Raw genomic sequence first — 72089 nt, forward strand, 5'->3', positions numbered from 1 at the left:
AGGTAAAATGACGTCAAAAAGATTTGAATGCACAGGGTAATATTTCTGAAAGTGTATGTGACATAGAATACATTTGCATGCACCAAATAAGTTTTGTAAAGGTGTAAATCAAGTTATAAGATCAAGAAAATAGGACTTTTTTTTTTTTTTTACAAAGCATCATTTTACAATGAAAAGTGTGATGACAAACCGCAACTACATATTAATTTGAATAAATATGATATATTCTTCTGAACAAAATTTTTTCCACACTTACTATGTATGTTGTCAAAAGAAAAATCATACATTTAAAACATGTTTTTTTTTTTTTTTTTTTTAATATATCAGCACAGAGGGAGATATAGTATAAAACTTATTGGTTAAACGGAACTCTCTCTCTCTCTCTCTCTCTCTCTCTCTATATATATATATATATATAAGAGCTACACAACATATTAGAATTACTTTGTAAAGCTTTGTGTGATATTTTGACCTACACGCATAATACACACACAATACAGTAATGCTGAAAAATGAATGATACGCATCAGATGTTTATTAAATGAGATAAATTGTCAGCTCGACGTGAGACCTACAGTTTTTCAGAGGCACTTCGAGCACCTGGTCTCTGAGGCTCCTGAGCAGGATTAGAGGGAGTCAAACATGAGCCTGGAGCACAGTCTTCAGTAGCACAGGTACAGTATATCTGTAGCAGTAGCCTACTACACACTGTGTGCGTCAAACTGATCAATTACTCATTCATGACTCAATCATTCGGATATTAAGATCTATGTTCCATAAAGATATTTGGTAAATGTCCTACCGTAAATATATCAAAACTGAATTTTTAATTAGTAATATGCATTGCTAAGAACTTCATTTGGACAACTTTAAATGATTTTTTTTTTTGTTGCAAATATCAATAATAATAATAATAAAAGACTCTCATGACTGGTTTTTGTGGTCCAGGTCGATAACTACCATTCTCTCACATGTAAGCCAAATCTGGTGAAGCACTGCCTGCTTCAGGCTCCTCTCTGGTCTGCACTCATGCTGGGTGAGTGTACTATGAATTAAGTAGGCTAATATTTATTTTTTTATTTTTTTATTCTTAAGTTAAATATGAGTGTTTTTTTTTTTATGGTCATTTTCACAGCTTTCACAAGAGACAGCCAGTTTATTGAGAGGTTTGCTCACTTTTCTTTGGCTGTGTGTAATTGTCTTTCACACCGCTAGAGGGAGCACAGGGTCTTTATGCTCTGAACTCAACTCAGATCTGTTCGCAGAAGAAGTTCAAACTTTTTGACCGCGATGGACTTGAATGGATTGTTCTTTATTTTAGTGGTTATATAAATTGGAGATGGTAGCTCTGTCCCAAACATGGCCTGCTGTGTCATATTTTCTAATGGTAAGATTACAAAGCTGTCTTTATATTTTTCACAAGTGTTTCCATTTTTTCTTGTTTTGTTACTATTCTGGAGAGAGTGACCCTGCTGGGAAAAGACTTAAAAATACAAAGTTAATAGATTTTTTTTTTTTTTTTTTTTTTGCTGAAATTCATTGTGCTGTTGTTGTTAACAGGCATGGTTTATTTGCCAAGTGTCCTGGGACAGGTGAGGGGGTGAGGGGGAGCTGCTCAGGGAGGACATCAAACTCCAGAGAGAGAGAGAGAGAGAGAGAGAGAGAGAGAGAGAGAGAGAAGAGCTCAAGTTTTCTCTTCTTAAGTACTTCTTAACAAATACATTCTTTATTAGCCAAGAGATGACAGTAGGAAAAAAAATGGTATATTCATTTTCTGTCATATTTTCAATAAAAAAAACACAAATTTGTCTAGCTTATTTTTTTGTGATGCAAGTTAAAAATGAAATGCTTAAGTTGTATAGATTTTTTTCTTTTTTTGGTGTGTAATTTATTCATAAATAAGCCTGAGTACTTTCTGTACATTTTGTATTTTTGTTTTGCATATTCTGTTCATTTTTTAATGCAGCTTTATATATATATATTTTTTAAATATATATATTTATATATTTTTTTTTTTTCACAAAACATTCTTTAATGTGTTTATTTTTTTGTCCTGTAAATGTTTTCTACACATTAAAACAAATTGTTCTATACATAACTGAAAGTACTTTTTACAACCATTTACAGCATAGTGGAACGAGGCACATGTCAAACATTTTGGAGACCATCTGTATGATGTATCACACGCAGTCAGATCAGAAACAGCAGGGTCTGGACTGTGGCACACATCACTGTTGGCGTTCACTTCTCAGGAGATCCAGCAGCTCTGTCAGGGCCAACACCATTAAACACCTGTCCAGCGCTTACACATTCAGCTCTATCCTGCAGTACAGGGGTCTGCTCTGATTTAGGGAAAGAAGGAAAAGAGAAATAGTTTCGAGCTATGACAACGTGATTAGTACAAGAAATATTGAGATACTTTAGTAAACTATAACAACTACTATTACCATATTGGGGAAAACCTACCAGTTGTCATATTTAAAACCTTTGCTAAAGGGACAGTTCACCCAAAAATAAAAATTCAAAACCTGGAACAACTGAAGTGTGAGTAAATGATTACAGAATTTTCATTTTTGGCTGAACTGTCCTTTAAGTAAAAGTATTATCTTGTATCCTCTAATATAATTAAGGTATTGAGAGTAAAACTGTTGGGTAGTTAATCTACAACAATGCATCATGTTATAAAAGACCATATTTTTGGAGCGCTGCAGTCCTGTGAGAGGAAAAAAAAAAAAAAGCATAGTACTTTTTATCTGTAAGAGTATAGCCTACTTAATGAATGTACTTTCTTACAGTCCACCTCTGATTTTTTTTCTGTAAATGAAAGTAACACCATTTATTGTGAGAATATTAATGCATTGTAACTATATGAAAGACTGCATCTGCAGGACTGGGACCGGTCAAACACAGCACTGTTAGCTGTCACAGATGACACTGAACATTAAGCTGTACTATCCTAACAAACAATTATAATCAGTTTATTCCGTTTTATTTTCATGGTTAACTGCCTTAAAAAATCTGGGTTGCAAACCTGTCTACATTTGATCACAATGGTCAAGACAATAAACTACATAAAATCACACCTTTGTAAGATATCAGTCAGCACTTTAACTGCTATGTGTGTGCTCGTGTATTTTGTAGTTTTTCATATGTATCATTACATTATTCAAGCAAGTTCCAAGCCAGTAGCTGCATTTATAGTTGTAATCAAACAAAGGACGCAGCAAACCAGTGTAATTTACCTGGCCTCGGACTTTGACGTAAAACATACAAACTAAAGTGAGCCCCACCTGCCCTGACAGGATTGTGTTCTCGCACCGTTGATCTTTGACAAAGCGCTCATCGGGAACACCTGGTGTCAAACCCTGCGGAGGCGGAGCGTCTCACGCACTACGGAGACCTCTGCGAAGTCCGTGTCCTTCGAAGTGTGCACACTTAACTTTGTGACACCGTTTATAGGACAGATCGAGTGATCCGCGTTGATGGATCTGGTTTGAAAGCAGCGGCTGGAGTTCTGTCGGAAGTTACAGTCCAAGTCCACAGGAGGTACATTTCTGTCCGCTACAAATATTTAACATATCTGGTATTTTAATCGAAACGTATCTCTCTGCAATGTGACTTAATCTGTCCAATCGCAGCCTCTGTGTGGATCATTCATTGTGTGTTTTATTCATGACCGTTTATACGCTTTAGTTTCATTTAGTTTAGTGTTTCACGGGAAACCCGGATGTAACTTCGTTTCATCCAGGTTCAAACTCATTGTGAATGCGAGTATGAAATAGATACAATTAAATAATAATAATATATTCTAACTTTTTTTGCGAGTATTACAATAAATAAGCACACATTTATATATCGCCCTGCTGAAATAAACAAGAGAAACCATCACATAAATTATGATAGTTTCCAATAGAAAAAAATAAAATAAACATGAAACTAACACCAAAACAAAGAGATTATTACATTAAACCCACATAACAATATTAATAAAACCCTCTTTGCAGTTACTAATGATGTATTACTGCGTATCCACTGAAAAAAAAAATGCTAGTGACCATGAATCATCTCTGCACAAACTATTGGATATAGCACACATTTATCTGGGTCTAACGTTTAAACATTGTTACATGCTTCAACAGTTTTATATCTATAGATTTTATTTTAGTTGAGTCGTGATAATTTGAGAAGCTTAGACTGTTTAAACACAGGCTCACTGTCTGCCACTATATGTAACCAACAAAAAATATGCACAGTTTGGATTAAATGAAAATATAGTCAAATGTTTAATTAGCATGTTTTTGTGTTTTGCTCTGGTACCAAATTGGTACCGAGAACCATGGATCACTGGTATCGGTCCCAAATACTGAAATTTAGGGACTGGGACAACACTACTTTAAAACCATTAAGAAATGATTTCCAGTGTGTTTTGGGACCTATTCCATTGAGTGGTTTTAACAAGCCACCAATAAAAGGCTATCGTATTATAACCCCCACCATGGACCTCTGGATGATGGATTTAGTGAATGTACTAGTCTTGTGTTCACATCTGGAAATAATAAATATTAAATGTGAATTAAAGCTAGATAATAAATATCATTAATGAATGTGATTAAACTTATGTCTTTTACCTCAGGTTTGAAAGGCCTGCAGTATGGCGTGTGCACAGCAATCTGCTACAGACTACCTCGAAAAGACCAGGAGAGACCTGGTGAAACACATGAAAAACCTTCCTCTGATCATTGAGAATCTTAAGCAGAAGAGGGTTTTCAATGACGATAACGTCAATGATCTGAAAGCCGAGGACACAGAGTTTGATAAAGCCAGATGTATACTGGACTGGGTCATTAAAAAAGGTGAACTGGCCAGTTATGAATTACTCAAGATTCTGGATGAAACTAAGAAGAGGACATTAGATCCTGCTTTACACTCCTGGATCAGCTGTTTTCCCTTCAGAGATGAAGACGCAGAGCCCAGCTGTTTATTTGGTGGGTAGAAAAAAGTTATATATATATATATATATATATATATATAAAACACAACCTTTTCCAATACATTTTTTTTTTTCATTTTAGGTACAAAGCCCTGTAAAAACTACCAGATCCAGCTCAAAAAGAAAGCAGAAAGTTTACTGAAGGACCAAAGGGAAAGTTGCTGTAAATATCTGGATGACAAGGTACAAGGAAACTTCAGTTTTATTCCTCTTGTTCTAGAGACCGGCTCTGCGGTAAAAACTCCTCAAGACAAAATATATTTGAAAAACAAAAAATGCAAAAAACTGAGAGCTTACATTCCTACCGAGGGTCAAGCGTTATCACCTGAGGACCTCCTGAGATGGAAAGACAAAAGCATCCTCATCGTCGGCAAACCTGGAGTAGGAAAGACTACAGTTGTCCAGGAAATGCTGCGTGTTTGGGCAGAGAAGGATGACAGAGAGATAGACTACATGTTTTACTTTGATCAAAGTGTTCTGGCTCACAATAGTGTTGCCAGCTTGGAATCTCTTTTGTTTGATGTGTATATAAAACCAATGGAAAAAGACAAAAAAGAAGTGTTTCAAGATATTGAGGAAAACTCTGAGAATGTTGTCATCGTGTTTGATGGTGTGATGGATTTGGGGAAAAAATCCATCTTGAGGAAGATCATGAAGCACGAGCTCCTGCCGGATGCCAAGATTGTGATCACATGCAGATCAGAGCAGGAAGATGATCCACTTTTCTCTGACTGGCCGACACAGACCGTGTATGTACAAGGATTCAGTGCAGAGTCTATCAACACTTACTATCAGAAGATGTTGGGTCATGATCCTGTTCTTCTAGAAGCTGTTTTGAAGAATCAAGAGCTCTTCAGTCTTAGTCATGTTCCATTGTATGCATTCATGATTGTAGACTTGATTAAGTTTAAAAATGACACCGTATGCAACCATCCATACACAGTCACTGAAATCTACATCCACATTTTCCGTTTTGCTGTGAAGAAACATGGGAATAAACAAAATGAGCAAATAGACAAGTATCTGAAAGAGAAGAAGGATCAGATTCATAGATTAGTGAAAAATGCTTTCGATGACACTATGAAGAAGTGCCTGAACCTTACAAATTTTAGCAGTGATGAGACAGACATTTGTCATGCTTTTCTGAAAATGATCACAACAACAGACTCACCAACATCTGCAACTACACACTGTGCGTTTCTCCACAACACAATGCAGGAATTCTTCTCCGCTTTGTGGCTTCTTGGACATCCAGATGAAATTGAGAAAGTCCTACAGCTCTGTCAGACTGAGGAGCATAAACACATGAGATATGTTCTTCCTTTCTTATGTGGACTTCTGAGTGAACACAACACCCGACTCCTCAAGTGTCTCTTCACAGAGGATCAGATAAAGAAAACATCTGACTGGTTGATTGAGAAGCTTTTGGACACATTTCTTCAAGCTCACAGTGAGAGTGAAAAGTTTGATCTTCTCTATGTGTGTCAGTGCTTGTATGAGCTCCAGTCTCCTAAAGCCTGCTTAATGTTCCTGGAGAAGATGAACCATCAGCTTGAACCAGAAGTGGATCTCGATCCTCATCAGTGTTGTGCTCTGTCTTATGTGATTGGTCAGTCCAGAGATAAAGAGGTTTATCTGAATCTGGACGACTGTGACGTAGCTGATATAGGAATGATCATGCTGCTCAGCTGCTCTCCAAACATCAGGTACTAGAAACTGTAGTGTTTTAAAGGGGATCTATTATCCCCTTCTTACAAGATGTAATATGAGTCTAAGGCGTCCCTGTGATGTGTCTGTGAAGTGCATGCATGCATCTTGCTGTAACTGGTCTCAGCTGATCTAAAACAAGCCTCTGTCTTCTCTTGTGTGTGTGCAGCAGTCAGTCTGTCTCTCTCGTCTTGCACTGTGTAAGTGTAGGTCAGTGAGTTATGCTTACAGGGGGTGCTTTGTGAGTCTCTGCTGCACTTAGATTAGTAACTAACATGCTGTATGTAGGAATAAGTTAGGGTTTTGCTAGGTTATTTGTTCTAAACCTAATGGAAATTCTCTTTGTTGCAGGGTAAAGACTTGTAAAGAACCGCTGAAGCAAATCATATTCTTTGAAGAATTCTTCCATAAATCATTAAATCAATGTGACTGCAAACTTTTTGAGGTGAGAGGAAGAGACAACCCAGGAACTTTAAATGCTCTGCTGGATCTGTGCTCACATGTGAAGAACTATGAGACTCAAACAGGCAGGAGTTTTCTTCCAGCATTACAGTCAGTTTTCCAGTTACGTGATGTCTGGATCATAGATCTCTCAGAGAGAAAGAGCTCGGTCCTCCTGGAAGTGTTGAAGCTCCAGACAGAAAAGAAAATAGTCGAGCTGAGTGGATTGTCAGATGAAGAGAGTGATGTGAAGAGTCTCCTTCAGTGTCTGCCACACATCTCAAAGCTGAGGTGAGAACATTTCTGACATCTTACAGTTATTGTGAAATATGATTTCTGTATAAGCTGGGACATGTTTTCTGGTCTTAATGAGTGTCTTTAGGGGCTCTGTTTGTTTCAGTGTTAGCTACAGAGTGATGTATTCTGATCATTCACTGCATCTGATCTCTTTTTTTTTTTGTCACCGGCTAAATCTAAGAGCAGTTTTTGTGCAGAGTTAGATACTGCCACCTAGTGGTTGGGAAGACATACAAAATATGTATACAAAATAAAATTACTCTGTAGAACGTAACAACAGTCCAGCAATTGTAAGACAAGTTTGTCAGAGAAAGAGTAGAGGAACTCAAGCCAAGAATGTAAGAAGTTATGTTCGCTCTCCATCACCACATTATTCTTCCAGACGGCACAGATGGTTTTCTAGGAGCAAGAGACGGCATCACCACTCTCCGAGTCCAACTACTGATCAAGAAATAATATATTGTGGCCCTACTCCTACAATTCCTGACCTGATTTACCCAAACCCCAGAGAGTTTGCACGGTTTAAGATTGCTTTGGAAAACATTCTTCCAGCTGATGCTACAGAACTCTTAACATTTCATATCTTGCTAGAACATCTCAAGGCTGAATAGGCTCAGTTAATTGCTGTATCTTACAGCAGTTCACGTCATCCTTATACCAACACTATGCAAGCCCTCAATCAACAGTATGGCCAGCCACATCAGTTAGCCCTGCAGCGCACAGTGGAATTGATGGATGGGCCCAACATCAGCGCTGGAGATATTAAAACTTTTCGAATATATTCTCTGAGGGTGAGATCTTTGGTGGGAATGCTGAGACAGCGAGGTAAGCCTGGCATGATGGACTTAAGATGTAGCTCGCATGTGTCCAGACTTCTGAGTAAGTTGCCACATGATCTGCATAGCAGTTTCAGAAGATTTATTAATCCATTAGACGTGAAGATTCCTACCCTCCTTTAACGTAGCAGACTGGTTAGAATATGAATTTCAAGTGCAAGAAGATTCCACAAGATATGCAAACCGTTCGGGCAGAGGTTGCTCAACCAGTTTGTCCAGGGATACGTCAAGGAGGGTGAAATCATTCAACAAAGGGATAGAAGTTCTGCTTGGCACAGAGAAATTCCCTTCATCACCACCACATCCCTCAGTGGCCACTCCTAAGATCACAAAGGGGAGAGCTTACTGCCCTTATTGTGATAACAACAAACACACTTTAAATAACTGTAAATTTCTCTTAACTTTCCAAATCTCAGAGGCAGAATTCGATCAAGGGGTACAACCGATGCTGGCGCTATCGACGGGGCTACAGATCATCAGAGTGTAACCTTAAAATGCGCTGCAAAACATGCAATGGTCGTCACTTGCTTGTTCTTCGTGATGTTAATGCATGGAACAAGGAGAAAGTAGAGGAAGGAGAAGATCCATGTACTAGCCCTGTCTTGGGGAGGCTGCCAACGAGGTGTTATTCATTGACAAGGCCCCAGGAAGTTGTAAGGTACTCTTAAAGATATGTAAACCATCTTGTTAAATACTGCAGCAACCCAGCTGAAACTGAAAGGTAAGCCAGAGGACTTGCCCCTGCGCACAGTCAGACAAGAATTAAAGGTCCTGCAAGGGGTGGCTTTTTCCTTTAACTTTTCACCAGCCTAACAGCCAAACAAGATCTATCAGATCAATGGAGCATTCACTGCATCAAAGTTGGGGCTTGGACTGCACCGTTATCATGTCAAGTCTTTACGGAAAAGGTACCATCATCTTAAAGGACTTCCCCTCCGAGAAATTGAAGCTGCTCTTCCAGTTTTCCTCATAGGATCTGACTGTCCTCATTTAATTACCCCAGTTGAGCCAGTTCACTTGGGTCCACCATGGGGTCATGATGCAATTAGAACTCTCCTTGGACTCTCCTTGCAACATCTTCTTACAGGGCAACAATGTCTGTTCACAACAAGTTGGTCACCCTCTGCTACGTTGCAGGAACAAGTTTAAAGACTCTGGCAACTGGATGTCCTTCCTTAGAGAGATGAGAAAATGAGTACTCGATCAGTACAAGACCAGCAGTCAATGAAACTATTGGAACAAAGAACTTCTAGAGTTGATGTTGATGGAATTCAACTATAAGCTACCCCACTGCTAAGAGTCCAAAATATGCCCCCTCTTTGTGCACCTAAAGCAGCAGTAATGCCTCAGTTAAGAAGTCTAGAGTGTCGTCTCAGTAAGTCCCCTGAGCAAGCAGCTTTCTACCAGGCTGAGATTAAAAGACTGGAGCAGGCAGGCTATATTGCTGAATTTCAGTCAGGACAGGAAAGAAACTCAAATGAGCTGCTATATCCCACATCATATGGTTTAACATAATGGGAAACATCGAGTGGTTTTCAACTGTTCATTCAAGTTTCAAGGGAACAACCTCAATGAATTGTTACTTCCACGACCAACACTGACTTCTTCATTACTGGCCCTGCTACTAAGATTCCGGGAACATTCAATCGCTATCAGTAGTGACATTAAAGGAATGTCCCACCAGGTTTGACTCCTTCCTGAGGATCGGCCCCTTCTCTGTTTCTTATGGAGATATATATGAAGAGAAGTGGAGCCTAGAATCTATGAATGGCAAGTTCTTCCAGATCTGACAGTGCTACGCAATGGATTGCAAAGGGTAATGCCCTCAACCATGAATCAGTGCTTGGACTTCAGTGGAACTGTGAAACTGATACCTTGTCCTATAAGCTTCGTGCTATAGAGTGCCGAGAGGTTACTATGCACAACATCTATAAAGTGCTTGCTAGCCAATATGATCCTCTCGGGTACATCATCCCATATACCACACGTGCAAAGGTAATAGTGCAGTGATTATGGGATAAGAAGAAGGACTAGGATGATCCTAAACTACATGAAAATTTAGTCATATATATATACATGAATTTAGAATTTAGAGAGTGGAACAGCTGGGCAGGAGAGCTCCGTGATCTACAAAATATAGTCTTACCCAGATGCTATTTTAATGCACCAAAGGATGATGTTTCAAGCCAGCATGATATCAGTATCTTTTGTGACTCATCAGAGAGTGCGAGTATGGGTCTGTTGCCTATCATCAAACAGAAGATCAAAAGGGAGAAGTGGAGATCACCTTTATAGTGGCCAGATCAAGAGTGGCTCCTAAGAAATGGCTGTCAATACCTCGTTTAGAACTATGTGCAGCCCTGACAGGGGCCCAGTTAGCCATGATCCTGCAGAACGAATTGACTTTGCCCATTCATCAAGTTTTCCTTTGGTCTGATTCCACCACAGTTTTGACCTGGATTAAATCTGAATCCTGTCGATTTAAGGTTTTTGTTGGTACACGAATAGCAGAGATTCAGGACCTGTGCATGGACCTATGTGCATTCAGAAAGTATCCCTGCTGATGACATCACTCGAGGTAAAAGGCTGGCAGAACTAGGGCCACAAAGTTGTTGGAATATGGGACCAACATACCTTCAACTTCCATCTGATCAGTGGCCGGTTCCAGACAAACATTCCTGTTTAGTTTCCAGTTCGCAGTGGTTCATACAGCTCTGTACATTCACAACGTAGCGGTTCAAAGAGGTTTATTTTGACCTTGGACCCAAGTATAAAGAAATACAGAGAGACATCTTGAAGTGCTGCTTGCTGAAAGGACCCGAAGTAATCCCAGAAAGTGCTCTTTGATTCGCTTTGAAGCAACTGTTACAAGAAAGGAATCCAAGACACTTCTTCAGCATTTAAAATGACTAAAACACAGTACATTATATTATATTATTGTTAAAAAGGCCCGCTATAAATAAGCTTTTATTTTTAAGTGTTCTGGCACTCAGCCAGTGTTTGATTGTGCTGTCAACGCAGTAACCTAAAGACACATTTCCAGCAGGTGGCAGTGATAAGCGTTTGTTACAAATTGCCTGCACAGAGTAGGTGAAAGCAAATGGACTCGAGGCTTTCTCAAGTGTTGGTGTTGGGTGCGTATGTTAGTTGAACCAAACCACACACAGATGGAAACACCAATGTAATGTCTGCACTTACGTGCTCAACATTTATGGAAAAATAAAAGCATCAAGAACTTAAAACTGCATCTTTATGTCTCTGACCGGACATCTGTGGTGAACTAGTCCCCCCACTGGCAACCCCAACTGGTTTAGCTGTACCAGTTTTCTTTGAATAATATAATATAATATAATATAATATAATATAATATAATATAATATATTTAATCACAATATTTATGTAAAATACAAGATTAGTTTTATACCTCTTGGTATACATACTGTATTTTTATAAAATTGTGCTAATATTTGCTTTTGTGATGAATTTGTTATTAATGGCCAGTATGTGTCATGTAGATGTAATTTACGCACACCTTGACAATATAATCGCCATAATATTTACACTTAATATTTACCCACCAGACTAATAAACTATTTTACACACACCCACACACACACACACACACACACAAATCTAATCAGCTTATCTTTGTAAAATGGCACAGCTCCTTAAACTAAGCTTCTTAGTCAATCAAGCATTTTATACTGGTATTATGATAATTAAGCACAATTTAATGATAGAACTTTAATAATTTGAACTAAAACTTGGTAGCCATGTATGAATGCATATTTTTCATTTTAACTGAACTTAAAGGTCCCCTTCTTCGTGATCCCATGTTTCAAACTTTAGTTAGAGTGTAATGTTGTTGTTAGAGTATAAATATTATCTGTAAAATTATAAAGCTCAATGCCAAGCGAGATATTTTATTTAACAGAATTCATCTACATCAAACGACCAGTTTGGACTACATCCCTCTAGTTCCTGCAGTAATGACATCACTAAAACAGTTTTTTGACTAACCTCTGCCCACCAGAATACACAAAAAAGGGGCCGTGGTCTTGTTGCGCTCCGACGGAGAAGAGGATGAGCTGCGTTTGTGTTTGTCGCCATGTCGTCGAAACGCTGTTATTTTCATCTCTGAGTCCAATCACCTTTGTTTGGCCTTCCCAGGGACGCTGTACTTAGAGATCAATGGTTACAATTTATGTTTAACTTGGTTCCCGAAAATTATAATCCACATGTAAAACTATGTGCAGCGCATTTTGCTTAGGACAGCTTCCTCAATCTCAATCAGTTTAATGCTGGATTCGCACATAGATTATTCTTGAAAGATGGAGCAGTTCCCTCTTTGTCTGGAGAAGGTGTTGTTTATGGACCACAAAAATAAAGTGTATTTTATTAAGTTGGTGCATTTAACAGTTTCTGTAACTTATTGCACAAATGTCAATGCTGTTCAGCTTTGTTAACTAGATGGTAGGGCTGTGCAAAAAATCGAATGCGATTTTTCATGCGGATCTCGTCAGTAAAGGCGCTCTGTGATTAGAAGTACTTCTCCAGCACGTGTGTTCAGATCAGGATTGCCAGGTTTTCAAAACAAATCCTGCCCACTTGCTTCTCAAAACTATTCCAAAACTAGTCCAATCGCATTTCCAGGAGAGCAGCGTGCGCTCAGCTGGTGTCGAATCACAACACAGGAACCGCTGGCACAATCAGAACTCGTTACGTATTTCTGAAGGAGGGACTTCATAGAACAAGGAAGTCATCAGCCCGTTTTTATGACAGTGAAAACAGCGGTATACAGATAATTTAATTGTGTGAAAAATACCGTTTTTTTTTTTTTTTTTTTTTTTACACGCGAAACATGAACACGTTATATTGCACACTGTAAACTAGGGCTGTAACGATATGCGATATGAAATCGAAATCGCCATACGCAGGTCCACGAACCAGTATCGCGATGTGAGAAGGCAGAATCGCGACACACCCCTCCTAGAGTTATCCTTCCTGTCCAGATCCAATGCTACCACATTTTTTAATTACTATAAGTATTATTTGAAGTTTACATTATAAAATACGTTTGAAGGAGTCGATTAACGCGGATACGCGTTAGGAGTCATTTTCTCCTGATAACCCCGAAAATAACTTACATTACACTTTCAGTTTTAATCGTACAGATAAGAGCAATACATCAATCCAATCTGTAAAGGGTCTACTTTTTTTTGGATACAGACATAATAACAACAAAACTTTGTGCACTTATAAAATAAAGATAACAAACAAGGTGTGCTGTCTGCAGCCTTCATTTACAAACACGTCATTAAAATGAACTGTAACTCCATGAATACTCAACGAAGAGACATGAGGGAGATATCTATAGAAAGCTTGACATGTCTACTTTTAAAATAAACAAGTGCTGCCGAAAACAAATATTCTGTGATAAAGTAATCCATATGAAAACAATGCGATGTCTGTTTTTCACGTCTCCCTTCATTATATCTAATGTGACCACGCCCCCGCTCAAACTGAAGCGCGCGGCTTGAATACGGCCATAACAGAAGAAAAAGCAGCGAGACTGTTCTTCAAGTTCTTTTTATTTTACTGTTTGCTTCGCGATGAGAGCAATAAGACATAATTCACCCCAAAAAGATGTGATGTGGTTGAGGATTTGAGAAATGGATTTCCTCAGAAAAAAAAAAGAATGAAGTCCTCTATTCAGCAGAGATCATAAACATGAGTAAGTCTCTTTTTATTTATTTATATACTTGTACTAGTTTTCACATAACGTGTAAACATTTTACTAGTTAGACTTTCCAAACTATAATTCCTGACTAAATGTATAATTAAGTGAAATATTATGAAGTTTCAATAACAATATGCAATACTATATCATTCAAAAGCTTGATGTAAATAATATAAATGTAACAAATAAATGTAACTGTAACAAATGTAACAAAAAATGGTGTTCATTTAATTTATCCCCCCTAAAAACCTGAAAAATATTCTCAGCTCTTTTCAACATTAATAATAATAATAATAATAATAATAATAATAATAATTATGATAATAATAAGAATGTAAGGGTTACATTCTTTCTTGTAACCCTTCCCTCTCAGTGACAGCTGACTGAAAGGCTCATTATGCAGCTCATTATGCGGGCCTTTGTCTTCTCAGGTGTAAATCACAATGATATTCATGATAGTTGACGCCTACTCGCATATGACTTGTACCAACAAAAAGTGTCTTAGAAAATTTAAATCAATTTATTGTTTTCTGTAAGTGATTAAACAAGTTGATTTTCACATAATTTAAAAAGAAAAATTCTAGGCTACAAGCTCCAGTTCTCAAAAATCCTGGAAACCATTGTTCTTTGTGTTTTATTTTATTTTTTTTTGCCTTATTCAAGTGATTTAACATTTTTCGTTTTTCACTAACCACGCATAACATTTTTTTTCTCAAAAACACAATCATGTACATACATGTATTTCACATATTATTATAGCCCAGTTTGTGCTGATTACAGTAAGATTAGACTTTACCCATTTAGATATTTATAAGAAACTGAAAAAAGCACAAATGTCCGGGCATGACAAAACTTTTCCAGGCCCCAAAAATACCCTTAGACTCCAGAGGGTTAAAAAAAATATTTTTTTTTCCTCAAAATATCTTTTGAATTGTTTTGTCAAAGCCCCCCCCATATCGAGGTTTCTATCGTACCGTGGGTCAAAAATCATGATACGAACCGAATCGTGGGTTTGGTGTATCATTACAGCCCTACTGTAAACACAATCAAAGCTTCAAAAAAAAAAAAAACCACGAAAAACATGACCTTTAAGACTGGTGGTGATGCTTAAGATATTGTTAGTCATTCAGGGTTTCTGTAAAAAATAAAAATAATAATAATAATAGTAATTATTAAAAGATAATACTACTACTAATTCTACAGCCATACTAACAATATACAATGCACTATGGATTGATGAGCTGCTGGGTTCATGAATATTAATCGCGCTTGATGGAGAGCGAAACTCTAAAGCGCTCAGTCAGTGTACAGCGAGTGAAAATATATATGTGCTAAACATATAATAGCCTCGAACACACACACTGGCGAGTAAAATCTAAGAGTTTATTAGCCAGTGGCTAACAATAGACATAATTTAGTCGCCCAGAGTAAAATTAGTCGCATATGCGAGTGATTTACTCGCAATGTAAAGGGTTAGCAGTGATTGATTTTTTTTTTTTTTTTTAAGTTCACAACACAATTCGATGCATACATACAGTATATGATACATGCTATATTAAAAGCAGTAAGCATAAATTAGTGAAAATAAATGACTTTTTAAAACTGAGTACAATTTAACCTATTTACGTTGATATATTGAATAAGTACATAAGGTTATATGTAAGGCTATACTGATCGTGTCAGTTTATCCCATTTTAGATTAAAATGAAGCATTATTTAATAACCTCCATTCAAATGTAGCCAGCAGGACTTCTGCTTTGCTGCGTCTCATGAAACTTCATCTTTTACTGTCCCTTCAAAAAGAAGTCTTGCGTTCAGTGTGAGTCTGTGCTGTATCTGATGCCTTTATTTAAGGTTTGTTCAGTTATCAAAACTGTAATTCATTTCTGACATTTAAAGTTGAATTTTAACAAGTGTTTAATGTGAGCTGAAAACGATGTAATCATATAGTAGCTGTAATAATTTCTGTGACATCGGTTTATTCACATTTCTCATTTCTATTTGGTTACAGATTCTCTGATCTGAGTAAAAGCGTTCTTCATGAATTTCTTCTGAGTCTCTTCATTAAAGCAGCAGAGATCGAGACCCAGACAGGAGAACAGATGCTGGAACAGTTAGCATTAGTCTGCACCAGCTCTTCCGATAATAGACAGACTTACATATTTGATGATTGGGATTTCCTGCTGGATCTGTACTCTCGTGTGAAGAACTATGAGACCCAAACAGGCAGGAGTTTTCTTCCAGCATTACAGTCAGTTTTCCAGTTACGTGATGTCTGGTTCATAGATCTCTCAGAGAGAAAGAGCTCAGTCCTCCTGGAAGTGTTGAAGCTCCAGACAGAGAAGAAAACAGTCGAGCTGAGAAGATGTTCAGATGAAGAGAGTGACGTGAAGAGTCTCCTTCAGTGTCTGCCACACATCTCACAGCTGAGGTGAGAACATTTCTGTTATCTTACAGTTATTTTGAAATATGATTTCTGACATTTCTGTGACATGTTTTCTTGTTTTAATTAGGGTTGGGTACCGAAACCTAGTACAAATATGGCACCGGTACTTATGTAATCAGTATGTACTAGAACCGAATCAGAACACAGATTTCGGTGCCATGCCTGAGCGATCGATTGAAATATTTGTCTTCTCCGGAACAGACTTAAGAAGCATCATCACCAGCACTGCATGTGTTTTAAGCTAAACATGCTAAAGTTAAAATGTCTAAAGCTAAACTTCTCTTGTTTTCACATTTCTAAACATGTTGTCCAACAGCAGAGAACATTATAAGCATTTCACTCCACAACAGCAGTCCGATGCTTCCTTGTGTGATCTGATGTGGCTTCTTGTCACAGAACGAGGCAGAAAATATGTTCCATAGGCTACTTTAAACAGAATACATCGATTAGTAATGGATTATAAATATATTTCATATATTTAGTGCTGGACGGTATACCGGTTCATACCGAAAACCGGTGTTTATTTTCGTTACAATATTAATTTTTTATATACCGCCATACCGATGTATTTAATTACTCAACGTTTGGAATGAACGTTATGTTATGCCACGGCCATGTGACACTGTTTCAGACGGACCCTTTACAATTAGGGATACACTGGTTGACCGGCCATAAATCGGAACCGGACAGTTTTTGCTTAAAATACGTGATCGGCAATCGGCCGGTTTTTGGTCTTTTTTTTTTTCGGGTGATTTTTCTGGAAGTGCGCCCGCGTGCACAGACTACATGGTAATCATTCACTATCATGTCATTTGTGCGGTAGTATTTTTCGAAATCTGTGCACAGGACACGGGCAACCATTCAGGGCTGGAAGTGCATAGCTACACGTCTGAGGCACAGATTAGCAGGAAGCGAACAGCCGACTGCACAAAATAAGGGTCCCTTTACTGTGCTCACTGAAGCTGCGCAAGTGTATCTGTACCTGTCCGCACCCTGCACAAGCAGAGACAGTGAAGGGACAAAACTGAAATGGTTTTTTTTTTCTTTATTTGTAAAGTAGAACTTGGATACATTTTTGAAAAGCCAGAAGTAAATGTCAGTTCTGTATAGGATGATTATTTTTATTTTAGCTTAAAATTGCATCGGCTTAATTTGATTTAAAAATCACCTGCTGTAGCACACTGAAGTGTTTCATTCATCCAATTTAAAAAAAATTGGGTAATGATTCACATCTATATATCTTTTTTTATTATTTTTATTTTTTTTTTACTTGAGCCAATAGTTATTTATTTTTCATTGGCTCAAGTAAAAAAAAAAAAAAAAAAATATTTTATTTTATTTGGATGAATGAAACACTTTGCATCTTTATTTTATTCGCACCAACATTATTTGATTTTAGCATTTTGGAATAATGTATTTATATAGCATACATGTATTTAGTCTCACTGGTAAAGACCTTTTTTAATTTAAAACCAAATTTAAACTCTCGGCCAGAATTCAACCCAATTCGAAAAAACAAAAGCTAAATGCTGATGTCTGTACCATCTATGTTTGTATTGAATGTAGGCTACTTACTGTGCAGTTACTGCCGTCAATTTCAGATGGTTATGGTTATTGTTTTAAATAGCCGAAAGCCAGTCTGGCCTATTAAATACCAAATAAACATCTTGTTTATGCATACTTTCCTTCTTTTTTGGTTGTTGCTTGAAGAAAAAAAAATCGGAAATCGGTATCGGAATCGACCAGTTTGCTTGTAAAAAATCTGTATCGGAATCGGCCATGAAAAATCAAGATCGTGCATCCCTATTTACAATGTTGCGCTTCTAAGCGACTGCGAGGCGTGGTGAGGGTAAACACAGTAGTGCTCTGGTGTATCGTTATAACGCCAGTTTCACACATACTCTTGTCTGCAGTGCGTATGCGTTGCATATTTTTTTTACGCACCCATGTTAACGGATTCCAGCGTTCATACTGCACAAGGTTGTTTTAGTTTACAATTATAGTTTAAGCAGTGTACTGGTAGTTAGTGTGCTACACAAAAGTCTGTAAAATAGGACACAATGTGCAGTTAATATGAAGAACAATCCGAATTAATTTTTCACAGGTGTTTTACCTGTGTGTTAAATCCGTTCCCTAGCCAGCATGGAGGAGCGGAGGGGGAGGTTCCTGAACATAATCACCCTCCGTCAAAAGGGGAGTGAGGTGGGTGGTTTTGCGCAGATCTTTTGGACGATGGCAGTAGGGCTGGGGTATAATGATGAAGCACTGAAGGACCTGTTTAACAATTGTCTGGATAACCCTTTGCCTGGGTGGGAGATGAAGGGGCTGGGGGTTCACCAGTTACCTTCACCATCGTAGTCAATGGGATACACCGACCACACCCATCTCTCCAGACACGATGGCCACCAGTCCAGCGCCATGGCACAAGATGGCCGCCAGCCCAGCGCCACTGCACAAGATGGCCACCAGCCCAGTGCCACTACACCAGATGGCCGCCGACACAGCACCACTGCACAAGATGGCTGCCAACACAGAGCCACTGCACAAGATGGCAATAACAGAAGACTTTCCAGAGTCGAGTCCGGTCCCCGTGGTCCCTCCAGGGTCGAGTCCGGTCCCCGTGGTCCCTCCAGGGTCGAGTCCGGTCCCCGTGGTCCCTCCAGAATCGAGTCCGGTCCCCGTGGCCCGTCCAGAGTCGAGTCCGGTCCCCGTGGCGCCTCCAGAGTCAAGTCAAGTCACCATTAACACCCATGAGTCAAGCAAAACCACCGTTAGACCTCATGAGTCAAGTCAAGTTACTCTTGATCTTCATGGGAAAAGTCAAGTCACTCTTGATCTTCATGGGCAAAGTCAAGTCACCAAAGATCTTTATGAGTCAAGTCAAGACACAGTTGATCTTCCTGAACAAGGTCAGGTTACATTAACCTTCAGGAGTCAAGTCAAGCCACAGTTGATATTCCTGAACCCATGTATGTTTCGTCAAAAGGTGACCTGCGTTGGAGTGTGTGCCACTTCAGGAGTAAGTGCTAGGTTAGCAGTAATGAGGAAGTGGTCTGAGGTGTGCAGTGGATTAACTGAAGAGTTGTCCACAGAGCAACAGCACGTGTAGATGAGTTCCAATTGGTTGCCTGATTTGTGAGTCGCTGTAGTAGACACTAGCTTGAGATCAAATGAGGCGAGCAGAGTCAGAAGTCAGAAGTCAGAAGCCTGGCGTTTATCTAGGTGGTTGTTGAAGTCACCAAGCAGTACCAGAGGAGTACCATCTTCTGGAAAGTTTTATAGCAGCAAATCCAACTCCTCCAAAAAGTTTCCCAATTGACCTGGGGGACGATAAATGACCACAAAGTGGATTTTAACAGGGTGGGTTACAGTAATGGCATGTGATTTAAATGAACCAGTACCTGTAGGTGATGGCTGAAGATCAAATTTCCATTCTTTTGATATAAGGAGACCCGTACCTCCACCCCTCCCAGTGGTACGAGGAGTGTGAGAACAAGTGAAATTAGTGGAGAGGGCTGCAGTGGTGGCAGTATCTTCAGGTTTGATCCAAGTCTCTGTCAGTGCCATGAGGTTGAGACCGGAATGAGTAGCAATAGAAGAAATGAAGTCCAGACTGGCAGTTCCAAAGACCAACTGGAATAGAGAGCGTAGTAGTAGAGGTCAGAGGGACATGGCATAGGTTTGTCAGACAGGCCTTCCTGCGACGTACATAGCGTGCTCTCCGAGTGTTAGTAGTGATAGTAGAGATATGAAAGCACATAGTGACTACAAGTGTAAGAGATATTTGAGAACAAGCTATACAAAAGAGAAAGAGGAGAAAAGCAATACTCAAGTGTCCTGTCTTTGTCCTTGCTCGGTGGAGTCGCACAGGTAGAGTCGATTGTATTTACACTCGTCCGTCTTCACGCGAGGAGGCTTCACGCGAGGGCTGCCGCGACCGCTGCCGCGGTGAAACCTACCGCTTTTGTATTTGCCTGATTACCTGTGATTGAAGTCAGCTGGCCACGCCCCACTATTTAGCAGATCGAAACCGGGCAGTCCCGCGATAGGCAAACGCAAAACCAAGCTCCACTTTCAGCACGTATTTACCAGGGTAAGACACACACAATTTAAACCAAAAAACTTTCCTAGCAATGACGATCACAGTAGTCTAATGAGAAAACAAGACAAAACACTCACAAGCTGCTTGTCCTTCTCTGTAGCTCGACTGTTTCTAAACACGCTAGCTGAACAAGCTACGGACACAATAACTATAAGGACATTCTCAAATCAGAAACCGTGGGTGGACAGATCAATCCGTGCAGCAGTAAACAAACGCACTGCTGCTTACAATGCCAGTCTTCTGTCAGGAAACATGAGTGAGTACAAAGCATCGTGCTATGATCTCCAACGCAGAGTAAGACCCGCCAAACACTGATACAGGCAACTGTCACATTTCCAGCTAAATGACTCCCAACGCATGTGGCAAGGAATAAGGATCATCTGTGCCTTTGGAAATAAATCCTCTGCAGAGATGAGAGCAGATACGACGCTGGCTGATGAGCCAAACACTTTCTAGGGCCGCTTTGAAAGCAATCTAAGCAGTGCGAGTCTGCCGATCAGTGCGTCAGGAAGCAGCAGTCAGAACAGCAATCATAATGTGATCACCGTGTCGGAGGTCGAGGTTCGGAGGGCACTAAAGCGAGTGAATCCAAGGAAAGCAGCTGGACCTGATGGGATTTCTGGCTGTGTTCTGCGGTCCTGCACTGATCAGCTCGCTGGTTTGTTTACATCCATTTTTAATGATTCCAAAAATCTGTCATCATCTCTGTGCCTAAGAACAATAAACCCTCTTGTCTGAATGACTATCGTCCAGTTGCCTTCACATCAATAGTCATGAAGGTCTTTGAGGGACTGGTTAAAAACGTAATCTGCTCCTCCATCCCGGATACTTTGGACCCTCTTCAGTTTGCCTATCGCCCAAACAGATCCACCGATGATGCCTTTTCTCACATCCTGCACTCTTCTCTCACACACATTGGACACAATAACAGGAACTATGTAAGGCTGCTATTTATTGACTATAGCTCAGCTTTTAATACTATAGTCCCCATAAAACTAGCTTCTAAACTCATAGACCTCGGCCTGAATTCTTCACTCTGCAACTGGATTCTTGATTTCCTCACCGGCAGACCTTAAGTGGTGAAACTAGGCCAGTACACCTCCAGCTCCATCACCCTGAACGTAGGAGCCCCGCAGGGCTGTGTCCTGAGTCCCCTGCTCTACTCTCTCTACACACATGACTGCGTGTCTTCGCACAGCTCCACATCTATAATTTGCTGATGATACTGTGGTTCTGGGCCTCATTCACAACAATAATGAGACCGCATACTTGGATGAAGTAGAGAAATTAACACCATGGTGCCAGGACAACTGTCTCTTTCTGAATTTGAGCAAAACTAAAGAACTGATTGTGGGCTTCAGGAAGAGACAGCAGCAGCCCTATACACCTCTTATGATCAGCGGGACCCCTGTGGAGAGGGTGAGCAGCTTCAAGTACCTTGGTGTAAACATATCTGAGGACCTGACTTGGACTACACACATTCAAACACAGGTTAATAAAGCCAGGAAAAGACTGTACCATCTGTGACAGCTGAGGAAATTCAGGGTCTCACCAGCAATCCTCAAAACTTTATATTCAGGGGCTATAGAAAGTGTATTGACTCAGTGTGGTATGGTAACAGCTCCAGTCAAGACTGCAAAGCCCTGCAGAGAGTTGTGCGCTTAGCTGAGCGCATCTCCGGGTCTGCTTTTCCCTCTCTGCAGGACATCTACCTCAAACGCTGCAGAAGCAGAGCTGCTAAAATCATCAAAGACTCCACCCACCCCAGTAACCATCTTTTCATTTTGCTGCCATCTGGTAAGCGCTTCCGTAGCCTGGTGGCAAAAACCGAGAGACTCGGGACGAGTTTCTTCCCCCAGGCCATCAGGCTCCTAAACTCAAAACCAGCCTCTTAACATCTTCATGTCTCCACTTAATGTTCACTTTATCAGTAAGATATTCATCATTCACCACCTCACACTGACACACTGACAGTGTCAACCTGTTTGCACATTTGCCTCTTGTACATTCCTGTGTATCTTAATATTTAAGACTACAGTATAATGCTCATATGCACATTGTACATCCCTGTGTATCTTAATATTTTAGACTACAGTTTACTTTCATGCACATTATTTTGCATTCTATATTTAATTATACAATATACATCTTTTTTATATTTTATTATTTGTGTTTACTTTTATTTCATTCTTACATAGCTATATTTATGTATATTTTCTTCTGTGTTGTTTTTCTTTAATAATTGCATTGTCCATGGAGCGGACCTGACTCACATTTCACTGCTGGTTATATATGCTATATATAATTTTGTATGTGACGAATAAAAATCTTGAATCTCTTGAATCTGTTTCATGGAGTCCTTGTTTTCTATCACCCTACTCGTGTTTCTTGTTTTGGACAGCTTTTGTGTTATTGACCTTTTGCCTGTTTTGGATTTTGATTTTTGGATTCCCCATTAAACACTGCAACTGGATCTCTCGTTTTATGTGTGCATTCGTAACCGTACCTAACTGAATAACAATTATATATATACAAGCTAATAACATGCTGTATCATTTATTATTGACCGATTGGAAGTAGAGTAGAGGGTAGTCTGAAAAGTTGCTAAATCTAAATAAAGTTGTCAACACAGAAGGGATTTCCTGGAGGTCATGAGTTCTCTTCTTCTGGGACTGGATATGTGTGTGTTTCTATGAGAGGGCGTACTCTGGCGTCCAGTGTGAATGAAACTGACATCATGTGTTTACCGTGCTCATGGCCAATCCATCATTTGTTGGGGAATTTTTATTGATTTATTTGTTTTTAATAAGTATTGGTTTAGGCACTGGAATGGTTTTAAAAGTATAGATTTGGCACTGGTATCGGGAAAAAACAAATGATACCCAACCCTAGTCTGAATGAGTGTCTTTAGGGGCTCTGTTTGTTTCAGTGTTAGCTAAAGAGTGATGTATTCTTATCATTCACTACATCTGATATCTTTTTGTGTGTCACCGGCTAAATCTAAGATCAGTTTTTGTGCAGAGTGAGATACAGCTGGCCGAGAGTCTGAATACTCATCATATCTGTATTTATCTCTCTCTCTCTGGTAAATGAACACTTGATGTATTACACTGTTCTGAGAATAAAATGTTGAAGCTTGTTTTCAGAAAGCCAGTGCTTTTATCCTCAGTGGAGAGAGAGCTTGCATGTGGTTGATAAATTGACAAAAACAAGTAAACATTTCTCAGATAATTCTGTACTGCACTCCTGTGAAGATCTGGTTTGAGGATTACGTGTCTTTATATCAGTCAAGTCAACTCAGTTGTGTTCCTCTGCGGCCAGATTCAACCTAGTTGTAGCCTATAGATTATACTCTATTCATTATTTTTTAGAAACCTTGCACTTTTTCACTCCATTTTAAAAGCTGTTCTTGTATTTAAATTAAGCGAGGTCCACTGCTGCGTATCAACACAGAAACAGCTCGATACCGTATTTTGAAATATCTGTAGAGATATATCATCATGTCAAACATGGCTCTACTGGGTACCTCTAAGAAAATGACCATCTTCCTCCTCCTTCATACCCACAGATTTGCACATATGACATCCCATATAGCACTGCATTTCAGCTAAAACATTATACAATTACATCCCTTTTTGTTGAATTATGTACAGTAGAATATTAATGGAAACTGTCTCAAATTAATGAAGTGTTTGGTTCTTGATTGTGTATTTTCAGGTTCTGGTTCTTTGATGAAGAAACAAGGATGTCTGCAGTCAGATTCCTGCTGAAGCTCTGTGTTGCTGCAGGAGAAACTGATGAAGAAACAAGATTCTTGACTCTGCTGTCATCTGTGTGCAGCTACAAAACCTTCCCTTTTGATGAAGAGGATTATAATTATTATGATTATGATCATGCTGATGATCAGCGTCATTTCCTGCTGGATCTGTTCTCTCATGTGAAAAACTATGAGACTCAAACAGGCAGGAGTTTTCTTCCAGCATTACAGTCAGTTTTCCAGTTACGTGATGTCTGGATCATAGATCTCTCAAAGAGAAAGTGCTCGGTCCTCCTGGAAGTGCTGAAGCTCCAGACAGAGAAGAAACCAGTCGAGCTGAGTGGATGTCCAGATGAAGAGAGTGATGTGAAGAGCTTCCTTCAGTGTCTGCCACACATCTCAGAGCTGAGGTGAGAACATCTCTGGCATCTTACAGTTATTGGGAAATGTGATTTCTGTATAAACTGTGACATGTTTTCTGGTCTTAATGATTGTCTTTAGGGGCTCTGTTTGTTTCAGTGTTAGCTACAGAGTGATGTATTCTGATCATTCACTACATCAGTTTCTGTGCAGAGTGTGTCACAGTGTGTCTGGTCTGTGTATCACTAGAGGTCTCACTTCCCCTTATCGTCACTGTTCATTGTTTTCAGCTGTTTCCACTTTCATCGTTTGTACATGTCTATAAATACCTGGTTTGATTCTGTCTTTGTTACGGAGTCCTTGTCCGTTCTCGAGCGGACCGCTGCCGTCCCGGAGGCGGTGCCCAATGCCGAGGCGGTGCCTGATGCTGTTCCTGAAGTCGAGGCAGTGCCCGATGCTGTTCCGAAGGCCGAGGTGGTGGCCGATGCTGAGGCGGTGCCCAATGCTGTTCCGGATGTCAAGGCGGTGCCCGATGCTGTTCCGGATGTCGAGGCGGTGCCCGATGCTGTTCCAGAGGTCGAGGCGGTGGCCGATGCTGTTCCTGAGGCCGAGGCGGTGCCCGATGCTGTTCCGAAGGCCGAGGTGGTGCCCGATGCCGAGGCGGTGCCCGATGCTGTTCCTGAAGCCGAGGCGGTGCCCGATGCTGTTCCGAAGGCCGAGGTGGTGGCCGATGCTGAGGCGGTGCCCAATGCTGTTCCGGATGTCGAGGCAGTGCCTGATGCTGTTCTGGATGTCGAGGCGGTGCCCGATGCTGTTCCGGAGGCCGAGGCGGTCCCCGATGCTGTTCCGGAGGCCGAGGCGGTCCCCGATGCTGAGGCGGTGCCCGATGCTGTTCCGGAGGCCGAGGTGGTTCACGATGCCGAGGCAGTGTCTGTTGCCATTCCGGGGGCCGAGGGGGTGCCCGAGGCGGTTCCGGAGGCCGAGGCGGTGCCCGAGACCGCTCCCGAGGCCGTTACCGAGGCGGTGCCTGAGGCCATTCCCGATGCAGTGTCCGAGGCCGCTCCCGATGCCTTGACCGAGGCGGTGCCCGAGACCGTTCCAGAGACAGTGCCCGAAGCCAAGGCGCCTCAGGTCTTCACAGACAGTCCAGAGTCTAGTCAGATTCCCGTGGACTCTCCGGAGTCGGGTCAGGTTCCGGTGGACTCTCCGGAGTCGAGTCAGATTCCCGTGGACTCTCCGGAGTCGAGTCAGATTACGGTGGACTCTCCGGAGTCGAGTCGGGTTACGGTGGACTCTCCGGAGTCGAGTCAAGTTCCGGTGGACTCTCAGGAGTCAAGTCAGGTCCCGGAGTTGAGTCAGATTACGGTGTACTCTCCGGAGTCGAGTCAGGTTCCGGGGGACTCTCAGGAGTCAAGTCATGTCCCGGTGGACTCTCAGGAGTCGAGTCAGGTCCCGGTGGACTCTCAGGAGTCGGGTCAGGTTCCGGTGGACTCTCAGGAGTCGAGTCAGGTTCCGGTGGACTCTCAGGAGTCGAGTCAGGTTCCGGTGGACTCTCAGGAGTCGAGTCAGGTTCCGATGGACTCTCAGGAGTCGAGTCATATTTCCATGGACTCTCAGGAGTCGAGTCATGTTCCGGGGGACTCTCAGGAGTCGAGTCAGGTTCCGGTGGACTCTCCAGAGTTGAGTCAGGTGTTTGATGACCCTCCAGAGCCAGGGCCAGTCACCGATTACCTTCCAGAGCCAAGTCAAGTCACGTGGTGGTCTTCCGCTCCACCCTGGAGGGCTCTGGCCTTGACCACGAGGATGTGGTAGTCATCTGCTCCACCCTGGGGGACTCCGAGGTTGACCACGAGGACGTGGTGGTCATCCGTTCCGCCCTGGAGGGCTCTGGCCTTGACCACAAGGCTGTGGTGGTCTTCCGCTCCGCCCTGGAGGGCTCTGGCCTTGACCACAAGGCCGTGGTGGTCTTCCGCTCCGCCCTGGAGGGCTCTGACTTTGACCACAAGGCCGTGGTGGTCTTCCGCTCCGCCCTGGAGGGCTCTGGCCTTGACCACACGGTTGTGGTGGTCCTCTGCTCCGCCCTGGTGGGCGCCTCAACATGCCCTTTATGGACTTCTGTTTTGTGTATTTGAGTTCTGTTATGTTTCTGTCTGTTCCCCTTAGTTTGTCTGGCCCTCCTTCCCTCCCCCTGTACCTCCTCCGGTCCTCCTCCCTCCTGGTCCTTTTTTTTTTTTTTTTTTTTTTCTTGTTCTGTTGGAGGTGTCTGAGGAGCATCTGGTAGCTGCTCCTTAGAGGGGGGGTTATGTCACAGTGTGTCTGGTCTGTGTATCACTGGGTGTCCACTAGAGGTCTCACTTCCCCTTATTGTCACTGTTCATTGTTTTCAGCTGTTTCCACTTTCATCGTTTGTACATGTCTATAAATACCTGGTTTGTTTCTGTCTTTGTTACGGAGTCCTTGTTTAATGTCTTAGCGTTACATGTCCGTCAAATTCTTGCCCTTGTCTTGTTTTGCTTTGCCTTGCCCTGTGTTCGTGTCCTGTTAATGTTTTGTTTGGATATTCTGGTTTTGACCCTGCTTGGCTTGACTACCCGTTTGGATTACCCTTATTAAATACTTCACACCTGCATTTGGTTCTCTCGCCTCGTTCCTGTAACGCCGTACGTGACAGAGTGAGATACAGCTGGCCATGAGAGTGAATACTCATCATCATCTCTCTCTCTCTCTCTCTCTCTCTCTCTCTCTCTCTCTTAAATAAACACTTGATGTATTCCTCTTTTCTGAGAATAGAATATCGAAGTGGAGATTGGGTTTTCTTGGTTTCTTGTTGAATTATTTATGTGTGTCTGATGTGAAGTACTATATTATATGATGTAAGTTGCCTCAAATTAATGAAGTGTTTGGTTCTTGATTGTGTATTATCAGGTTCTGGGACATTTATGATGAAGATACCAGGATGTCTGCAGTCAGATTCCTGCTGAAGCTCTGTGTTGCTGCAGGAGAAACTGATGAAGAAACAAGATTCTTGACTCTGCTGTCATCTGTGTGCAGCTACAAAACCTTCCCTTTTGATGATAATTATCATGATGCTGATGTTCAGAGTGATTTCCTGCTGGATCTGTGCTCACATGTGAAGAACTATGAGACTCAAACAGGCAGGAGTTTTCTTCCAGCATTACAGTCAGTTTTCCAGTTACGTGATGTCTGGATGATAGATCTCTCAAAGAGAAAGAGCTCAGTCCTCCTGGAAGTGTTGAAGCTCCAGACAGAGAAAAAAACAGTGAAGCTGAGAAGATGTTCAGAGAAAGAGATTGACGTGAAGAGTTTCCTTCAGTGTCTGCCACACATCTCAAAGCTGAGGTGAGAACATCTCTGGCATCTTACAGTTATTGTGAAACATGATTTCTGTATAAGCTGGGACATGTTTTCTGGTCTTAAAGCGTTAGTTCACCCAGATAGCAAATTTCTGTAATTAATAACTTACCCTCATGTTGTTTCAAACCCGTAAAACCTCAGTTTATCTTTGGAACACAGTTTAAGATATTTTAGATTTAGTCCGAGAGCTCTCAGTCCCTCCATTGAAGCTGTGTGTACGGTATACTGTCCATGTCCAGAAAGGTAAGAAAAACATCATCAAAGTAGTCCATGTGACGTCAGAGGGTCCGTTAGAATTTTTTGAAGCATCGAAAATACATTTTGGTCCAAAAATAGCAAAAACGACGACTTTATTCAGCATTGTCTTCTCTTCCGTGTCTGTTGTGAGAGAGAGTTCAAATCAAAGCAGTCTGGATATCCGGTTCGCGAACAAATCATTCAGTTCACCTAATCGACCTGAATCATTTTAAACGATTCGCATCTCTAATATGCATTAATCCACAAATGACTTAAGATGTTAACTTTTTTAATGTGACTGACACTCCCTCTGAGTTCAAACAAACCAATATCCCGGAGTAATTCATTTACTCAAACAGTACACTGACTGTGAACTGCTGTGAAGAGAGAGCTGAAGATGAACACCGAGCCAAGCCAGATAACAAACAGTACACTGACTCGTTCACGAGTGAAGAGCCGGTTGCATCGGTTTTTGGATCACCAGTAGTTCTTTCAGACAGTTCGATTCAATAAACCGGTTGAAGAAAACGGTTCAGCGGTTCTTTTGCGCTCGACGTAATGGCGTCATTTGCGATGATTGCCCTTGATTCAAGCCTTTGGTTTACCCGCGCTCATAACACTAGCACAGAATCAGTTCAGAATCAATCACCAAAATAATCAGTTCAGTTCAGACGCTCTGTGTGTTGGTCTGCTTCACACTGAATCACACATGCGCAGTATCATCAGCTCCTCGGTTCACGAATCGGACGCGTCTGACAGAAACGGTTCTTGACTCGTGAACAAGTCAATGTTTTGTTCGTTATCTGGCTCGGCTCGGTGTTCATCTTCAGTTCTCTTTTCACAGCAGTTCAGTCAATGTACTGTTTGAGTGCATGCATTACTCTGGGATATTGGTTTGTTTGAATTTAGAGGGAGTGACAGCCACATTAAAAAAGTTAACAGCTTAAGTCATTTGTGGATTAATGCGTATTAGAGATGCGAACCATTTAAAACGATTCAGTTCGATTAGGTGAACTGAATGATTCGTTCGCGAACCAGATATCCAGACTGCTTTGATTTGAACTCTCTCTCACAACAGACACGGAAGAGAAGACAATGCTGAATAAAGTCGTTGTTTTTGCTATTTTTGGACCAAAATGTATTTTCGATGCTTCAAAATATTCTAATTGACCCTCTGATGTCACATGGACTACTTTGATGATGTTTTTCTTACCTTTCTGGACATGGACAGTATACCGTACACACAGCTTCAATGGAGGGAATGAGAGCTCTCGGACTAAATCTAAAATATCTTAAACTGTGTTCCAAAGATAAACGGAGGTTTTATGGGTTTGAAACAACATGAGGGTAAGTTATTAATTACATAAATTTGCTATCTGGGTGAACTAACACTTGTATTCTGATCATTCACTACATCAGTTTCTGTGCAGAGTGAGATACAGCTGGCCATGAGAGTGAATACTCATCATATCTGTATCTCTCTCTCTCTCGCTCTCTCTCTGTCTCTCTCACTCTCTCTGAGCGGATGTTGCGAGTGAGTGGGCAGAGTTTGCTGTGAGAGTTGCTGTGGGTGTGATTGAGTTTTTTTCTTAACTTTCTTATTGTTTCTTTTTAAAGATCTTTCTAGTGTGAGTTTGCGCTTGTTAATATAGGCTTGGGAGGTTTTTAGGTAGGACGAATTTTGCCGCTATCCAGCGTTTGCTGGGTGGCAATGGTGTCCTCAGAACGCGTGAGTTTGGACGATGTGTAGCGAAGACACTGTATCAAGCTCGTGCCTGTGAGTAATGTTTCGGTGGAACAATGTGTTTTGGCTGTAGGAGAAGTTGTTGGTTGCGATAGCATATTATCAGCTTCATGCATGAACAGCGCTGTTGATGTCTTTCTTGGCACTATTGAAAAAGTCAATAGTGTTGTTCAGAATGGCGTTGTTATAAAGGATACCTTCTCGTCTGTAATGCCGCTGCTTCAGCAGGCGAAAAGAGTTATTCTGTCTAATGTTCCCCCGTTCATTAAAGATCAACTCTTAATAGCAGAGCTTTCAAGGCATGGTAAAGTAGTGTCCCAAATAAAAAATATCCTGTTTGGCTGTAAATCAGCGCTACTTAAGCAGATTGTTTGTTTTAGACGTCAGGTATATATGGTTGTGAAAAAAGATGCGGACAAATTGAATGTGGCTTTCAAATTTAAGGTTGATGGTTTTGATTATGTGGTCTTTGTTACCTCTGATGTTATGAAATGTTACCAATGCGGAAAAGAGGGACATATTAGAGGTGCATGTACTGAGAAAGTTAATGATGTAGATAGTGAGAGGATAGGTGAGATGGCTGAAGCTGGGACCAGCGCTGCTTCGGCTGAGGAAGTGGAAAGTAGGAGAAGTGAGACTGCTGAGGATGAGGAAACTGTGGAGAGTGTAGGGGAACACGCTTGTGGCACAACGATAGGTGCAGACAATGTAGAGAATGAAACTGATGAATCGCAGGAGAATACTGCTGATGCAGAATCTATTGAGGTTCAAGAGAGTCTGGACACTGAGATGATGAGGGATGAAGAACTTTTTAAAATTCCCTCTACTAAAATGAAAAGAGTAAAGAAAAGCCCAAAGCTTAAGAGCATTAGTCAGGTGGCAGACACAGATGATGATACTGAATGCGGCTCAGTCGATGACTCTGATGTTGAGGCGACAGCTAGCAGAAATGTGCAGCATGATCATCAAGGTGTGTACAATTGGAAAAATAATATTATTCCTTCAGAAAACAAAGAACATGAAAAACGTTAAGGTTGAGGAGTATTTTCCTGATTGTAAACTATTCATAGACTCAGTTGCAATGACGATGAGGGGTGACAGTGGGGAGCATTTCACTGTTCAAGAAATGTTCAGGTTGAAGAAATTTGTATCTAAATTGAAACTAAAACTAAAAACTGAGGAAGTCATTTTGTTATTTTAAGTTATTGTTATTAAGATTATATAGATATCGAATAGATTCAATTTTGTTTTTCTGAATATATACCTTCCAACAATTGGGTCTGAAAGAGTTTATTTTTTAACAATGTTAATAGTATTTTGCAGGATTATATTTCTGATGATTATTTTTTGGGGGGGGGGGATTTTATTGCATAGAAAACTATCTGTTGGATCGGAACCACATGCTGCTTTGGCTCGTGTGTTATGCAAACTAGTTGAGACTCACGGCTTATGTGATATATGGCGGGGGGTTAATAATGATGTCAGACAATATACATGGACACATGCAAGGGGTAATGTTATAGCCCTGGCTAGAATTGATAGGTTTTATTGTTAAAAGCATCATCTTAATATTGTTAAAAAATGTGTAATTGTTCCAGTAGGTATTTCGGATCACTGTTTAAAGTGAAAAGTGAAAGTGATGTGACATTCAGCCAAGTATGGTGACTCATACTCAGAATTTGAGCTCTGCATTTAACCCATCCAAAGTGCACACACACACACTGTGAACACACACTGTGAACACACACCTGGAGCAGCTGGGGGTTCGATGCCTTGCTCAAGGGCACCTAAGTCGTGGTATTGCTGCCCCGAGATTCGAACCCACAACCCTAGGGTTAGGAGTCAAACTATATAGAGGCCAGCGGTGCATATTGGCATATCTTTGCTGAGTGATAAGAATTTTAGAGATGTTTTTTACTTTTTCTGGGACAATTTTAAGATGAGAAAAGATGAGTTTGAAGATCTGCGTCAGTGGTGGGGTATTGGCAAGTTTAAAATAAGGATGCTTTGCCAACAATACACTTTCAATGTTACCAGAGAAAGAATGGTCAGAGTCGTTGCATTCACTGTTTATTTTGGATTGGAGTTCATTAATATGATAAAAGTTATGTACCAGGACAATGAAAGTGTTTTGAAAATCAATGGTGGTTTGAGTGCCCCTTTTAAGGTTTGTAGGGGCATTGGACAGGGTTGTGCAATATCGGGAATGTTATATTCTTTGGCTATTGAGTCTTTGTTGAATAAACTACAATCAGAAATTGAAGGTTTTTCTTTGCACAATGGTGATATATTTAAAGTTTCAGCTTATGCTGATGCTGTTATAATCATGGTTAATGGGCAGCGAGATATTAAGCAAATGGAGGGTATTAAGAAGACTTTGGAGTTATCTCAGCTGCTAAAGTAAACTGGGAAAAGAGCGAGGCATTGGCAATAGGAAAATGGGAGCAGGACCTGCCAGTTTTACATGATAGAAAAACGTGGAAAAAGGGAGGTCTCAAATATTTAGGAGTTTATCTTGGAGATGCAATTACACAGCAAAAGAATTGGGATGGGGTAGTAGAGAGGATGGTAGGCAGACTGGCTAAATGGAAGTGGATTCATTCAGAACTATCTTTTATGGGAAGAGTGTTAATAGTGAACAATTTGGTTTCTTTGATACTCTGGCAACTGTTTTGTGTGGACCCACCCATAGGGTTAGTATCTCAGCTGCAAATAATTTTTGTGGATTGTTTTTTGTTTTTTTTTGGATCGATTGCACTGGAGTCAACAAGGTGTATTGTTTCTTTCTTAAGATGAAGGTGGACAAGGTTTGGTCCACTTGCCAAGCAGAATGGCAGCATTTTGTTTACAATTCATTCAGAGATTTTTAACAGGCCCAGATGATCTGGTGTGGAAAAGTTTGACTAAGGTCATCCTACAAAGGGTGGAGGGACTTGGACTTGTTGTTGGCCTCTTCTTCATGGATTACAGGAAGTTGAACATGAATAACATATCTCCTTTTTATTGTGGACTTTTTAAAGTGTGTGGACTTTTTACTTTCAAAAGAATAGACAATTCACACTCTTTGTTTTGGCTGTTGGAGGAGCCCCTAGTTAAAGGGGCTCGTCTAGATGTGACAGATGAGGTACCACGCCTCTCTCGAAATTTGTGTGCCTCTGGAACTGTAAAGCTGAGGCGAATTGTCAGTGTGGCTAGTCCTGATTTAAGTGATGTTACAGCAGTAGCCCTGAAGCGGGGGCAAAGGTCAATTCGCCACACAGGAACAATAGTAGAAAAGTGGAGAAAGAAGCGTTCAGATGTGGAAATCGCACTACTTAAGGACTTTAGGAAGGGTTTGGAGGTTCCTGATAATAAAGATTAGGGCTGTAGCTATCGAATATTTTAGTAATCGAGTATTCTACCAAAAATTCCATCGATTAATCGAGTAATCGGATAAAATGTGTTTTTCTTAATTAAAGTGCAATATTAATTATGCAAGAGAAAATAAGACTCCTGGGTCTCTTAAAATGAACAACTAAGTTTCCTTTTTTAGAAAATTTTTATTTTTTATTTTTTAAATGCATAGAATGCAATGCATACATCAAAAATAAACATTTGATTATTGATCATTGTTTTACTGTCTGTACTTGTACTGTGAACAATGACAATAAAGTTGACAGATGAATTAAGTGCATTTAGGTGCCATTCAGTTGGGGTTTTAAATAAAGCATTTTCTGACATGCACATTAAACATTAAACACACATTACATTTATCTTTTAATTATTGAAAATTAAGAAAACTTAACTTTTTGGTAAACAAAGGGGATTGGAAGATGGGAAATGGAAGAAATGTTGTGTGATTAAATCTTAAATAAATATAATGTTTGGTTTTATTTTTTTGTTTATTTTTTTTTTAGTAGTAGGCTATGTACATTCTGATGAACAATAGTAATACATATCTGGCAAATACTTGTCTTTAAACTAAACCAGACTTTTATTTTGACGGGTTGACGTACCTTTACAGTTCTGTGTATGTGATGTGACGCTAGTTTTACTCAAATCAAACGGTCAAATGCTCATGTAACGGAGGCCAGCGAGTAGTGCTGTGCAGGTAAACCTCACTCCCCGATCTCAAGACATGCACTAGCGACAGACGTTAGTGGCTGTAGCCATTTAGCCTCCTTGTTAGTGCGTCCGCCTCACATGCCGAAGACCCGGGTTCGAGCCCCGCTTGTCGCGAGTGCGAGGAGCATCAGAGAGGACCCGGGAGAGAGGGGTTACATTGGTGCCGTGACCCGGATGGGAGTGAGGTTTAGGGGGGTGAGTGTAATGGAGGCCAGCGAGTAGTGCTGTGCAGGTAAACCTCACTCCCCGATCTCAAGAGACGCACTAGCCATTTATGGCTACATAGAGACGCACTGTAGCCATTTAGCCTCCTTGTTAGTGCGTCTGCCTCCCATGCAGAAGACCCGGGTTCGAGGAGCGAGTGCGAGGAGCGTCAGAGAGGGGTTACACTCATGAAGGGACTGTCAGAGCAGTTCTGGAGATGTTCCTCATGTGTTCAAGTCCTTATTTAGTGAGACAGCAGACGCTGAAATTACCGGAGCGTCACGCGCGCTTCAGTGTGTGTGCTAAAGGAAGACGCGCTCCTGCTGCTCCATTCATTAACAGAGACACACAGAACATGCAAGATTCATATTTAAATAGACTGTTCAGGCTTAATATTTACAGATATTAGTCCATATCATGATTTGATGTAAGTGCAATGACCTATTTTTGATTAATTCATTCAAAATTTGGCAAATTCCGTGCCATTCCGCGTTAAAATCATAGGGCCCTAGTTGTGGTATGTTAGCTCTATCTTGCAATGGACACACGCCACGTCGTTCTCTTTACGTTTGCCCGCGCCCTCAAATCAAACACTGCTGACTCCTTGCAGTATGCGATTTCAGACTCAGCGCTTGTGCCTCCTTCCGCTTTGTGGGTGACATAAACGCGTTGTATCATAAAAAATCATTGCGAAAGAACCTGACGAGGCTTCGAGTCAGAAGAATTTGCCTCGATCATTTTTTGTAATCGAGTTACTCGAGGAATCGTTTCAGCCCTAAAAAAGATCCTGTTCTGAAATTTTAAATTACTCCAGACTTGAAGGATATGTCAGGTCCTTTGCTAGACCTTCATGGGCTGAAAGACTTGGATCTGGATATAGTAGAGGGCAAAGTTCTTTATCCGTGTTGTGTAAACATTTTTAATAGAGTTTCTTTAAATGGGAGAGTTGACACAGTCTGGAAGTAAAAGCTTGGGATGGGTGAAAAAGCTAAACCTTTTTGGAGAGTGTTTTACAAACCAACATTGATTAAGAAATCTGGAAATTTACAATGGAGAATTTTACACTGTTCTGTTGCAGTTAATGCATTTATTTCTGTTATTAATCCAAGTGTTAATGATAAGTGTGTGTTTTGTGGTTTAAGGGAAACAGTGTTTCATTATTTTTTAGAATGTGTAAGACTTAAATCACTTTTTGTTTTATTGAGTCAAGTGTTTTCAAAATTTGGAGAAAAGTTAATGCATAATGCTTTTATTTTGGGGGCAGGGTATAGTCAAAAGCAATTGATTGTGATTGAATGTGATTGGTCAAGCAAAGCTTGCAATCTATTTAAGCAGGAAAAATAGAATAGAGAATAGACTTGGCCTAGAGATTAAGTGTCTATTTAAAGCATATGTTAAGTCTAGAATTGTTGTTGACTTTAAGTATTATATTAATGAATGATATGGCAACTTTTGAAACACAGTGGTGCTATAAAAATATTCTCTGTGCTGAGATGGAAGGGGATTTATCTTTTTCTCTATTTTTTAATTGAGGTGTATACTGTATGATTGTTTTTTGGGATTGATTGTATGGAATATTTTTTTTCTCTGTCTCTCTCTCTCTCTCTCTCTCTCTCTCTCTCTCTTAAATAAACACTTGATGTATTCCTCTTTTCTGAGAATAGAATATCGAAGTGGAGATTGGGTTTTCTTGGTTTCTTGTTGAATTATTTATGTGTCTGATGTGAAGTAGTGTATTATGTGATGTAAGTTGTCTCAAATTAATGAAGTGTTTGGTTCTTGATTGTGTATTATCAGGTTCTGGGACATTTATGATGAAGAAACAAGGATGTCTGCAGTCAGATTCCTGCTGAAGCTCTGTGTTGCTGCAGGAGAAGCTGATGAAGAAACAAGATTCTTGACTCTGCTGTCATCTGTGTGCAGCTACAAAACCTTCCCTTTTGATAATAATTATTATAATGCTGGTGTTCAGAGTGATTTCCTGCTGGATCTGTGCTCACATGTGAAGAACTATGAGACTCAAACAGGCAGGAGTTTTCTTCCAGCATTACAGTCAGTTTTCCAGTTACGTGATGTCTGGATCATAGATCTCTCAGAGAGAAAGAGCTCAGTCCTCCTGGACGTTCTGAAGCTCCAGACAGAGAAGAAAACAGTCGAGCTGAGTGGATTGTCAGAGAAAAAGAGTGACGTGAAGAGTTTCCTTCAGTGTCTGCAGCACATCTCACAGCTGAGGTTGGCCTTTGTTTTGTGACATTCATGTCTCATGGCTTTCGCGTCCTCAGGCTGTTGATTTACCTCATCTGTTTTTGTTATAAATTTGAAAATGTTAAATTCTTAACGAGTCTTTTATAATTTGTATGAATTAATGAACTGCATAAAATGCGAGGAGTTTCTTACGTTTCTCTTCTGACAGACTCGACCTCACTCTCAAACCTAAAGCTGTCTCTGTCAGAGGAACAAGGCTTCTCTTCAGACACCTCACAAACATACACGCACTCAGGTACAGACCAGATTATTAATAACTTAAAGCACAATACTGCTAGAGATCATTTAATCAAAAAAATAACAAAGATGAAGCTGGATGATTATAGCAACAGAAAGTGAATCATGGGGTTTGTCGTGTTCACCTCCACAGCCGTTTTTATTTTATGGTGTTATTTGTGTCATCCGAACCCTTAGCCAGTGATCATAAATAATTTTGGGACATCGTGAATGTGTAAAACAAACAGCTGTGGCTTGCTAGATGCTACCAGAGATCATTGCCTTTGGCACTAGCACTTCATCTTCCACATTGTTTCAAGAAGCATGCGGTGGTTTCTACTAACAACCGAGAGTAGAGAGAAATGACCCCACTGACATGTGACACGAAGACATGGACCATTTTACTACTTAAAATTGTGAATTTCTCTGGATTTAGACATTATGGGAAACGTTTAGCATGATTTAACACAGGTTAGGGTAAAAAAATATCTAGTTTTAAAATATCTAGTAAAATCTTGTGCCTTTAACATTTCAGATGTTGATCTTGTTATTTTTTGTAAATGATAAAACGCTTATATTTACAATGTGTGTTGTTGTTTTCAGGATGAGTGGTTATATGCTGGTGAGAGTTGTGCAGGCGTTGAGGTTTATGAAGGTACGAGCTCCCTTCACCGTTAATGAGCTCACACTTGATCTGAATAACGAACAGCAGTCAGAGAGCAATCTGTCCAGGATCCTGAGCAAATTAGCCATCCTTCTGAGACTCTGGACTGTCCCGTGTTTGAACTTGACAGAATACAAGATTCAGTCTGTTTCTGTGTCTGTGCTACTGTGTCACCAGGGACCAGTGACTCTCAGGTCTGACTGCAAGACACATTTCAAGTGTTTGATTTTATATCTACAAATATAATCAACTCTCTCTCTCTGTGTGTGTGTGTAGACTGTCCAAAGAGACTCTCCAGAAGCTTGTTAAATGTGTCTATGAAGCTCAGGAAGAGGAACTGACTCAATGCTTCCTGCAGAAAGTGGACGGGGATCTGACTTCCTGTTCCTTGAGCTGGGAAGAGCTCCGTTACTTCCTGCAGCACAGAATTCAACAAATCACTCTGAACCTCAGAAAGACTAACATTCAGGCCAACATCAGAGAAATTCTGCCATTCCTGAAACAGGTTAAGTTTAAACGGTAAACAAGTAATTATTTCTTTGAGAAAATCTGCATGTTAAATGTAGCCTATCATTTTTAATTTTTGTGTATAAAGATAGATTCATAGTATGAAAAACAAAAACAAACAAAAAACAGCAATTTAAAAATGATAAATATGTTGTGTCTGCACAGGATGAGCTCTGACTTCATGCTGTGTTTGATCAGAGAGATCTATGAGTCTGGCTCTGCTGGGTTTGTGTCCAGTCTGCTGAGTTCAGTGGAGAACTACATTAACCTGCAGAGCAGAGATCTGGACTCTGTTCACTGTGCGTCCCTGCGCTTCACACTGCAGCACTGCACTGCAGCTTCACTCAACCTGCTCTGGACCTCCATACCAGAGGAAGAGCTGCAGAGCATTCTGCCTCTCTTCACACACCTCTCCCACCTCAGGTCTCGCTGCTTTCCTCTCTATCTCTGTTCTTCTGTTTCTGTCTCAGGTCTGCCTGTGTCTTTCATTCAGTAGCTTTCTGTGTGATTCATACTACAAGCATTGAAGTGGCATTGAATTATGTTTTAACCAGTATACTGTTTTCGTTAGTAGTATTTTTATAATTATTTTAATATTGTTTTTTAACATGTCTTTAAGGCCAGTTATTGGTTTGCATTTATGGTACCTCTTAAAAACACAGTCCTTTAAAAGTCTATGTAAACTGCTCTTCAGTTAATTGAAATGATCATAATCAAACATGTCTATCTAAAAAGTACTGAAAAATGTATATATGAATGGAACTACTATAACACCCAGAATCATTAAGAGCCTTCAGAATAATATCATTCTTTAAGATTCTCATTCATACTAAATGGTTACAATTTTCTACTTTGAGGCTGTTATTGATGTTTCCAGAATTTAATTCAATTAAAGTTTATTTGCATAGCACTTTTCACAATACAATTTTGTTGCAAAGCAGTTTTACAGAAAATTAAGTTGTTACAATGCATTTAGTAGTAGCTTGTCAGTGGTGACTGTCAAATTGATGTACATTAATGTCGTAATCAAACACACGATGAACACTATTAACAGCAATGATTGTGTGTTGAAATCAAACTTGTAGCAACTCCTCTGAGGGGTTGTCATCATCTCTTCTCAGGTGTTCGGTCATCTCAGGTCTTTGTAAGGGCTGGATCTAGACTGAAGCTTGTGTAAAATGGAAGAATAATGTTTTTTGTAAATTGCTAGGAAATATTATTGCTGTCTAATATAAAACCCAGATTTTTGATTACAGAGGAAGTAACCGTACATCTGTCTAGATGCAAATTGTAATCCAAGAGATTCTGTATACTTTTTTTTTTTTTGTTGGTCCAGTAAGAAATATCTATTTGTTATCCAAATTCAATAGGATAAACGTATTGGTCATCCAGTCTTTTAAATTTTTAACACACTCTGTTAGTTTAGATAATATAGAAGTTTAATTTGGTCTCGTTTAAATGTATAGTTGAGTATCATCAGCATAATGAATAACAATGGAACAATGGAAACGAATTATGTATTTTCTAATAATATTACCAAGGAGCAACATGTATATTGAAAATAGCAGAGGACCTAGGACGGATCCTTGTGGCACTCCATACTTTACTGGTGATAAATGAGATGACTCTCCATTTAAATAAACAAAAGGGTAGTGATCGAACAGGTAGGATCTAAACCATCTCAGAGCCTGCCCTTGAATACATGTATAGTTTTGTAATCAATCTATGAGGATGTCATGATCTATGGTGTCGAACGCAGCACTAAGGTCAAGTAAAACTAGCAATGAGATGCAGCCTTGGTCTGACAAAAGCATGATCATATGTTGTTTTAAACAGTGCTGTTTCTGTGCTATGGTGGGGCCTGAAACCTGACTGAAATTCTTCAGATCATTTTTTTGCAGGAAGGAGCTCATTTGAGCAGATACAACTTTTTCTAAAATTTTAGACATAAATGGAAGATTTGAAATGGGCCTATAGTTTGCCAGTTTACTAGGATCTAAATGTGGTTTCATAATAAGAGGCTTAATAACTGCCATCCTGAATGGTTTTGGGATGTGACCTAAAGATAACGATGAGTTAATGATATTGAGAAGAGGTTCTTCGGCTACAGGTAACAACTCTTTCAGTAATTTAGTTGCATACAGTGATAAGTTTATTTAGCTCTTTCTGTCCTATAGTTGTAAAGCACTGCAAGTGTTAGACGCTGTAGAATCTACATTTGTTATTGTATTTCTGATGTTAACTATTTTATCAGTGAAGAAATTCATAAAGTAATTACTATTAAGTGGGTAGAAAAAAGCCATCATGGCAGTTATTTGAGAATGGGCTTACTATTCATATGGAGTGAGAATCTGTCCTGATCTAGTGTTCGTCTGATGTTACAGAATCTGTCCTGATCTAGTGTTCGTCTGTGTTCAGTGTTGACGGGCTGCTGTTACTGATGTTACAGAATCTGTCCTGATCTAGTGTTCGTCTGATGTTACAGAATCTGTCCTGATCTAGTGTTCGTCTGTGTTCAGTGTTGACGGGCTGCTGTTACTGATGTTACAGAATCTGTCCTGATCTAGTGTTCGTCTGATGTTACAGAATCTGTCCTGATCTAGTGTTCATCTGTGTTCAGTGTTGACGGGCTGCTGTTACTGATGTTACAGAATCTGTCCTGATCTAGTATTCGTCTTTGTTCAGTGTTGACAGTCTGCTGTTACTGATGTTACAGAATATTTCCTGATCTAGTGTTCGTCTGATGTTACAGAATCTGTCCTGATCCAGTGTTCGTCTGATGTTACAGAATCTGTCCTGATCCAGTGTTCGTCTGTGTTCAGTGTTGACAGACTGCTGTTACTGATGTTACAGAATCTGTTCTGATCTAGTGTTCGTCTGATGTTACAGAATCTGTCCTGATCCAGTGTTCGTCTGTGTTCAGTATTGACGGGCTGCTGTTACTGATGTTACAGAATCTGTCCTGATCTAGTGTTCGTCTGATGTTACAGAATCTGTCCTGATCCAGTGTTCGTCTGTGTTCGGTGGTGACGGGCTGCTGTTACTGATGTTACAGGATCTGTCCTGATCTAGTGTTTGTCTGATGTTACAGAATCTTTTCTGATCTAGTGTTCGTCTGATGTTACAGAATCTGTCCTGATCTAGTGTTCGTCTGATGTTACAGAATCTGTCCTGATCTAGTGTTCTTCTGATGTTACAGAATCTGTCCTGATCTAGTGTTTGTCTGATGTTACAGAATCTGTCCCGATCTAGTGTTCATCTGTGTTCAGTGTTGACAGACTGCTGTTACTGATGTTACAGAATCTGTCCTGATCCAGTGTTCATCTGTGTTCAGTGTTGACAGACTGCTGTTACTGATGTTACAGAATCTGTTCTGATCTAGTGTTCGTCTGATGTTACAGAATCTGTCCTGATCCAGTGTTCGTCTGATGTTACAGAATCTGTCCTGATCCAGTGTTCATCTGTGTTCAGTGTTGACAGACTGCTGTTACTGATGTTACAGAATCTGTCCTGATCCAGTGTTCATCTGTGTTCAGTGTTGACAGACTGCTGTTACAGATGTTACAGAATCTGTCCTGATCTAGTGTTCGTCTGATGTTACAGAATCTGTTCTGATCTAGTGTTCATCTGATGTTACAGAATCTGTCCTGATCTAGTGTTCGTCTGATGTTACAGAATCTGTCCTGATCTAGTGTTTGTCTGATGTTACAGAATCTGTCCTTATCTAGTGTTCGTCTGTGTTCAGTGTTGACGGGCTGCTGTTACTGATGTTACAGAATCTGTCCTGATCTAGTGTTCGTCTGATGTTACAGAATCTGTCCTGATCTAGTGTTCGTCTGATGTTACAGAATCTGTCCTGATCTAGTGTTCGTCTGATGTTACAGAATCTGTCCTGATCCAGTGTTCGTCTGATGTTACAGAATCTGTCCTGATCTAGTGTTCATCTGATGTTACAGAATCTGTCCTGATCTAGTGTTCGTCTGATGTTACAGAATCTGTCCTGATCTAGTGTTCGTCTGATGTTACAGAATCTGTCCTGATCCAGTATTCGTCTGTGTTCAGTGTTGACGGGCCGCTGTTACTAATGTTACAGAATCTGTCCTGATCCAGTGTTCATCTGTGTTCAGTGTTGACAGACTGCTGTTACTGATGTTACAGAATCTGTTCTGATCTAGTGTTCGTCTGATGTTACAGAATCTGTCCTGATCCAGTGTTCGTCTGATGTTACAGAATCTGTCCTGATCTAGTGTTCATCTGATGTTACAGAATCTGTCCTGATCTAGTGTTCGTCTGATGTTACAGAATCTGTCCTGATCTAGTGTTCGTCTGTGTTCAGTGTTGACGGGCTGCTGTTACTGATGTTACAGAATCTGTCCTGATCTAGTGTTCGTCTGATGTTACAGAATCTGTCCTGATCCAGTGTTCGTCTGTGTTCGGTGGTGACGGGCTGCTGTTACTGATGTTACAGGATCTGTCCTGATCTAGTGTTCGTCTGATGTTACAGAATCTGTTCTGATCTAGTGTTCGTCTGATGTTACAGTATCTGTCCTGATCTAGTGTTCGTCTGATGTTACAGAATCTGTCCTGATCTAGTGTCCGTCTGATGTTACAGAATCTGTTCTGATCTAGTGTTCGTCTGATGTTACAGAATCTGTCCTGATCTAGTGTTCGTCTGATGTTACAGAATCTGTCCTGATCTAGTGTTCGTCTCTGTTCGGTGTTGACGGGCCGCTGTTACTGATGTTACAGAATCTGTCCTGATCTAGTGTTCGTCTGATGTTACAGGATCTGTCCTGATCTAGTGTTCGTCTGTGTTCGGTTTTGATGGGCTGCTGTATCTGATGTTACAGAATCTGTCCTGATCTAGTGTTCGTCTGATGTTACAGAATCTGTCCTGATCCAGTGTTCGTCTGTGTTCGGTGGTGACGGGCTGCTGTTACTGATGTTACAGGATCTGTCCTGATCTAGTGTTTGTCTGATGTTACAGAATCTGTTCTGATCTAGTGTTCGTCTGATGTTACAGAATCTGTCCTGATCTAGTGTTTGTCTGATGTTACAGAATCTGTCCTGATCTAGTGTTCGTCTGATGTTACAGAATCTGTCCTGATCTAGTGTTTGTCTGATGTTACAGAATCTGTCCCGATCTAGTGTTCATCTGTGTTCAGTGTTGACAGACTGCTGTTACTGATGTTACAGAATCTGTCCTGATCCAGTGTTCATCTGTGTTCAGTGTTGACAGACTGCTGTTACTGATGTTACAGAATCTGTTCTGATCTAGTGTTCGTCTGATGTTACAGAATCTGTCCTGATCCAGTGTTCGTCTGATGTTACAGAATCTGTCCTGATCCAGTGTTCGTCTGTGTTCGGTGTTGACGGGCTGCTGTTACAGATGTTACAGAATCTGTCCTGATCTAGTGTTCGTCTGATGTTACAGAATCTGTTCTGATCTAGTGTTCGTCTGATGTTACAGAATCTGTCCTGATCTAGTGTTCGTCTGATGTTACAGAATCTGTCCTGATCTAGTGTTCGTCTGATGTTACAGAATCTGTTCTGATCTAGTGTTCGTCTCTGTTCAGTGTTGACAGGCTGCTGTTACTGAAGATGCTTCACTGCTGCAGTGTCTCTGATGTCCAGCAGGAAACAGCAGCTGTTCTGCTATCTGTCCTTCAGCACAAGCTGGACTTCTCCTGCCGCTCTGCTCTGGATCTGACAGCAAACACAGACTCAGAGCCTCTACATCTGACCGCTGAAGACTGCCGTGTGATGTCCAGAGTCATTCAGAGTGCTCATTCAGACACAAAGTCACGGCTGATTCTGCAGGACTGTGAGATTCATACAGCTGGAATGGATCAGCTGTTCCCAGTGTTACACTCTGTTCAGCTCTGGTGAGAAACACCAACAGATCACATTCACACAGATCCAATATAAAAGCACTCCATATAATAGGGGTGTGTTTTGACACAAATTACATGATTCAGTTCTCATTAACAAGCTTTCGATTCGATTCAATATCGATTATATTGGATATATATCAGGTACACATGAATAATTTTCTCCAAGAAAAAAAAAATCTCTCAACTAATGCTGTAAATTATAAATTAGAGTCAGAGTGAGGGTTAAAACTGTTTTTTTTTTTATAATAGTTACAATAACATAATATTTTTACTTCAATTTGTTTTTTGTTTTTTTAATATAAACATAAAGGTGGCTGTCATAAATACTTGGATTGATTTATTCAAACATAAATTTTACTGTTCTTCAATGTTTAATTTATAATGAATATTTTATATGGTGCACATATTTAGCAAAATGCCTCTCTCTGCAGTTAATTTTTCTATCAGATTGATGAGTTTATGGTCACTGTGGTAAATGTGACAATGTCTTTATATTACATTTACATTTACATTTAATCATTTAGCAGACGCTTTTATCCAAAGCGACTTACAAATGAGAACAATAGAAGCAGTCAGGTCAACAAGAGAACAATAACAGTATACAAGTGCCATGGCAAGTCTCAGTTAGTCTAGTATAGAACGCATAGCCAGGTGTTTTTTTTTTTTTTTTTTTTTAATTAAATGAAAAAGACAAGAAAAGGAAAAGTACTAGTGTTAGTAGGTTAAGTGCAGGCGAAAAAGATGAGTCTTTAGACGTTTCTTGAAAATGAGTAAAGACTCAGCTGTACGAATTGAGATTGGGAGGTCATTCCACCAGCTGGGCACAGTCCAGGAAAAGGTCCGTGAGAGTGATTTTGAATTTCTTTGGGATGGCACCACAAGGCGTCGTTCACTTGCAGAGCGCAAACTTCTGGAGGGCACATAGGATTTAACCAGTGAGTTTAGGTATGTTGGTGCCGTGCCAGTGGTCGTCTTGTAGGCAAGCATCAGTACCTTGAATTTGATGCGAGCGGCTACTGGTAGCCAGTGTAACCTAATGAGGAGAGGGGTAACATGAGCTTTTTTTGGCTCATTGAAGACAACCCTTGCTGCTGCATTCTGGATCATTTGCAGAGGGTTGCAGAAGTTGGGTTGCTTGTTGCAGAAGTTGGGTTGCTTGCTCTGACAAGAAGGGTCCAATCTTCCTAATGTTGTATAAGGCAAACCTGCAGGACCGGGTCGTTGTAGCAATGTGGTCAGTGAAGCTTAATTGATGATCCATCACAACACCTAGGTTTCTAGCTGTCTTCGAAGGAGTTATGGTTGACGAGCCCAGCTGTATAGAGAAGTTGTGATGAATCAATGGGTTAGCTGGAATCACCAGGAGTTCAGTCTTTGTAAGGTTAAGCTGAAGGTGATGGTCATTCATTCAGCTAGAAATGTCACTCAGACAGGCTGAAATGCGAGCAGCTACCGTCGGGTCATCTGGCTGGAATGAGAAGTAGAGTTGGGTGTCATCAGCATAGCAGTGATAAGAAAAGCCATGCTTCTGAATGACAGATCCTAAAGATTTCATGTAGATGGAGAAGAGAAGTGGTCCAAGTACTGAGCCTTGAGGAACCCCAGTAGCAAGGTGGTGTGACTTTGATACATCACCCTTCCAAGACACACTGAAGGATCTGTCAGAGAGGTAGGACTTAACCCACAGGAGAGCAGTTCCAGAGATTCCCATCTTTCTGAGGGTGGACAGGAGAATCTGGTGATTAACAGTGTCAAAAGCAGCAGACAGGTCCAGTAAGATGAGTACCGAGGATTTTGAAGCTGCTCTTGCTAGTCGCAGGGCTTCAGTAACCGAGAGCAGAGCAGTCTCAGTTGAGTGGCCACTTTTGAAGCCAGATTGGTTGCTGTCCAGGAGGTTGTTCTGTCCAAGGAACATAGAAAGCTGGTTGAACACAGCTCGCTCAAGTGTCTTTGCAATTAATGGAAGAAGGGATACCGGTCTGTAGTTTTCAAGAAGCGCTGGATTTAGAGATGGTTTCTTGAGCAGTGGTCTTACCCGAGCCTGCTTGAATGCTAAGGGAAATGTTCCAGAGTGAAGAGAGGAGTTGATAATGAGAGTAAGTGAAGGTATGACTGAAGAAGAGATCGCTTGAAGGAGGTGAGTGGGGATCGGATCAAGTGGACAAGTAATAGGATGATTGGACAGGAGAATTTTGGAGACATCCATCTCTGAGAGTGGGGAGAAGGAGGATAAAGAGTGTGCATCGGTCATTGTGAAGTTGTCCTCAGTCTGCAGTGTGGAGAATTGGTCACTGATGGATCTTGTCTTATTTGTGAAGAAAGCTGCAAAGTCGTCCGCTGTAAGAGTCGATGGAGGAGGTGGAGGCGGTGGATTAAGAAGAGAAGAGAAGAGAAGAGAAGAGAAGAGAAGAGAAGAGAAGAGAAGAGAAAGTCTTGAAGAGTGTCGATTTTGTAGAAAGTCTTGACGTCTTTGCACAGAGGAAACACTGATAGAGAGGTTACAAGACACAGGATACGGATTGTAAAGTTGGACTTTCTTTTAACCTTCGGATGTTTAGTCATGATTATTTGTGCTGAAGCTGTTATTAATGTGAGGATATGATCAGTTCACGTGCTGATCCGAGGTGCTACAGCGATCAGTCACTCCACATTAAACAAGCTCCAGAACAGCATTTATTGTTTGAATACTGCAATAAAATAGAGAGAATTTGAAACCTGAGACTTTGTTTCATATTAAATGTACCAAAGCACAATGCGTATTGTGATATATTGTGATATATTGGATGAGAAGTGCCCTTCACAGATTCTTAGGATTTAAGAATCGATATCGTTCCGTAAAAATGAGCATCTATTAATATGGAGATATCAATATGTTTCCCAGCCCTAGTATATAAGGCATCTCTTGCTCTCTCTTTCAGCTGTGATAAACCTCTGCTGCTTCAGTTTCTGGCTCATGTGAGGCCTGAAGAAGCCCCGTCTCTCTCTCAAGCTCTGGGTGAAGATCTGGATCTCAGTCAGACTCCGCTGGATCCGCAGGTCTGTAGAGGTCTGGAGCTGATTCTGGAATATTCTGAAGGACTGACAGAACTGGATCTGAGTCAGTGCCTTCTCACCGATCACAGTCTGGATCTGCTTCTTCCAAACCTCCATAAAGCTCAAATCATTGAGTGAGTGACTGAGAAACTCCCAGTCTACATGTCTCAAGTATAATGTGATAGTTCTTACATTCCTGGTTTGTTTGTTTGATCACAGTTTCAGTGGAAACAGCATCACTGACGCTGGGGCTGAGAAAATCTACAATATCATCTCTCACAACAGTAACATAAAGACAGTAAGGTGTGTGTCTGAGTGTCACGATGTAGCACACAGTTATTTAAACTTATTCAAACATGGGTTAAAGTGTTTTTCTTCCTCTTAAATTAAAGAGCAGGTTGTTGCTACTTTTTATTCATTTATTCTTCATAGTTTATATTGTCATGCTCACTGGTGAGCAAATCATTAATGTTAATAATGTGTTAAGTGTGTGTTTCATTTATCAGATTCTTTCATCCAAAGTGACTTACAGGTGTGTGTGTGTGTGTATCTTTGTAGGCTCTTCAACAACAGAATTCAATCCAGACAGCTCTTCAGCACAGACCTGCGATTTGAGATCTGGTGATGTCAGTAAACTCTCTGGAATCAACAAGCAGATGAAAATATCCCATAGCTATCTTACGACCAATTCGTACGTATTTTACGAGGTGGCTTATTCGTACGAATTTGTACGACCTCACTCGTATGATTTTATACGACCCCAGTGACGGTTAGGTTTAGGGGCGGGGTTAGGTATAGGTCATTCGTACAAATTCATATGAATTGCGCAACTCATAAAATACGTACGATTTGACAACAATCATATGAATTTGTACGAGTGTGGTCGTACAAATTTGTACGAATAAGCCACCTTGTCAAAAATATACGAATTGCTCTGAGATCGGGTTGAAATATGCAGTGCAGAGACTTTCAGTTGATTTGATTTTTACTGGACTTGTATTTTGGCACTGTCAAATCATTGAAAAATAGTTTTGTAAAGTTTATCAGCATTCAATTTCTCTTTCGAGTTTAGTGCTATTATGTAATCAGCATAATCTGAATAGACTGTGGAGTGACTTATATCTTTTATTTTTAATCTTTATTTATCAAGTCACCTTTATTTATATAGCGCTTTAAACAAAATATATTGCGTCAAAGCAACTGAACAACATTCATTAGGAAATTGTGTGTCAATAATGCAAAATAATAGTTAAAGGGAGTTCATCAATCACACCTAATAAGAGCAATCTGCGTGTAAAACTAAAACCAGCTAGTGTTTGAGCTCTGTTTAGGCAAGGCACGTTTATTTATATAGCACATTTCGTACACAATGGTAAGTCAAAGTGCTTTACATAAAATAAATTAAAATAATCATTAAGAAAAATAATTTAAAAAAGCAATTTTAAAAACTTCAGTTCGGACATTGCACAGTGCTCATTCAATTAATGCACAGCTAAACATATGAGTTTTGAGTCTAGATTTAAATGTGACCAGTGTTTTAGCACATCTGATCTCTTCTGGAAACTGATTCCAACTGCGGGCAGCATAGTAACTAAAGGAGGACTCCCATTGTTTTGTGTGAACCCTTGGTATTTCTAACTGACTCCATCCTAATGATCTGAGTGCTCTGTTAGGTTTATATTCAGTGAACATATCTGCAATATATTTTGGTCCTAGGTCATTTAGTGACTTATATACGAGTAAAAGTACTTTAAAATCAATCCTAAATGTAACTGGAAGCCAGTGTAAGGACCTGAGGACTGGTGTGATATGCTCAGATTTTCTGGTTCTAGTCAGAATCCTGACAGCAGTGTTCTGGATGAGCTGCAGCTGTCTAATGGTCTTTTTTGGGAAGGCCGGTGAGGAGCCCATTACAATAGTCCACCCTGCTGGTGATAAAGGCATGAACAAGTTTCTCCAAGTCTTGACTGGAAACATCTAATTCTTGCAATGTTTTTTAAATGATAGTATGCTGATTTAGTTACTGCTTTGACATGATTACTGAAACTAAGGTCTGTCTGTTTACTGCAAACACAATACAAGAGAGACTTTATACTCAGGAAATCACACTTACCTCGTTCCTGTGACTGAAATGTTTGGCTCGTTAGGCAGCAGGAAATATTGCAATGGTACTGCAGATGTTCCCTGGACCTTTCGTCCTTTTTGACACTGTTACTTTTCTAATTAATATGTGGATATGGTCACAAACTGTTAAACTGTTGATGTAGTGGATTATGCCTGTATTTTGTATATCTGTATTTTATCTGTATGAAATAAAACATGCATATGCATCTGATATCCAACATGCATTCATAAAACAATGTTTTACTTTTCCTAAATGTTCAATCATTGTAAAAATCTTTAATGGTAATCATGATCTATACTGCTTTATGTGATGCTTTATTTCTCCTTGTGCACTGGATTCAGTCATCAGACTCTTGAGTTTGTCTGAATTCAGAGCGACTGAACATTGTTCATCTGATTTCAGCAGTTATTTTAGGCAATATTCTAATCTAGAGATAGAGGATGAACTGATGGAGATGCTCGTGGGGGGGTGGGATGATTAGGGTACTGGCTCCAACCGCTCAGTGTTTTTTCAGCTGGATGTTGAATGTGTTGCTAATCTCAGTATGGCTGAGTGCTGACAGAACATACGAGCATCTCAACATCTTCTAGAAAGAGAGATGAGAAGCTGTTGAAATGCCTTGTGTTTGTGTTCACCAGTATTATACTTCAGTGATGAGCAGGGTCGTGCTGGAGGGGTGTCCTGGTGACCAGAGCCCTCATCTGTTGAGGTGACCCTCTCACCCTCCCACAGGCAGATCTACGGCCCTGTTGTTCCTGATGGAGACTGTGCTCCTCCTAAAACACACCACATAGGTCATTTGTGCAAGCAGCGTATAACGAACTATAATGATGTTTTAAAATCAAGGGCTCTCTAGCTGCCTTATTATGACAGTCTTGTTTGTCTGGTGTGTGTCGTCTTCAATGATGTCGTTACCACACAAAAAAAAAGGAGGAGTGACCCAACGTTCTTGTCCAGGTGTGTAAACTATTTTATTTTATGGTTTGACGTTTTCTTTACAAATCTAATGTGAATGCCATTCAACGAATGTGAAATGCCCAGACCATAACACTTACCATATATATATATTTTACCATAATAACTGTTTTACTGTGGTATTTGTAGTTACAGCACATTAACCACAATGCCAAGCCTTTCCGCTCTAACTATTTACAATGAGAGTTGAGGCGATGGTCAATGACAGCAGGAGGAAAAGCTGGAGAGTACACTTTTACAATATCATATGAATTTGCTGAAATTGTTTGAGTTATTAATACTTTGATGTAGCACAGGGCTTGTACTGATGGGGTCGTGGGGTATGTAAAACAGTTTAAAAACATCAAATTCGGTGCAAAATGTAACTGCAGTAAAGTTCTGTCGAGGTGCTCAGATCGACTCTTTTGGCAGCTTTTGGTCTTCTCTGCAAACACACAAGATGGTCAAATTCATCCCTCTCCACAAACCAGACGGGTTTGACAAGAGTTTGACAGACCTTTGGTCTTCCCTTTCAGCTGAAATACAGAAAAAGGAAAATGTTGTTGTTGTTTTAATACATACATGTTGAGACAGTGTTAGAAATGATTTGTGATCCAAATATTTTAAAATGTGTTGTTGTTGTTTTTTTAATGGCAAGCATATTAAAATAAACCCACAATGCATTTAGGGGAACGTTTCTGTAGCATATCTCCTGTTGCCAGTAGGGGCGCTAATTTAGGAAACGCTCCTATGGGTCGTATTTGAGGATAGTGATGACTTATCGATCAACAAAAGTTTGCTCTATGAATGCAATAAAAAGCATTAACATTTTTTTTTTTTTTTAAGTGTACCAACGTGCATTGCTGTGGTCAGCAAAATCATGCTGTGCACTGAAAAGAGCTATTTATTCATTATTCATTCATCTACCAAACGTAACAATATTCTCCTGACTTTTGAAAGTAGAAAATGACTGAAAATGTACAGCCCATTCAGTCAAAATGACGGATAATGATTATTTGTAGCGAAATAATTTGTTGCAATATTTTTGAGGGAAACTTCACGATTGAGACACACTTTGCTCCAAGTGTTGGGAACATAGTAATGATTAAGTACAAATTTTAATATACCTCATTCATGGAAAGTTTCAGGGACATACCAATTTAATCATAATGATCGTTGTATTTTATAGCAGATGTCTATTGCTTCAGTGCTTACTTGTGTGTTTTTCGTTTTACATTTCTCTCAGAATTATTCTGAAATCCTTAAAATCTAATTAACAGTTTTTTCTTTAGATTCAGAGCTGATGGAAGACAGCGATGAGTGTGAAGAGGAGGAGAAACATCATGACAAACCTGGAGAAAAACATGTGAGTCACTCCAAGACTAAAAATAATTCTTTCAAGAAAAGCCAATAAATCTTTCCTCTGCACTCAGTGTGGAAAGTGTTTCTCAATGAAATATAATCTTGAGCTTCACGTGAGAGTTCATACAGGAGAGAAACCTACACGTGTGATCAGTGTGGGAAGAGTTTCTCACAAACACCAAACCTTAAAAACACATGAAGATTCACACTGGAGAGAAGCCACACACTTATGTTCAATATGGGAAGAGTTTCACAGGAAAATCCCACCTAAAAGTACACATGAAGATCCACACTGGAGAGAAACCTTACACATGTGATCAATGTGGAAAGAGATTCAAAGATTCAGCGTACCTTAAAATACACATGAGGATCCACACCGGAGAGAAGCTGTCCGTGTGTGATCAGTGTGAAAAGAGATTCACCGTTAAAAACAGACTTCAACTTCACAAGAAAATCCACACCGGAGAGAAGCCAAATGCATGTGATCAATGCGGGAAGAGATTCACAATCAAAGCAAGTCTTAAGATTCACATGAGGATCCACACTGGAGAGAAGCCGTTCACGTGTGATCAGTGCGGAATTATTTTTATTTTTTTTATGCATCAAACCTGAAGAAACACCTGACCGTTCATACGAAGAAGAAGCCGCATACATGTTCTGTATGTGGAAAGAGTTTTTCACTGCTGCAAAGTTTGAAAGTACATCAGAAAATACACACTGGTGTGAAGGAGTGCATGTGCTTTGAGTGTGACGAGACCTTTATTTCAGCTGGACATCTGAACCTGCACCAGAGGATCCACACTGGAGAGAAACCTTACAAGTGTTCACACTGCGACAAGAGATTCAGTAATTCAGCACATTTGAGAAGACATGAGAAGATCCACAGCAGAGAGAAACCGCACACGTGTGATCAGTGCGGTTAAAACCCACCTGAAGATAAACATGAAGATCCATGCAGCGGAGAAACAAATGAGTTTTCTAAGTCATGATGAGTGACAGGATGTTGGTTACCTCCTTTTCAGAACAACATGATTGTTCAGAACAAAAATTCAATCAAATTTTGATGTATATCTGGTCAGACTAATGCAAAAAAACAGCAGTAAATGCACATTCACTCTCTGTTCATGTGTGATCAATTCTTTCATGGACTCTGCAAAACATAAGACACATAAAAATCCACACTGGAGAGAAGCTGTTCACATGTGATCAGTGCGGGAAAAGCTTCAAATCAAAAACAGACCCTAAGAGACACATGAGGATCCACACTGGAGAGAAGCCTCGTGAATGTGATCAATGTGGGAAGAGTTTCACAGAACAGTGCAGAAAACAGTTTTCTTGTGCTTTTCCACTTCTAATCATTTTCTTCTCTTGAGATGCTTTGACTCTTATAAGTCAGCAAAGAAAAACATCTGACTCATTTGGTTTGACTTTTTTTTGTATCTGCGGCAGCAACTCAGGGCTGCAGAGAGGAAATGGCAGAAATCAAGAAACTGTGACGCTCGGACACTCTTCAAGACTTTCTCTTCTCTTCTCAATCCGCCACCTCCACCTCCTCCATCGACTCTTACAGCGGACGACTTTGCAGCTTTCTTCACAAATAAGACAAGATCCAATAGTGATAAATTCTCCACACCGCAGACTGAGGACAACTTCACAATAACCGACACACACTCTTTATCCTCCTTCTCCCCACTCTCAGAGATGGATGTCTGCAAACTTCTGTCCAATCATCCTACTACTTGTCCACTTGATCCGATCCCCACTCACCTCCTTCAAGCGATCTCTTCTTCAGTCATACCTTCACTTACTCACATTATCAACTCCTCTCTTCACTCTGGAACATTTCCCTCAGCTTTTAAGCAGGCTCGGGTAAGCCCACTGCTCAAGAAACCATCTCTAAATCCAGCGCTTCTTGAAAACTACAGACCGGTATCCCTTCTTCCATTCATTGCAAATCCGGCAAGATCTCAGTTTAAGAAATTAGAAAATTGATCAATAAATTTACTTACAGTTTAGTAAGAAATATTCATGGTGAATGGTGTTCAAGTATGGGGTTGTGCTAAAAATGCTTTGTACTTTGTACCCAGTTACTAACACTACAGATACGGGCCTGACACCATCCTACATTTGATCTTATGATCATTTCTCAGTTGTGCGCACAGGTGTTTCAGAGAATGATCACACACACAAAACATCCGTACACCTCTCTATCAAATTTGAAATGTATAAATCTATTGTGCACAGAAAGATGTTTTTTAAAGAAGTCTCTTCAGCTCAGCAAGACAAAAATAAGAATAAAATAGTAATAAAATCATATTCATTAATATTATAAAACATTATTGTAATTTAAAATACCTTTTTCTACATGAATATATTGTAAGACGTTATTTATTGCTGTGATCAAAGTAGTTGTGTTGCTTCATTTATTTGTGGACACAGCTGTTTAAAGGTTTTTTAAGTCATTAATATGTTTATTCAGCGAGGATGCATAGATTGATCAAAAGTGACAGTAAAGGCATGTATAATATTACAACATATTTATGAAATATTAAGCCTTTTTTCACTTTTTATTTTTACTTTGTATTCATCAATGAATCTTAAAAAACCTGAATCAGGCTTTACATAACAATTTTAGGACAGTATGAAAGAGAGAGAGACAGCGAGAGAAACTCAGTTCCTTCTTTTGTGTTTGTTCTGTTTAGACCGTGTGATTACAGCATAGTAACACTCACATTTTCAACAACTAATGCAGAGCTTCAGAACCTATATTGGTAATCATACATATACACCAAAAAATATTGTTTTCGTTATTTAAAAAAAAGGACAGAAGCATGCTGAACTTAATTATTCTCTTATAGTGTCAAAAAGAGCTTATCAAGAATAGTACATTAAAAATAGAATAAATGACAAATCTAACGATACAATGGCTGTTTTCTCATATTTATGAGAGCATGTACAGCACAACTGTCCTCTCATCAATCAAACCTGAGGCTTACTGTTCAAGAGATCTTTAAGAAGTGAAAAAAAGGGAGAAAGGAATGAGGGAGACTGTGAGAGAAAGGGGGAGTAAGAGGAGGCTGGGAACACTTCCGAAGTTGGAGTTGGATGTTTGAACAAATGCAACAAATCCAGGCGGGTTGCTGCCCGTGTAAGACTTGATCCAGTCCTGATACTCAGATACTCTGGCGTAAACACCAGGATATCTGGCCTCAGCACATCCTTGACCAAAACTCACAACGCCAGACTGAATCCACAGGGAGCCGTTCTTGCTGACCATTGGACCTCCAGAGTCTCCCTGTATTGAGACACTTTCAGCAGTTATATCTCTGACAGTATACAGTGAACAACTGTTATAAACACAAGTATGCAATAGTGTAGTGCAGTAGTTCAGTGTTAAAAGTATTCCAGCTGTGCCTTTTTCAATTGTTTAGATTGGGAGAGCTGAGCATTTTTCTCTTGTCACCGAGAGTTGAAATCTGTTCAGTTTTGCGAAAACCAAGTGTTCGACACGCATCCTAAAAATGAAGCTTAAACATTTTGATCATATTTGCCTGCCTTGCTGTAAAGGTCCCAAATTACACTTCAAATATATTTTTTTCTTTCCAAATATGGTTTATTTCATTATTAGTAGTTCATATATCACACCAATGTATGTGTAAGTATTTATTTTTCTATTAAGTTTGCTTATGAATTTGCTATTAAGTTACAGAGTGTGTTAGTAATATGTGCCTATAGGCGGGTGCACAATGTCATCACACAGACATTAAAATATAAGTAAATAAAGGACTAAAATGTAAAAGATTATTATTGTGAACATAAATTAAAAAATGGTTTATATAAAAGTAAAAATGCCTAAATGTCATAATGTATAGTCTTTGCATGTATCAGCCTTACGCACATGAGCAGATCTGTTCCCTCACTAGAGAAGCACTCAGTTTTTCCGAATGCAAATTCCACCATGTAAATAGCAAATCTGCCATGATGCGAACGCAACAGGTTTTTTAAGGGAATAGGAAATGAGACTATGATTGGTTTATGGGACCTTACAGCCAAAACACACCCATTAATCATTAAGAGAATAGGGGCAACCCTTTTAAACCAAGTAATTAAGAAATTAGACGTGTATTAGTGTAAAGTTTGCAGGTGAGATTTGATTTGGATTAAAAATGATTTTTTTTTATTGAATAACTTACCTGACATGAATCTTTTCCTCCCTGATTTAACAGTCCAGCACAAACCATATTGCCTGTAATTGTGTACATCCCTTCATAAGCTTTAGCACAGGCACTGTTATTCACAACTGGTATCATCACCTGCTGCAGTATGTGAGGAACGATGCCTGTGACACAGATCAGACGACAAATATTATAGCTTTAAAAAACATTTCTAGGTAAACTGTTGAGTTCCTTTCAAGGGAACTTCGAACTGTGTCCTCTAGGGATCGCTCGCTCCAGATTTGCGTACCCCCTGAATAGCTGATATGCTGTCTTAATAGTTTTATATGAATAATGTTGTCTGTCTTAATGTTCTTCTGTTTGTTTCCCTTTGTTTTACAAGTATGACCCAATATATGTTGTTACTTAAAATAAATGTTTAAATAGCATTTATTTTTGTATTGTGTTATATTTGTATGGTATAAATGATGTTAAAAATGATACTGCACATTAATGAGCCAATGTGTTATGATGTGGGATGTGATGGGCTGCTGTGGGCCCCGAGGTCCAGGGCCAATTTTTGGTCCCAGTCCGCCCCTGCTACCAGCTTTCAATCGCTCTAAATGAGTCGCGGCGTGGCGACAGATTACAAAATAGAGAGAATAAACTGAAATTTTAAAAGGCAGCAAATAAACACTCGCAATTTTACCTTCGCGGGAACGTTTTTATAAAGTATTACTCTGGTTGAGTAACAACTGTTACACTTTTGAATCATGAATTAATCATCTCATAGTCCTATTACAAATGTAGACTTGGAATTAAGCCTTTCCCCCATTTTTATTTGATTCACGGGACCGGACACCAGTTATCTTGCCAAGAAAACCTTTGTTCTTATATGTCAGGAGAGAAACTTTGAGAAGATGCATTAATGCCACGTCTATGCGTTTCCGAGTTTCTCTGCTGTAGTACAGTATATGATTGAGTTTATATAGCCTACATCACAGAGAGACTTCCTTGTAAGGTAGAAATTTTAGTTTCACCACACTTGTCATCTGAAATGTAGGCTAACTTTCACTTCCAGAAATTTTAGCTTGTTACTTGCATTTATTTTAAGTAAATTACATTTTTAACAGCAAATTGTATTACTTTTAAGACATTTTTTAAGTCCTCTAAAATGAAAATGTAAGACTTTACCACAACAAGAAAAAAACTGAAAATGTTCAGCGTGAAACGACACAGAATTGTGTGGCAAAGCATAGCGCAACACAGATCACAGGGACATGATAACTTTTATACCTAGTGCTGATTCACCTTACAACCCTGACATGGTTGACTGTGTGTGTATAAACTACAATGTTTTATTGAATCATTAATTCAAAAGATTCATTCAAAAAATGCTGATTCATCCATTAATGAAACTAGAAAAGTATGTACTATCATATCAATCATATATTGCTATATTGCCTAATACTAAATAAGCTATGTATTAATATTATGCTGGTCAAATAACGCTTTTAAATAAATCAATAAAAAACAACAGATGATGAGTCTGACATGAAATTTAAGGTTCCACTTGAAATTAAAGGCCTCCTTATCCGAAATTACAGATTTCAAAACATTTTCAGACCTTAAAGATCGAAAATTTAATTTAAGACGTTTTAAGACTTAAGGACCCATGGGGCCCCTTTTAATAGTTTGAAAGGCAGAGGGGAGCACGGAATAAAATACCCATTTGGCCCTTAATATCCTCCAACTGAGAGTTTTTCTATAATCAAACGGCACAACCTGATATTTATCTGTATTTCTCAAAGAATAACACGCGTTTTGATCCGCATCAACTCCATTGCGATCAGCCACTTTAAACCACTTCAGTTAGGCTTAGTCCAAAAGAGCGCACATTTAGAAAAATCTTCTCATATGTTCACGCCTCATTGCTTTACAGAGAAAAATCATTTCTATAAATGTGTTCACTAAATTATGTGCTCTTAAGTGTTTTCAGCACTCTCTCCACTGCCATCACAATAGAAATAACATCAAAATAAAAAGAAAGAAAAACAAAACATTTAGGTCTATTTATTTAGCTAGAACACAAGCCTTTGATAATGTGACATTTATACAACAGTTCAATAGAGTTACTGAGTAACTTTTATAGATAGGCTACATTGTTTTTGCTCCGTCCAAGAGAACAGAACAAACAGCAGAACCCGCTACGTCTCCAAGCAAACACGCGTTTTGAGAAAATGATTCAAGTAGGTTAAGAGTCGTTTGCCAGGTCAAATGAATTAGGATTTTTGAACGACTCGTTTGAATAAAGGATTCAACTCTCTCTGACCATAGCCCTCCAGCTCAGGTGAGCCTTCAATTTCTGCCTGATCTCCATACAGAGATCAAAAAGAAATGGAAGAGGTCGTTTTCTTCTCACATCCATTGGTTTTGGCATAAGAGTTATGCCGACATCGAGGCAATGCACGAAAACGGCTCTGAGAGGATGCCCCCTGTAGAAAGAGCTTTCTTTCTCCGAGGGAGACATCCTCTCTTAATATCCCTCCTTGCTATCTAAGCCCCTTCAAGAAATACATCTGGCTTAAATACCATACACGGCATACATTTATTCTATTTGAATACATTTTTAGCATCATTACTACAATCACATGATCATTCAGAAATCATGCAAATATTCAAATTTGCTGCTCAAAAAAAGTAATTATTATTATCATTTTGAAAACAGCAGAGTAGAATTGTTTCAGGTTTCTTTGATGAAAAGAAAGTTCAGAAGAGCAGCATTTATCTGAAATATAAATGTTTTGTAACATTATGAATGTCTTTATCAATTTAAAACAGCTTTGTTAAATAAAAGTATTAATTTATGTAATTCCCATTTTTTATACCACGTTGGAGTTATATACTGATTTTCTGCCATGGACCTCCTGAATTAGCCTTGGCCACCCCCTGGCCACCCCATGTATAAAGCTCTAGCTCCGCCACTGCTAACAATTAAGTCGGGTATGTAGCTTAGGCCTTTTGGCCGTAAGGGGTACTGTCACAGACAGCTGTCTAAACGTCCCAGGGGCAACTCCCATGGAAATGGTAGAGTTGGTACTTAGTGTTCGCCATGAATCTGGCCTGCACTCCCCTTTAGCATGGCAGCGTGGGTATAGTGTTCCTCATAGCGACCCCTAGAGGATGCAGTTCAAAGTTTCTTTGTAAGGGAACGTCTCAGGTTACGAATGTTACCTTGGTTGAGTAGGGAATGAGACACTGCGTCCTCTAGCTCCCTGCCATGCTTCAGACAAAGAAGTGAATGACGTGTTCTCCCGGTGCCTGTTTATAGTCTCTGCATTAGTGATGTCAGAGGCTGTCGCCGGCCAACTCGTTGGTGTTTTTTCAATGTATGCTTCAGACACGGGTCACAACGAGGTGTTCCCCAAAGCACCCCTTAGAGGACACAGTGTCTCGTTCACTTCCATGGTTCATGTCAGGGAACCATGGTTACATTCGCAACCTGAGACATTTTACAGTGATGTTTGCATTCAGTTAACTGGAAAGCAAATGTTTACTCACCTCCAGCTTGCAGTGTTCCCCATCCAGTGACCCAGCTCTCTGTCCCTGCACCAAACACACTCCCAGCCGCTGCCAGACAGACCGGCTTAATGTAATCAGAGAAAGTCACAGAGGAGGAGAGCTGGACCAGGGCTATATCGTTGTCATTAGAACGACTATCATAGTTAGGATGGTTAATGACTTGAATCACTGTCCTGGACGTCTCATCAGGGTTTGAGCCGGACTGGCTCAGACGACCGAAGTATATCACAACTTTAGACAATACAAAACTGCAAATAGAGAGAGTCTGCTTTAATCCCACTATTATAAATATACAAGTATAGCTTAATCTTTATTTAAGCATTAAACGTCATACTCCTGGAAGCAGTGTGCTGCAGATAACACCCAGTCTTTATTGATGAGAGTCCCGCCACAGTTATGACTTGAGCCGGAGAGAAAAATGCTGACCTGCCACGGCCAAGAACCTGCCGTCGCATCCTCCCCTCCAACAATCTTGTTATTGAGAGGGGCTCGACCACATACTGATGAGAGAAAACATGTTTTCCCTCTTAAAATGCCTCTCAGATACAGAAGATACACAATCTGTGAGTTTTGGAGTCATCATGAAAACTTACCATCTAACTGGCAGAGTGAGCCTGTATGGAAAGACAAAGATAAAGATGAAGTAAACATACAGTCATCCAGACAGAGCTGATGAACTGGTTTCTGTAGTTCTCCTGTTGCATCAGTGCTGGTGCAATTTGCATGAAAATAAGAGAATAGAATATTTAACCTAAATAATGTGGTTTCTGGTCTTAGCCAAAATACCTGTTAAATGATTTCACATTCATGACACATCTACTAAACCAGTTTTAAGCATTAAACTGTAAGTCTTCAGATCTAGCTTTTATCATGAGGCACATAACATTTCAAGTGTGTTTACAATGGAATTAAATGGCTTGTCAGTTAATTAACAATTGAATTATTAAATCTACATTTAATTTTGTTATGTTGTAGGCTTCTTGTAAGCTCTCACCTGTTATGTAGAGAAGTGTGATGACAGAAACACTCAAAGCGCTGTTGAACTTCATCCTTCTGCTCTGTGATCTGATCTGACTGTTTCTTGACCGTCAGCTTTCTGATCAGATGAAAAACAAGAACCGCAACATTTATCAAGAGTTCTCTGTCTCCACCCCCAACAGTACATTAATCTCTGAATCATACTTTTTTGGTAAAAAATAAATAAATAAAAAATTGTATCCTGAGCTTTTCAGAGGCATCCTTTTTGGATGTGGATGGGCCATATCACCACTTTACTAAAGTTGATTTTGTCCCCAAACTTTTTGAAATTGTTTAATAAAAACAGCATACATGAACACAGAAAAATCACCTCCAATCCATTCTTCTACATAACTTAATTTACACATGCATCATGAAATAGATACAATCACAAATACTGTACAGTGTTTTTGACACAATGCAATCAATGTGCAAATTTCCATAATCACTGAACAGTGATTTCCATAATCACTGAGAAAAAAAAAGAAAAACAAATTAAAAACTCAAGACCAGATGTTCTAGTACATTTTATTTATACAGCACATTTAAGACAGCCACTATATGTTGTGCTGTACCAAAGAGAAAAAAACACACCCACACACACAGAAAGCAAACCAGATAAAAATAAGAACGACCCATTTAAAAATTACAGAATAACTGTAATCAGTACACTAAGGAAAACAAACATGTTTTTAGAAAGGACTTAAAAACAGACAGAGAAGGTGTCATTCTAATTTCTAAAGACAGGATATTCCAATGATGTGGCCCTGCCAACACAAATGCACACATGTGGAACTACCAACAAAGCCTGGTCGCAAGATCTTAAGCTTCTAGATGGAGTGTATACATTAAGGAGTTTAAAGAAATAGACAGAAGCTAGGTTATGTAAAGATTTATATCAAAAATAAAAATAAAAAATAAAATAATAGAGATTTGAAGTCTATTCTCTGATGAACCAGCATGGAGTGATGTGTTCATGTTTGCGACACTTCAGGAGAAGTCTGGCCACAGTGTTTTGGACTAGCCGAAGGCTGGAAACTGAAAACCAAAACCAATTAAGTATGGTAGCTTTTAGACCCACCCAGAACTTTAGTCTGGATAATAGTGTGGAGTGGTCTAAAAAAATGAATAAGAACCACAGAGTCTCCAGAATCAGCGGAGAGATAAATATTGTTTAACACCCTCAAGAATGCAGACTCAGTGCTATGAGCAGACTTAAAACCAGATTTGAAAAATCTCAAATACAATTATTAATGAGGTAGATATCTACTAAAAGAAAATACCTGCACGTACTTTCCTCATTCTAACTTGTGTACATAATCACCTTTACAATGTGAGAAAGCCGGTATGTGCAGTGAAAAACATCATCAGATCAGAAGGAAGATATATTTCTTTCAGGGTAATCTTGTATGTGGCTTGAGTCACACTTCCTTAGTTTTCAGCTTTGCCTTACACCTGGGGCCTGAGGTATAAATGTGTTCACACAAACAAGCATGGAAATTTACATATTAAATTTTCCATGCACATAACGCGATTTATATATACTGTATTTAAAAAAGGTAAACATCGTAAAAAAAGAGCGCACTGATGCTCTAGATTAGGGATAGGCAATGTCAGTCCTGGAGTGCCGCTGTCCTGCAGAGTAGCTCTAACCCTAATCAAACACAGCCGAACAAGCTAATCAAGATCAGGATTACTGAAACTCAGAGGGTTTTATTCAGGGTTGGAGCTAACCTCTGCTGGACATTGGCACTCCAGTACCGACGTTGCCTATCCCTAATGTAGATCAGTGTCAAATTCAATTCCTGGAGCACAGAACGCCAGCAGAGTTTTGTTCCAACCCTGCATGACATGTAGTTTTCAAATAAGCCTGCACTGTAAAATCCAGTAATTTACCTTACTTAGTGATACCATTATAGTGATTAGCGTTCCCTTTGGTTGGGCACTTGAAACTTAATTTATGTTACTATAATTTTATCTCTATTAATGGAAAAATGCATCATGAAATCTGAGTTATTTGATTTCAAAGACAAGTAAAAAAATAGATTGCTTTTATAAAATGACCTATTTTTTAATTATAGCATATTTTTGTGTGTGTTTAATAATGACCTTTTATAGATTTTATTTTTCATAAATACCTTGATATGCTTTTTATATAATCCTTAATTAGTGAGTGGTAATTTTTTGAAGTTGCACACAGACTTAAACATTCATCACGTGAATCACAACAATGGTAACAATTAAATTTAATTTATTTTCATTAATTGTAACAATAGCCATTTTATTTGCTCTTTTTGTTGTGCTACTGCTGACACAAGACAGCAAATAAAATTGGCAAATAAAAACAACAACTTTAAAACAAAGCAACTGCATAATTTATTCTGCACAATGCATTCTGGGAGTCAGTGAGTAGCTATACTAAGTCATGAGTAAACCTAAATGAAAGGATCAAGTACCCCCTACAGTTCTTTTTTAGTTACTAGAACTCTTGTGTAAGTTAACTATACTAACTAAGCTTTTGTCAGTACAACATACTATTCCTATTTCACTTTACATAGTTTTTCAAGGCAATCGGTTTGCATGCTTTTTTTAAGTAAGGCCAACTTAGGCATGTTCAAGTTCAAAACGGTGCGCAACGTTTTGCTACGGTTTCCGTGTTAAACGTCATGTTTCCTGGAAACGGTGTGCACCGGTGTGCAACGGGGTTTGAGATGCGTTTTCTCTTGTTTGGTGTGTGTGTCAGAACTGCAGTCCAATCAGCAGCAACATGTATATAAAGCACGTGGTATTAAAGTGAACTCGCACAATGGCTTCAAGGAAATTAATGTACAAATGTGTTCATTGCAGCTCAGTATACGCAACAACTGAGGATATTAGAAGACATGTTTGTCATAAGTTTTATTGTAAAAATATAGGATATCAACATAATGATGTAGTTGTTTATATTTTTAGCTTCTTTGCAAGTGTATGACATTTGGTATAGAAATAAACAATGGTAATTAAGTGCTTTTCCTAAAAATGAGAAAGAAAACACAGGGTATTAAAACCGTATGAACTACAAATAAAGTCAGTATGTGAGGCTAAATAGATGGCTCCGAAAATTCTTCACAAGGAACACAAAGAATGGCCTTCTCAGCCGACATAGTTGCAACTCTTGTGACATGTATATAAAGCACGCGGTATTAAAGTGAACTCGCACAATGGCTTCAAGGAAAATAATGTACAAATGTTGCATAGTTGCAACTCTTGCGTCATCAGAACAGTGTGTTCAACGCATCACCGTTTCTGTTTAAAAAACATTGTGCAACATTTTGTCGGGGCTGAACGCAGCCCTAAAGTATTAGTCAAACTGACTTGATTAGTTAGCTCAGGTGTGTTTAATCAGGGTTGAATCTAAACTCTGCAAGGCTCAGCCCTCCAGTAATTGAGTTTGACACCCCTGCTCTAGGATAGGGTGCACGGGACATGTCCTGGCCAGGATTTCTAGGATTTCTTTAATTATTCTATATTAAAGAATATTACAAAATCAATTGGGCAAGTTTTCATTATATTAATTTTATTATTCATATAAATATATAATAACCTGTTTTTGTTATTTTTACTATTAACTGTAGTCTGTGACTGACTAAAATGTATGAGCGGTTGCCTACAGTGGCGTGACCACTGTGTTGTTCAACACATAAAAGCTGACATTTCTGTTGTGCCTGATTTATCCTTGGGCAGCAAAAAAGATGTGAATATTGATGGTTTACATGCTAAAGTAAAGTAAATGACATGTTGAACATGTTGGTATTCTTATGGGGGGAAAACCCTGTTAACCCATTCCCCAAAATGTAACTTTAAAATACGGTAATGTGCTGTATAACTGTCCTACAGTAAAATACAGTTCATTTTACATGTCGTAAAATTTACAGACATTTATAACAGTGTATTTGCTGTTTACCCACGTTATGCCATGGATGCTCAATTTTATTTGTATTATTATTTTTATTATTATTATATGTATTATTTGATTCCTCAGTGCTTGCTAAATTTTCTGCAATTTATTAGTCATTATATAGCCTAATTAATACAGCATGTAGTGCCATGCCTCATCTTAGTCTTGTTAATACATTTTTAGCTAGTTTGTCATTGAATCTTACTTTTTTATTTAGACTAATTGTTGTGCATTTTAATTAAAAATAACAATGAATCCAAAAATGTGTATTTATGAGAGTTAGTTGGCATGTAGTGGCAAAGTCGCTCACAGTCGACTGATTAAAGGGTCAATCAAAATAAAATGTATCCATATAAATCATGTTTTTTTTTCAGTTGAAGTATTAATCTCACTTCAATTAATTAACATCAGCTCCACAGAAACACTCAAATATCACTCAACACCTATCCACTCACAAGCTGTAGTAAGATACTGTGCAGATCTGAAATAAACAATGTCAGGATATGATACAGTCTATTATACTGAAAAAATGAAGAAGATTGGATATGGTGTTCATTGTGTGTTATAAATAATCATACTCTTAAACTTATAACCACAAATATGTAAGTATTATGTTATATCGTAGTTGTTGTTATGATTATTCATGAGTTGATATAACATATTATAAGGTTTTTTATAATGCATTTTGCATTCATTATGTCTTAAAAATACCCTTATAGTGTATTATAAATACAGGCTTCATAGAAAATTGTGTTCTGCTTAGGGGTGTGACACATTTTAGGGGTCTTTGAGATTGTTTAACCCTTTCATGCATGAATTATGATAACCTCAGGATTTTTTTTCCTATGTGTTTTTATTGTTCTTAGGGCATGAAAAACAAGAATGGATTTTTATTTTATTAATTTTTTACAAATTTTTCCAAGAGATCTTCAGATGTCCACTTGAGTAGACAGCATTTGGTTATGGTTTGAACTGAATATTTCTAAGGCTTCATACAACTTCATACAAGTTGCACTTTGCGTATCTTTGAAATTAGAACATGAAGACATGATTCCATCAGAATGTTCTTCAGCCTGTCAAGGTACAACTGTGGAAACCACTCAGATGCTCCCTTCAGTGCACCAGAGTATGGATATTTATTTACCCTTATTAGCTGATAATTCTGATTATGTTCAAGATGGGCATGCACATTTCTATTATAGCCCTCCTCTGAGAAAACCTAGCGATACGTTTTTCCAATCTCATCTGAAATGATCAGTGTTGGGGGTTAATGCAATTCAAGTAACATGCAGAACGCATTCAGATTACTTTTTTGATGTTACAAGTAAAGTAATGTGTTACAAGTAACATGCATTACCTAATCAGATTACTTTTTGATGTAAAGTAGCTGTTTGTGTTACTACCTGCGCACATTGGCTAGTTAAGTTTATTCTCTAAAACTTTGCTATGCATTTTAGACCATGTGTCTTAAATTAGAATAACTTTTACATGTGTGACTATATTAAATTTGTTTGTTGCCCATATGACTATAGTGTCTGTGCAGGAGCAAGGTTGCCACGCAGATTCATGATTTCACTATCCTTTCTAAATTATCTTCTAATTGTTTCATTATGTAATTGACATGATACAATTATACCTGACTAATAATAAATTGTTACATTTGATTTATCCTAAACTCGTCTGAAATCATTATGACTAGTAAACTGTGAGGAGGCTTTTGTTAACACAAAGTTACGGCCAGGGTAGGTCAAACTGAAGGCTGGAGAATGATTGGAGCAATAGACAAATCATCGGAGATCTTCTGATTTCTGTCTATCACTGCTGTTAGCAAGTTGTATGGGAAAAGACTAAATAAACTACACTTTTGTTATAAGCAACGTTTGTGATTTAGTTTTTAAATATAAACATTATCTAAATTCAGTGATCAATTAAAACTGGAGTCAGATTGAAGACGGGGCTAGAATAAATGTACACTAAATCCTGATAAATTCAGAAGCGCAAGTTAAAGACAGAATACGCATTAAACCTTCAACCAGGCGCTGGATTCTGCTATTTGTGCGGCGGTTGGATCCTTACAGGCGCTTACAGTAGATATGGCCAGAATGTGAGAAAACTAGTATGTACAGTCAACACTATTCATACTTCTACACAACAGTCAGTTATCCTTAAGGATAATCATCAGGTTTCTGGCCCCGGGGCCTTGCAGAGCCAGTCATGTGTTCATGTGTTTTCTTTCATTTTCCTAATAATTGTAAAATTGACGGTAGATAAAATTGTAGGGTCATTATGAGCTAATCAAGTATGTAGACTGTTTATTATTATTATTTTTATTTTTTTGACATCGTTGAAATTGTAGTAAGCATTGTGCTTTGCATGAGACTTAATGGGGAGAGTATACAAATGTTATTGAGTGTTAAATTGAGTGTTATTTTACAGGTATGTAGTCAAGATGAGAAATGTAGGAGACTTGAGAGTGTTTAATGCTCTTTTATGTTGGGATTTGGATAAATATAGCTTACACTGGGTTAAATTGTAAGGTGACGCATTGCTGCCTCACTCATATTATTTTAACTCACTTATCATAATAATGAGATTTTATGCTGTTTTAATATCATCTTTTCTGATAAAAAACGTGATGTTTTTTCATTAAAACAACATATTTTCTTGTAATAGCGACATATTATGTCATAAAAACAATATGTTTATATAATGATGGTGATGGTGATGATGATGATTATTATTATTTCGTTGTTTGAAAATGGGCACACGAAAATTAAGCTAGATTTATCGTAGGCCTATTTTTGTTCGTGGGTAAACAAATGGGCATAAGCTTTAATATTCGTTTCACACGCGTAAGCAGCTTTGATACCTTAGTCTGATTATATATTAATTATCTATTAGTGATTATATATTATTAAATGATATCTATATAATTATGTTGTTAAAATGACATATTTTTCTCGTTAAAAGATATTTTTCTCATAATAAGGACATATTATGTCATGAAAACGATATGTTTCCGTTATTATAGATGGTACATTATGTGAGCGATCAGCATCTGACATAAACGAGGATCTGCATGCAGCTGAAATGATATAAATACACTTAATATGTCTTAAATGTATTTTAATGTTACGGTTTTAATTGTAGCGGGATGTTTATTAGGATTAATCTACTATCTGTCTACAATATATTACTATCCAATAACTTGCTTGCTATTTGTGTGTGGCCCTTGTGGTTACTGCCCTTAAAAACAGCACTTTTTCACTGATTGTGTCTTCACTGTCTATCCCATCACACACAGTAAGAGTTCATCTCATGTACCGCTCTGCAAATTAGTCACAATAACGTTTCTTCATACTGTCTGGCTGTTGTGTAGCTATATTCCTTGCAAAAATACATCTCGTATAAATGATAACCGGCGCGATACGTTGTGATAATAGAGTAAAGAATGCTTGCTTTATTTTCTACACTTCCACAATAACAACAAAATCTTACAAATTGCTTTTGTAAAATAACTTATGTCTAAAGGGCTACTTAAAATAAAACAATCAAACACAAATTTGCGTTTATTTAATTTGTGTAAAATCTGTATTTTGGCTCACACCCAGAAGTATAAAGTATAAAGGAAAGCCTGGAATTTTACCAATAAGAAGAATGCAATGTGATGCCCAGCTTAATTCAGCTACAGTTTTTACGACATAAAATCTTGTTATGAAGAGCAAATGTAGTTTTAACGAGAAAACAACTCGTTATTATGAGAAAACATCATTTGAATGAGAAAAGATGATGTTCAAATGACATAACTTCTCGTTATATTAATTTATTCTGCAATTAAAAGGTGTTTCTAAAAACATCCTCAATGATTGCACCCGGATATCCTCCTGATATAATGTGACTTACAGGAAACTGCTGACTTACTGGAAAGTCATCTGGTTTTACCTGTCGTGTGATTGTGGAGAAACTGCAGCAATCATCCACATCTTGTGAAAAATTCCACTTTCATGCTTCTAATTCTTGTTAAATGGTCATAAATGAGTCATTTTCAGTGATGCATTTAACACCACGTACTGTTTTTTTGTTTTGTTTTTTCAGACTGGGGTCATATGTATGTACTTCTGTAAGTTAGAATAATGAAACTACATGCAGGTCTTTTCATTAACTGCATCATAAACAAGGCAATGTTCATTGCATAAACCGTGGCAGCCCACTTCTGCCACAGAAAATCAAAAAAGTAATTGCAACAAAAGTGGTTTTCTCGTTATAACGACTTAATTTTCTCATTATCTCGACACAACAAAAGTTTGTTTTCTTGTTATAGCGAAATGACAGTTTTACTGTTGCTATAGTAATGAACTCAGCTTTGACAGGCATCTGATGGACCATGCAGGCGCTCTTACTGTAGCCTATATCCCAGCAAATGTAGCTTTGCCTAGTAATAACGTCTACAATACTGTACATAAATAAAGGCTGATCAATCACTGTTGATTTTTCCAGAGACAGTACACTAAACGTTTTGTTTTTGTAATTAACATGTTTAAATGGCAACACCACGAACACAGGCTGAGCACCTTCTTCTGATGCAGAACTATTCTAAGATCTTTTAGAGCTGCTTGGATTAAACTCACTTTTAATTTTCCCTCTATTTTATATAAAATTATATATAATTTGTCATTTTTAGTAGTCATTATATGCTGTGACAGATATCATGTGCGTTACAAGCTTCTGTTTGAAAAGATCATTCATGTGTTGTATATGTGTGTGTGTGCAGAAAAAAACGATTACAATATGGTTAACATCACTGTTCTCCAGACAGCAGTCCGTCTCTCTCCCCTCTCCAGCCAGCCTGATCTCACAATCAAAACGTACATATTTAGACGTAAATTAAAACTGTCCAATACGTATGTGCCTTTACGTATTTACAGTGTCGTTTACGTATTATCTGGACATAATTAAAGGTTCGATACGTATCTAAATTTACGTGAAAACAACCTCAAATACGTACAGATAGAACGTGTTCTCTGACCAGTCAGTTATCCATAGAAATTTGCTCATGAAGCTGATTTTCAATGCGTATCTGATTATTATTATTTTTTTAATATTTATGTATATTTTCCCTTTTTATATTTTTTTTTGATAAATGTAAGATTCCTATACCCCAACCGAACCTAAATCTACCCATTTTATACAGAATGTTAAAAGAATAAAACATAATAAAACACAATTTTAGTAAAAATATAACATTAAAACGTTATTTTGAGCCACTAACGTTAATCCTACACCTACCCCTAAACCTACCCATTACCATTTCTTAAAACTACATAACGTTACTGTTATAAATTAACAAATAACAGACAAACAAATGTAACGTTAATAATTTATTTTTTGCGAAAATATCAAAAGTGGTACCAAAAGTAGTTCAAATGATAATGAATTCCAGTCGCAGTCCTCTCTGGAGGTAATAGTTTTTATAGGGTACAAAGCAGAATTTAATTTTTTAATCAGTGAAATTATGTATCTGTCTTCTCTCCGTGAAGGCGCATTGTACTGATTTCAAATGTCTATCAACTGAAACACGACATGTCGCAATCTGTGACGAATTAGGTGAGAACCAATGAGCGTTCAATATCAGTGCCGTAAACCATGTCGTAACGTTTCTCGAGGGTGGCGCACTGGCGCTATTTTCAAATTCGAATCATAAGGAGCGCGGGCTTTGACTGTGACGGTCGCTGTTGCTGAGAATGAAGATGAAGATCGATTGATAAAGGGCTGAATTTGGATATGTTTCTTGCAAGATATGGAGTACAGCAAACAAATAAAATGGATGTGATTTGTAATTTTATGCTGTGCTTTTGTGTATCTTGTATTGTCAGTCATTGGATAGGAGAAAAATCGCAGAGCAAAATATTACAAAATGGTTAAACAATTACATAAATTGTATTAATTTTAAGGTTTCAAAGTGTAGTCTCGTTTAACATTATGTAATCCCCCGAAATGAGTTTGCAGCATGCACAGAAATGTTATTTCCTATTAAGTAGATGAGTAAAGTGCTTTCAATAAATTCAATAAAACTTGTATTGATATGACAATTAGATACAACAAATTTAAATCATTAAAGCCACGATTTTAATATTAATACATGGAAATTCATATACATTCACACTTTACGTTAGATTATTTAAGTTTTTATAGCTGCTAACACGTATTTGTACATTTTACTGCCATAAATACGTCAAAGTTGTACGTTTAAATGTGCATGAAAACGTAAGTAAATGTACGTGTGGTAGAACCACATTTAACGTAAAAACACACACATATTCTCATGAGATCACGTTGCTCCAGCTCATTCCCCGCCTTTTTATCTGGGCTGTGTTCAGCCCCGACAAAACGTTGCACAACGTTTTTTAAACAGAAACGGTGGTGCGTTAAACACTGTTCTGATGACGCAAGAGTTGCAACTATGGCAGGTGAGAAGGCCATTCTTTGTGTTCTTTGTGAATAATTTTCGGAGCCATCTATTTAGCCTCACATTCTGACTTTATTTGTAGTTCATACGGTTTTAATACCCTGTATTTTCTTTCTCATTTTTAGGAAAAGCACTTAATTAACATTGTTTATTTCTATACCAAATGTCATACACTTGCAATGAAGCTAAAAATATAAACAACTACATGATTATGTTGATATCCTATATTTTTACAATAAAACTTATGACAAACATGTCTTCTAATATCCTCAGTTGTTGCGTATTCCGAGCTGCAACGAACACATTTGTACATTAATTTCCTTGAAGCCATTGTGCGAGTTCACTTTAATACCGCGTGCTTTATTTACATGTTGCTGCTGATTGGACTGCAGTTCTGACACACACACCAAACAAGAGAAAACGCATCTCAAACCCCGGTGCACGCCGTTTCCAGGAAACATAACGTTTAACACGGAAACGGTAGCAAAACGTTGCACACCGTTTTGAACTTGAACATGCCCCTGGTCTCTCCAGGCCAATCACTGGCACAAGAAACAGGTGTTCGTCATTTGTATTTGACCCACTTACTCACCACTCTTCTCCCAACTCTCTCTCCCGCTGCAAGCCTTGCTGAACCACGCACCCCACGCCAAAGTCACAATATATTGGGCTGAACTATACCTTATAAGGTATTAATGTATAGTCTGCTCTTCATAAATACACAATGAAATAAAAATAAAACATAAAATTAAAAATATATATATCGCATTACCCCTCCATCTGGCATCCTTCCATTCAATACATTAACCTGATTCATTTTCAGAAGGTGTGATGGTGGGGACATGCCTGTCATCAATGCATCCAAACACACTGGAAATCCTGAAAAATATTCGTATTGTAACCCTTTATTTTTGTCTGCACCTACTCCAGTCTCTTCAACGTAGATCCATAAATAAAACACGGGTTACAACGATGATAATTCACGTTTCTTCTTTTAATCAGAAGCATCGGCATAACAGCATGAACAGCCGAACACACAACACTATGGCTACACTCGCTTGGGTTTTTTTTTTCCCAAGCGCGCTCCTGCCTTAAAGGAGCCGGCGCACCAAATATCTTTCTAACAAAACATGTATAAAACTTTGCATAAGACATTTGAAAATACACCAAAATCTTACTAAACAAATTTACCAAAATGTCTTATTCTTCCTTTTTCTTTTTTTATATATATAACCTATGAATTGACAAAATGAAAAATAAAATAATGAAATAAACATAAGGTTACAGTCTTCCCAGCTTAACAAGGAAACGTCCTCGTTTCTCCTATATAGATTATCCATTACAGTGAAAATACAGTGAAAAATACAATGCACAGACAACCAATAAGTCCATAACTCCTTAACAAACAAAATCTTTAAACTTTTCAGGTTTTTTAACCACACGGCCACTACGGGATAATTGAGGTGTGTCTGCTGAAGGCAATATAGCCCTCTCCGGGGCCATAGAGGCCGGAACACTGGGACTTGGCACACTTTCAGGTTCAGTCAACAAAGCAGTTGGATTTGAACGTTCA

General features: G+C 39.0%; 3 protein-coding genes across 3 annotated transcripts; 2 read left to right on the forward strand and 1 right to left on the reverse strand.

Moving 5' to 3' along the window:
* Nucleotides 1-2729: 2729 nt before the first annotated feature.
* Nucleotides 2730-16446, forward strand: LOC113080529 (uncharacterized). The gene is made up of 5 exons (XM_026252682.1): nt 2730-3546; nt 4634-4985; nt 5073-6696; nt 7049-7429; nt 16023-16446. The coding sequence occupies exons 2-5, from the start codon at nt 4652-4654 to the stop codon at nt 16444-16446; spliced, it is 2763 nt and encodes a 920-aa protein (XP_026108467.1). The 5' UTR covers nt 2730-3546; nt 4634-4651.
* Nucleotides 16447-37425: 20979 nt separating this feature from the next.
* Nucleotides 37426-47057, forward strand: LOC113080530 (uncharacterized). Its single transcript, XM_026252683.1, has 5 exons — nt 37426-37679; nt 37762-38004; nt 38158-38415; nt 43569-43877; nt 46805-47057. Exons 1-5 carry the CDS (start codon nt 37426-37428, stop codon nt 47055-47057), a joined length of 1317 nt encoding a protein of 438 aa, XP_026108468.1.
* A 6756-nt stretch (nt 47058-53813) lies between these two features.
* On the reverse strand, nt 53814-60199 carry LOC113080534 (serine protease 27-like). The gene is made up of 6 exons (XM_026252686.1): nt 60091-60199; nt 59690-59710; nt 59431-59596; nt 59076-59344; nt 55554-55699; nt 53814-54655 (listed from the first exon to the last, which is right to left on the reverse strand). Exons 1-6 carry the CDS (start codon nt 60143-60145, stop codon nt 54371-54373), a joined length of 942 nt encoding a protein of 313 aa, XP_026108471.1. The 5' UTR covers nt 60146-60199; the 3' UTR covers nt 53814-54370.
* Nucleotides 60200-72089: the final 11890 nt, after the last annotated feature.

The sequence above is a fragment of the Carassius auratus genome, unplaced genomic scaffold (genome assembly GCF_003368295.1).
Source record: "Carassius auratus strain Wakin unplaced genomic scaffold, ASM336829v1 scaf_tig00031547, whole genome shotgun sequence".
In the NCBI taxonomy this organism is placed as follows: Eukaryota; Metazoa; Chordata; class Actinopteri; order Cypriniformes; family Cyprinidae; genus Carassius; species Carassius auratus.

Excerpts from the sequence above, each read along its gene's own strand:
- LOC113080534 (XM_026252686.1), bottom strand. The coding sequence starts at position 60,145 with ATGAAGTTCAACAGCGCTTTGAGTGTTTCTGTCATCACACTTCTCTAC. Across the intron at positions 59,597-59,689 it reads CTCACTCTGCCAGTTAGATG|TATGTGGTCGAGCCCCTCTC; the intron begins GTAAGTTTTCAT and ends TTCTCTCATCAG. Across the intron at positions 55,700-59,075 it reads GGGAACACTGCAAGCTGGAG|GCATCGTTCCTCACATACTG; the intron begins GTGAGTAAACAT and ends TCTGTGTCACAG.
- LOC113080530 (XM_026252683.1), top strand. The coding sequence starts at position 37,426 with ATGAGTGGTTATATGCTGGTGAGAGTTGTGCAGGCGTTGAGGTTTATG. Across the intron at positions 38,416-43,568 it reads ACACACCTCTCCCACCTCAG|TGTTGACAGGCTGCTGTTAC; the intron begins GTCTCGCTGCTT and ends GTCTCTGTTCAG. Across the intron at positions 43,878-46,804 it reads TTACACTCTGTTCAGCTCTG|CTGTGATAAACCTCTGCTGC; the intron begins GTGAGAAACACC and ends TCTCTCTTTCAG.
- LOC113080529 (XM_026252682.1), top strand. The coding sequence starts at position 4,652 with ATGGCGTGTGCACAGCAATCTGCTACAGACTACCTCGAAAAGACCAGG. Across the intron at positions 4,986-5,072 it reads AGAGCCCAGCTGTTTATTTG|GTACAAAGCCCTGTAAAAAC; the intron begins GTGGGTAGAAAA and ends TTTTCATTTTAG. Across the intron at positions 6,697-7,048 it reads AGCTGCTCTCCAAACATCAG|GGTAAAGACTTGTAAAGAAC; the intron begins GTACTAGAAACT and ends TCTTTGTTGCAG.